This window comes from Chamaea fasciata, unplaced genomic scaffold, assembly GCF_029207755.1.
Source record: "Chamaea fasciata isolate MVZ Bird 193981 ecotype frontalis unplaced genomic scaffold, bChaFas1.0.hap1 SCAF_27, whole genome shotgun sequence".
NCBI lineage: Eukaryota > Metazoa > Chordata > Aves > Passeriformes > Sylviidae > Chamaea > Chamaea fasciata.
Window position 1 is genome coordinate 3598860 of NW_027094112.1, and position 67605 is coordinate 3666464.

The following is a 67605-nucleotide window of genomic DNA, read 5'->3' on the forward strand; positions in this document are numbered from 1 at the left end:
GCCCTGCCAGGTTGCTCCAGGATCGTGTTGGAAGCTGAGCTCTGTCCTCCGCTCACCCTGGCCTTTGCCAGTGTTGGGTTGTGCCCAGGTCCCCTCCTTCCCCAGCTCTCTGAGGGATGGGGAACATGTGCATTCCAAACTCCCAGTTTTTGCAGCTTGGTGAGTCAAAATAACAAATCCGAAGCCCATGGGTGTGAGGCAGTGGTGCCCAGAGAGCAGAGCTCTCGAATGACAGGATCCAGAGTCTCTCTCGTGTTAAGCTGTTTCCTTGGTGGCTGCCCAGAAAGTCACCCCACGCTCCTGGAGCTGCTAAGGGGAGCGTGACTGTTGTGAAGTCCTGAGATCTAACAGGAGGCAGATAAAGCCTTGTTGTTATTGTGTCCTTCGGGGAACATGAAAGAAAGGAGGCACCATGAATTACTGAGGGTGAGGCTCTGGGAACATCTGAGCACCTCCAAAATCAGTTCGTGCATTATAATGTGAAAACAGCCGGAGGGAACTGGGAAGGAAGGAGATCACAACGTGAGGGAAAGCACAAAAGGGTTCCTAATCCCTATAACTCCTTCACTACCTCACAGGCACCTCTCTGAAAAGCAAAAATAACTACTTTTATTTGAGAATGCCATGGCTGGAGCCAGGCAGGCCAGGCTGGGTGTGCGATTTTCCACTGCACAACAAGAGCTGGCATCACATCAGTGAAGGGCTTTTTTTCCCAAGTAAGAATAAAACAGTGCAGTGCCACATTTCCTGCTTCTTTGCTGCTTTTTTCACGCCAATACCTGTCCAGCTATGCAATTGTTCTGCTCAGTCTTTCAGTAGCCCGGGACAGGTGTGGCCAGCACTGTCCCTCTCCTCTGTGCTGGCGAGGTCAAACCCTCAGTGTCTGCAGGGTCCTCACCCCCAGTGCTGGTTGTGTTGGGCTTTGCCCACCAGCACTTTTGATAGAGGTGATGCTGGTCGTGCTGAGCTACCATTGGCATTGGAGTCTTCACCTGCAAATTTGTAGGAAAAAGCCTATAGCACAAACACTGATAAGGACTGTTGGTACTCTTCCTATTGATAAGGGTTTATCCTACTCTTCCCGTTGATAAAGACTGGTCACGCTCTTCCTATTGATAGGGATTGATCCTTCTGCTCTGATCAGGGATTGCAAGTAATGTACCCTGGCTGTGGGTGTCTGATAGAGTTTCAGTTCCTCTCTGATTTAGGATGTTTAGGCATTAAACTCCACCTCAGTGTTGAGAGAGAGGAAATTGTGGCACAGGATTTTTTAGCTTCTACACATTTTTTAGAAGTCACAGGCAGTTTCTGTGGGATTTGGGAAAGGTGGTGGAGCACAGCAGGTACTGCTGGGAAACATTACTCATCTGCTGTTTAATCTGACTGAAACCCCACCACTGCAGGGACTTTCCAGTCTCCGTGGGGAGATTCAGTGTGGGCTGGTACATAAGCTGAAATTGTTGGAGTTTATTCTCCTTTGAGCTACAAGATTTCTACCAAATCCTGTATCAGTACACAAATCCTGCCAGGTCTGTGCTTGTCCTGCAATGAAGGTCCTGACAGGAAAGTTTCCATCTGGCTTTGGCTTGGCCCATATAAAGATTATGGATGTGCAGAGCTCTTAAGTCAGCAGCTTTCCTTGGCTTTAGACCCTTAAAATAAGCAAATAAATAGATTTGTGGATTTTTGCAATGATACTTGCGGGTGACTTGGAGGATGAGAGAGGATTCACTTGTGTTACTTCATGAGGGAGCAGCGAGTGGAGCTGGAACGGACACCGGGAATGCCAAAACATAGCCCTGAGCAGGGACCTGGATCACGCCAGGTGCTGGGAATGGAAGCGGAAGAAGGTCCCATGTGAGCCGTAGTGCGGCTGGTGGGATGTGACAAAAGATGTGAAATCAGGGAGAGGAAAATGATGATGCTGGAATTTGGCTTTGGATCTCAGGGGTGTTGAAAGGCACCGGCAACGCCTCCTGGCTGGGCTATAAAGGGCCCCGAGGCAGGGGAGAGAGCACTCGCTGCTGCTGCTGCTGCTGCTGCGCTGCCCTGCCCGAGCCGCCTCTCTCTCCACCTCCAGCCTCCAGCATGAGCACCACTGTCAGGCAATACTCCTCCTCCACCTCCCTCAAGGGATTCGGGAGCCTGGGGGGAGGCTCTAGCAGGCTCTCCTCCGTGCGTATTGGGGGAGGAGGGTACAGGGCCCCCAGCGTGCACGGCGGCTCTAGCAGCTACTCCGTCTCTTCCCGCGTGGTCTCGGGGCTCGGCAGTGGCTTTGGGGGCAGCTACTGCAGCAGCGCAGGCGGGGGCTTTGGGGGCAGCTATGGGGCCGGCTTTGGGGCCGGCTTTGGAGGAGGCTTTGGAGGCGGTGACGGCATCCTGCCGGCGGGGGAGAAGGAGACCATGCAGAACCTCAACGACCGCCTGGCCACCTACCTGGACAAGGTGCGAGCCCTGGAGGAGGCCAACACCGACCTGGAGGTGAAGATCAGGGAGTGGTACAAGAAGCAGGGACCTGGTCCTGACCGTGACTACAGCCCCTACTACAGGACTATCGAGGAGCTCAGGAACAAGGTAGGATGCTGCGATTAACACAGTGGGATGTCATGTGTCAGACTGGAAGCAGAAACAATGACTGTAATTAGTCAGCACTAATTATGTTGTAAAAAGTGTCCCAGTGGCATGTGTGGAGTGCCCAGCTGGAAGTTAGAGATGTCTCAATGTCAGCTTTTGGTTACATCCTCGTGAGTGGGACAAGTGGCAGCTTTCACTTGCAGGAACAGATCTAAGAGGATGTAATACAAAAACGAAGAAAACAGACAAGTCTGCACTGATCATGTGTGATCTTGGGAGCTTAAAATTAAGGTGCAGGGAAATTTGCTGCTGTGGGCAAACTGTGAAACACTGATGTCATATTTGGAAACATACAGGCAAGGAATTTGCAAACTTGTTTCAGCTCCTCCTGTTGAGGAGATCTAGATGATAAAGACAAAAAACAGAACTGACCAATAAGGAGATTTTTGCCTCTTTAGGCAAGTGCTGCTCCAGGGCTGGAATTGGTGCAAAGCCTCCAACCCAGCAGCTCAGGGAGGATTCCTCTCTGTTTGATTTGGGTCCCAGCATACCATTTTGGAGGAAATGCTGGAGTTTACATTCTCTGTTACTTTCCATGTGTGAATTGCCCCCAGCGATTCTGGAAGCTGTGGACAGCTGGAGCTGCAGGAGTGCTGGCAAAGGATGCAGGGAGCTCAGTTTTCCCCCCTCTCCTCAACAGAGTTCTCCTGAACTCTGACTTGAATCTCCTCCCAGTGTGGGTTATTTGCTCCTGCTTTGGTAATATGAAAATCAGAATCTGTAGGCACCTGCTTACTGCCTTTTGCTCCATTTCTGCTGCCAACAAATTAAATCCATCCCAGAGTAGGGTGTGCCAAGCACAGACACACCACTGGTCCTTTTGACCTTTCCACAAACAGCACCTGCCCTGAAGGATAGGAACAAAGGCCACCATCGGATCTCAAACATCTATTGTGGCCTCACTGTGCCTTTTGTAACGCTTACTGATGGATTTTTGGAAAGGGAGGTCATGGAGTAACAAGTCCTTCCTGCAGTCAGTCCCAGCTGCATCTCACTTGTCCTGATTCCAGACACACTTCTGCTAAGGAAATGCCAAACTTCCCCAAAAGTTTTGCTCCTGTCCCAACAGTTAGCCAGGAGGAATTCCTGACATTCTTTATCTTTCATTGCCCAGATGTTGGTGGCCACAGTTGACAATGCCAACCTCCTGCTGCAGATAGACAACGCCAGGCTGACAGCAGATGACTTCAGGACCAAGTAAGACACGTTTCCTGGAAAGAAATGGAGCAAAGTGTGCGGGGAAGTTTGATGAAATGAGGAGAAAATCCCACCCAAACCCCAGAAAGGCAATGTGGAAGCAAAGGCTTCAAAATGAGGGTGCAAATTCCAAAGTAGATGGTTATCTCCGTTACAGGCACCCAGGGATTGTGTTGCTTCCATCCCAACCAACTATTTTATTCCTGTTGCTTGTTTATCTCTGGCACAGCCTCTCCCTGGCAGAGACCTTGCCCTGTGCCCTTAGCTGTGTGTGTGTAGCTCCACAGAGCCCAGGACCAATACCAAGGCGTGGTGGTGTCAGGAGCAGGGTGGTGTCAAGGGCTCAGGTGGACATGTTCAATCAGTTTTCCCTCCACTTCCCTCAGCATTTCCCCTAGGAAAGTTGTCAGTGGGGCCACGTAGCACTGCCACAATGCCAAGAGCAGTGTGGAGGCAGCAAACAGCAAACTCAGGTGCTGTGTGCCCAGCTGGCAGGAGCTCGTGCAGCTTTGCTGACCCTGTTTGTGTGTCCCCAGGTTTGAGTCGGAGCAGGCTCTGCGCATGAGCGTGGAGTCCGACATCAACGGCCTGCGCCGGGTGCTGGATGAGCTGACCCTGTCCAGAGCCGACCTGGAGATGCAGATTGAGAACCTGAAGGAGGAGCTGGCTTATCTGAAGAAGAACCACGAGGAGGTGAGCACAGAGTCGGGCTCTAAAAAGGTCACCCTGGGCCTTGAAATTTGAGCTCTGGTCCAGCCTTTAGGGCTACACTGAGTTCTGAACTGCTGGGCAGGAGGTGAGAAGTGCTGGTGAGGCAGCAGAGGGGATGCACTCTGGACAGCAGCACATCCACCCTGGAGCCTGTGGAACTCCCATTCACCACTTGCCACGTCAGTGATACCCACTGTGGCTGTTAGAGGTTTACTAACAACCCTCGCAAGCTCCTGGCTGGGAAGGTCTGTTCCCTGCGAAATGAACCAGCTACAGGCTCTGCTTTATTCTCTGGAGAATTACCTCCAGTGGGGATTTCTCAAGAATTTGAATTATTTGTGATCATGGAGCAAATACCCCAATTTGCTCCCTTTTGATCAGCCCCCAAATGCTGGCTTTCCTGAAGAACTCTGTCTCAAAAGGAATATTTTATATGCCGGTTCTTGGACTGCACGAAGATATGTCTCTCTTTTGTGTCAGGAAATGACTGCCCTGCGCGGGCAGGTGGGTGGAGAGATCAGCGTGGAGATGGACGCTGCTCCTGGCATCGACCTCACCAAGATCCTGGCGGAGATGCGGGAGCAGTACGAGAGCCTGGCGGAGAAGAACCGCAGGGACGCCGAGCAGTGGTTCTTCAGCAAGGTGAGGAGGCGGCAGCGAGCAGCGGGCGCGGGGCCGGGGCTGCGGCCGCTGCCGGGGCTCTGAGGGCACGGCTTTGCCTCTCTGCAGACGGAAGAGCTGAACCGGGAGGTGGCCATCAACACGGAGCAGCTGCAGAGCGGCAAGACGGAGATCACGGAGCTGCGGCGCACGATCCAGAGCCTGGAGATCGACCTGCAGTCGCAGCTGAGCACGGTGCGAGGGTGGGCTGCCGGCGGGGCGGGGGGTGCAGGGCTGTGCCCACCCCGGCCGCCCCCCTGAGCCCAGCCCCGTGCCCGTCCCACAGAAAGCGGCGCTGGAGGGCACCCTGGCCGACACCGAGGCGCGCTACGGCACCCAGCTGGCCCAGCTGCAGATGCTGATCACCGGCGTGGAGGAGCAGCTGGCCGAGCTGCGCTGCGACATGGAGCGCCAGAACCACGAGTACAGGGTCCTGCTGGACGTCAAGTGCCGCCTGGAGCAGGAGATCGCCACGTACCGCCGGCTCCTGGAGGGCGAGGACGCCCAGTGCGTGAGGGGCTTCGCTGGGAGGGCGGGTGGGAGGAGGCGGGTCGTAGCAAAGGAAACAGAAAATGAACCAACTGCATCCCCTGGAGGGTTCTCTCAGCCCATTCCCTGACCCATTCCATAGAACAAGGTCTCTCTTTTACGTCCCACCAGTCCACAAGAGCCCAGTGGCTGTAACAGCCCTGCAGCATCCCTGGGTTCCACCTCCCATCCTTCCATGTGTGTGTGGTCCTGGGCAGGGAGCAGGTGCTGCTTGCTGCACTGGTGTCTGAATCCCTGTATCACACACCTATCCTCATCAGTTTCTTCCTTCAGCTGGGACACTGGCAGTTTCCAGAAGCATTTTAATCATATATTGGTACAAGAAATAGAGGCAGGCTTTAAATAATGATTACTCACTTTTTTCCTGTTTCTCACTACCTTTTCCTTGTTCTCCTCCCATAGCATGTCTGCCCACTACGCCTCACAGTCTGTGAAAGAAGGTAAGAACAGGTCCTGACTGAAGCTCTGATCATACACAGCTCTCATATCCTCACCCACTTTCTAAGCACAGACTCCTTTTACTTTTCTACTAAAGTTATTATTTTATTATATTTCCAAAATTTGAACTATTACACAAAATTGTACGATATAACAAATTCATTATATAACAAATATTACGATACATCAAAACACGTGTTAGAAATTGTCTGAACAGACTGAATCTGTACAATTTAGCAGTGGGAATGTGGTGCTAGATTGGGTTTCTGATGTGATGATTGTAGTAACAAATCTCTAAGACAAAGATCTTTAAGACACTTCCTCCTTGCTGCCCTGGAAATAACAGTTCCTTCTTTCCTCATTGCAGGACCAGTAACCACCCGCCAGATCCGCACCATCTTCGAGGAAGTCCAGGATGGGAAGGTGATCTCCTCCCGGGAGCAGATCACCCAGGCTGCCCACTGAGGCATTGCTTGTTCTGTTGCAAACCTCATCCAGCACAGCAAAGCAGATCCCAGCTGACATGTTCTTGCCATATGGATCAACAAAAGCACCTTCTCCCACTATCACAACCCTCCTTACCCTCTGTCGCCCTTCTCTCAGCTCTGTGCCACACACAGAAATCAAATAAAGCTTCTCTTTGCAGTCCTGCAAACCAAGGTCTGGTCTCGATGCTCTTGGGCTGTCCCACTCCTGCAGCTGTGGGACAAAGCTCTTCCCTGGGAGGAGCAACATTCTCCATCCTTGGTACCCCAATGATGGGGCTTTCACAGCCACACCTCTGTAACTCCTGAGACCTGGCGGCCTCAGGGGAGAGGGTGTGGGGGGTAGTCTAGAAAGGAGCTGATCCCACTGGTGGTGGGAGGTGCAGCCTGTGAGAATCCCTGTGTTTCACGGATTGGACAAAGCGCTGCTCCCCCGCTGCAATGCGCAGCAGCAGCAATGCTGAAACTTTAACCCAGCGAGGCCAAGCAAGTGAACAAAACCCAAGAGATGCAGACAGAACCCTGCAAATGCCACACCCCAGCTCTGCCCCAGCAGCTGCTCCCCATTCTGGCTCCCAAGCTTTGGGGTGAAACAGCCTGAATCTGCAGGCAGGACAGGGATCCACTGGCTGCTATCCCTCCAGACAGGCAAACCCAGCTCAGCTTGGTTCCTGCTTCCAAAGGCACCATTGAAGGGTGAGGAAAACAGTGATGGGAAGAGGAGGGTATGGTCTGTGCAAGCAAAAGGATTAAAATTCTTCTGGGAGTTCTTGTGGCACTCCCCGGCTGCCGGTGGCTGCTCCTGACACAGCAGTTCCCACTGCCGTCAGCTGGCCCAGCGTTCCTGGAAAGCCAGTTCAGACACATTCTTGGCTGCATTCTGACACATTTATTACTCTGTACATCCAACTTCCAACTCAATGAAATGAATCAGAACAACGAGACTAAGCGAGAGTGAGAGCAGAGCTGGCCACACAACTTTATGACCCTCCTCCAGAAATCTGTCTGGAATTTAGGAGGAGATAAGAGAGAATTCTTCATTTTTTCCCTAAACTTTGGAATGATGCCTGCAGTGCATCATCTGCCCCGCAGCCAAGTTGGCAGGGCTCCACGGTTTCAAGACCACCATGCCCCTGCCCCAAGACCAGCTTTGCCCAGTGCTGTGGGCTGCGTGCCCCTGCCCCCTTGGAAACCTTTGTGACCCTCATGGGGCATTGGCTGCGCCGAGCACCCCCAGCATCTACTGAGCACAGGAGACACGGTTCTGGTTTGAAGTTTAATGCTAATGATCAATGAATTCATCAGCAGGGTCAGTAGAAAGGCCACTGCACATCCTCGTGGAGCATCATGGATGATCCATGGGCCAGTGGCAGCACAATTCCCGACCCTCCCAACCCGAGGCACTTCCAGCCCCAGCACCTCCACGGTCCCGCAGACTGCGCTCCCTCCACTCCCACAGCCTTGAGGAGGGAGCCCAGAGAAACCCAGGGACTCTCCCTGGGGGAATTCATGTCCCAGGACTGGGTAAAGACAGGGTCGAATCACTGAAGATCAGATGCCTGAGAAGGGTCAGGACAGACACAGCTTGCATGGCCACACCCCATTCCAGGTCACCTCTTAGGGACCCTGTTGTCCCCATGGGTGGTGCAGGGACCACCAACACCTCTTGCAGCTCCTCAAGCCCCCTGCCATGCCTGTTCTGCTCTGGTTGTTGCCCTTGCAACACCCAGTGCAGGGATGCTGATGCGTTTCGCTGGAATTCACCCTTGCTTTATATTTTCCTCCTGTAAAAGTCTGGGCACACCTGTGTTCCTATAGAAACAACAAATAACACTTTGCTAATGAAATCTCCTACTTTAATTACTCCTGCTACTGCACAGGGTGAGGGAGGTGTGGAAAACAGATCCTTTTGCCTTGAGCATTAATAATTAGCCCTGACCTTAGGAAACCCCACCGAGGAGGGAGCTGCAGAGTTGGCTCACACTGACAGGCAGCAGCAGCTTGAGGCAGGTCTCAGAAAGTGGGAATTTAGTCCAGAAAGATGGTTTGACTTCTCAGGCAACACTCAGTTCCTTTGACACAAAAGACCACTTTAGAAACAGACATTAATGTGTGGTTTTCAGCTCATTTTAGGGAACTTTTCTATGATAATTTGATTCCAGGGCAAACTTTATAAACATATTAAAAGAGGGAAGTGGTTTTATCCAGGTAGTATCTGCATCTGCTGAATATGTAATTTTGGAGCCAGAACTTCACCTCCATTTTCCCCCAAAGTAAGACCCAACTGTATGTTTAAACACCATTGTGCTACCATGAAGCTGCTGTTATGCCACAGAACTGGAATTCTGATTTTGAAATATATTAAAAATGGGCTCACAGTGTGCACGTGCTCAAGAACAGAGGCAGGATCTGGTTTAGTACTCAGCCTTTTACTTCAAAGGGTGTGATAGAAACAACATGCAGTCCTTGTGGTTGTGTTCAATGGGAGGTCATGGAAATAACGTGCTTAGGTGGTTAATGTAGTTTTAAGTCTTAATTAATGTTCATGATTTTAATTGCTGCCCTGTGGCATTACCAAATTATCACAGATATTCTGGGCAATGTGTGTTTTTATGACATAGCAGTTCAATGGCAAACAAAGATGAAAGAAAAGGCAATTCCCCATACAGGAAGGGCCGTGAATCACCTGTGTGACACATAAGGTGATGCGGTGACTGTGTGAAACCTGCGCCACTCTGAGGGGCTTTGCTCAGGGCAGTGCTGAGCGTTTGGACTCACAAAGGGGCTCTGTACCGGTTTTGTGTCTGACATTCCCCTTTCCCCACATCACCGCTGCAATCAGAGAGGACAAACCACGGCATTGCCCGGGCGAAGGTGAGGAAATGAAGATGGGGACGAAGCACATTCCTGGGAGCGACACGTCCCGGCCGCCCCCGCGCTGCTGCAGCTTTTCCATCTGCACCTGGGGAGGACGAACAGCGAGTGGGCGTCCCCTGGCTCCATGCCCGGTGCTCACACGACACCAACACACTGACTCCAAGGGACAGAAATGCCCAGAGCCAGCACGGCGGAGACTCCAATCCTCCAGCTCTCCAAGTTGCACAGACTTGTCTCCATTCACCAGCGGCAAATGGGAAGATAGGGAACCACTTCTCCATAGCAGCCAACTCCTGATATTCCAAAGATACATCCCACTCCTGTACTGTCTCCAGCTTTTGGCAGATGGAGGGGAGGGAGTTGTGCCCTTTGAGCTCCTCAGCAATGTACCTTTGTTCTTCCTTCCATACCCTTTCTCCCCTCCTTTGGCAAATGATCTAAGGAAGAACTTGGCTGTTGGGAAGGGGCTGTTGGGGCCTGTCTGCGGAGACAGCCCAACAATCCACAGTGTGCACACATGAGCAATCCCTTCCCCTCCACACCCTGCACAATGCGCCAGGGACACTCAGATTAGTGGGTTCTGCCCGTGCTGTGGGTCAGCAGCGAGGCAACAGCAGGGTCTGACCACCAACCAACCAAACAACCAAACAACCAACCACACCACTGCGCTCGGTTCTGGAGCAAAGTTTTGCTTGCCAAAGACAATCAGTGTCTCTCCTGAAGTTCTGTTTATGTGGGACCGTAAACTCCAAACTCACAGTGAAGCTGTCCTGCCTGGTCACAGCTGACAGAATTGTCCATCACAGACAACATTGCTGGCATTAGCTGCTGAGCTGTGCTCCTGTCAGCTTTGTGCTCCTGTTCACAGGGCTTACACACCAGGAGCTTTTTCCTCATGTCCTTTATCTACTTTATGCTATCCCACATTTTTCCTGGAGATCTCATAATTTCTAGCTAGCTGCCATACCTTGTCGTTTTGGGATGGTTTGCCCAGTGCTCATTCACAAAGAACACAAACCATCCTATAACCTTTCCACAGTCCTCCACTCTTGGGTGGTCTCTCAAGTGAAGACTCCAGTGAGCCCTGGAGCACAAATTCCCTTTTCATTGCTTTTTCACTACTGATCATGCCTCTCCCTGCGGATAAATGAGAGGACTTGTATTTCCAGGATTGGGAGCCAAGTTCCTTCCAGCACCATTGTACTCACGGGGCTTTGGAGGTGCATTTAGGACCTCACAACACGGCTGCTGTCCCTGCAGGTGTGTGTGTGCAGCCCAAGCAGGGACAGGAAACTGTAGCTGGGACAAAAAGCCACAGTAAAAGAGATGCTGAGCTACTCCCTCAAATGCTGCCTGTACCGCTCTGTTTCAAAGCTCACAGTGCAGAGGGAATTAAACCATAGCCCTGAGCAAGGAGCCTCCTCCTTTTAATCACACCTGACAATTTACTTGGAAACGGAAGAAGCATAAAGACGCTCTTTGTAAGAGAAAAAGCTTCTAGTGGAATATGACAAAAAACATGAATAGGACAAAGGCAAAAATGACGATTCTGGAAGTTGGCTCAGGTTTTATGAGTGATGAAAATCGTCGGGAATGCAAAAAGAAAAAAAAAGGAAAAAAAAAAAAAAGAGAAAAAAAAAAAAGGTGTGGCAACGCCTCCTGGCTGGGCTATAAAGGGCCCCGAGGCAGGGGAGAGAGCACTCGCTGCTGCTGCTGCTGCTGCGCTGCCCGAGCCGCCTCTCTCTCCACCTCCAGCCTCCAGCATGAGCACCACTGTCAGGCAATATTCCTCCTCCACCTCCCTCAAGGGATTCGGGAGCCTGGGGGGAGGCTCTAGCAGGCTCTCCTCCGTGCGTATTGGGGGAGGAGGGTACAGGGCCCCCAGCGTGCACGGCGGCTCTAGCAGCTACTCCGTCTCTTCCCGCATGGTCTCGGGGCTCGGCAGTGGCTTTGGGGGCAGCTACTGCAGCAGCGCAGGCGGGGGCTTTGGGGGCAGCTATGGGGCCGGCTTTGGGGCCGGCTTTGGAGGAGGCTTTGGAGGCGGCGACGGCATCCTGCCGGCGGGGGAGAAGGAGACCATGCAGAACCTCAACGACCGCCTGGCCACCTACCTGGACAAGGTGCGAGCCCTGGAGGAGGCCAACACCGACCTGGAGGTGAAGATCAGGGAGTGGTACAAGAAGCAGGGACCTGGTCCTGACCGTGACTACAGCCCCTACTACAGGACTATCGAGGAGCTCAGGAACAAGGTAGGATGCTGCGATTAACACAGTGACATCTTCATCAAAGTCACTTGTAAAGAGATGACCTTGTTCCTAACAGCTGGAGGGAAGAGGCTTATCAGATAGCAGGTAAGGAGTCTGAAATGAAAACCAGAGCTTTGGAATTGCAGTCACTATGAACTGCAGATCACCAGGCACCAGAATGGGGTTTCTGTTGACTGTTCCAGTGTAGGGAGACAGATGGGGCAGGAAGGAGTCAGTAATTCAGGTTACCTGATGCCACTTGCTGCCACACTGTCACCTCCTGCCTTCCTTCTTACTACTTGTGCCCCATAGTTGCTCTCTGTTAGGCTCCTGATGGAGCTCTCAGCAGGCAGGGACTTGTTATCTCCTGGCCCTGTTCACTAATGAGTGATATGAAGATGGAGATGAATAATCATTTTCACAAATATCCAACTAATCAGATTTTTTCCTACCCTTCGAGGAGGCTAAAGGTAGAAGCTAAAATAGAATGAAACTGTCCTGTGGGATGGTTGTTCTTTGGGAGATACAGACAAAGAGCCCAGTCCAGGGTTGGAACACACTGGGCTGTAGTAGGTGCTGAAATCAGGTGTGTGCCCTGCTTTAAAATGCAGCAGATGAAATCATGGCCAAGGTAATTTCTTTATTCTTAGCAGCTCCCTGGATGATTTTAAACAGAAGTCCTTCAGCTAAAACACCGGAATCTGCCCACCTCTCCCTGCCCTGCCATTGCTTGCCCCCCCTCAGCCCTTGTTACTCATCCCGAGCGAGCTCAGGTTCACTGAGGGAAGGAGGTGTGGGCGGTTGGGCAATGACATACCTGGTCTCTGAGAGTCAATTCTTGGGAAATGGGGCAGGGTCAGCCCCTGGGGGGAACTCAACATTCCTAAAATTTTTTGGGCTTCACCCATGGGGATAGGGCTTGCCTTGATGCAGGAAGCTCCTCTGCAGATGCCAGCATGTCAATGTGCTCTGATGAAGCACAGAAACATCTGGAGGCAGGAGCTGTCTCTGGATTTGAGTGATGAAGTGCTGGGTCTCACAGGAACCTTCTGCGCCTGATCCAGGGGAAGGCAGATCCTTCCCTCCGTTTCCATCCTCAACTGGGAAATGACCACATCAATATTCCTGGATTATTCCTTGGATGTCCCCTGAAGCAGAACTCAGACCTCTTCATTAGCTCATGGCTACAGAAATTCCTGCTCACTAAATGGCCAATCATTTTCATAATCGCAGAGCAAATACTTGCACCTCAGGTGTAATTATGAAAGCCAAATGAGGCAGGCACAAGGCACTCCTTCCTTCCTCAACTCTTTTTTCCTTAGCTGGGCTGCTCCCTTTCCCAAAGCCTGGAGTGCTGCCAGGGCTCAGCATGGTGTGAGCACCTGGAGGTGCCACCTGGGCAGGGCCACGTTCCCAGGGCAGTGTTCCAGGGGACCGAGTCTGTGCTGATGGGAGATGGAAACGAGCACCCCATCTCTCTCTTTGCACAGCCCACATGGAAGTCCAGCCCCGTGGGCAGGAGACCCAATGCTACTCCAGTCCTTCCCTGGATGGGATCACTCAGAGTGTATGAAATGACTTTTTAATTCTTTCACTTATCCCCCATCAGATTCTTTCTGCAACTGTTGAAAATGCCAACATCGTCCTGCAGATTGACAATGCCAGGCTGGCAGCAGACGACTTCCGAACCAAGTGAGTCCAATGCCTCCGAGAGCTTTTGTGAAAAAGGGGGAAAAGTTCAAGGTGCTTTTTTTCTGCACCTGGGGTTGCTCCACTGAACTGGGACATTTGGGAATAGTTCATCTTTTCCTGGGCACAGCATTGATATTTCTGCTCTGTGAGGACCGTGCACACACATTGAATTAAGGATTCTTGGCAAAAATACACTGAGCTGGGGAAGGAAAAGACAAGAAAAATGCTGTATCAGGTGGGTGTATGCAACTGTGTGTGTGTCCCCAGGTTTGAGTCGGAGCAGGCTCTGCGCATGAGCGTGGAGGCCGACATCAACGGCCTGCGCCGGGTGCTGGATGAGCTGACCCTGTCCAGAGCCGACCTGGAGATGCAGATTGAGAACCTGAAGGAGGAGCTGGCTTATCTGAAGAAGAACCATGAGGAGGTGAGCAGTGTTGGGCTCAAATTGGAACCTACAAACATTCCTTGTGCACCAGGGAAACAGTCAGGCCAAACACACAGGAGTCTCTGCAGTTAGCGCTGTTAGGAGAAGGGAAGAGAAATAATCCCTTCAGGCAGGACCTCCAGAAGGTCTGCGGGGTTCCTGTGCTGGGTGCAAATAAGAAGTTCTCACGATGGGAAGATGCCATGTCACTCTGACGTGTTATGTCTCTCTTTTGTGTCAGGAAATGACTGCCCTGCGCGGGCAGGTGGGTGGAGAGATCAGCGTGGAGATGGACGCTGCTCCTGGCATCGACCTCACCAAGATCCTGGCGGAGATGCGGGAGCAGTACGAGAGCCTGGCGGAGAAGAACCGCAGGGACGCCGAGCAGTGGTTCTTCAGCAAGGTGAGGAGGCGGCAGCGAGCAGCGGGCGCGGGGCCGGGGCTGCGGCCGCTGCCGGGGCTCTGAGGGCACGGCTTTGCCTCTCTGCAGACGGAAGAGCTGAACCGGGAGGTGGCCATCAACACGGAGCAGCTGCAGAGCGGCAAGACGGAGATCACGGAGCTGCGGCGCACGATCCAGAGCCTGGAGATCGACCTGCAGTCGCAGCTGAGCACGGTGCGAGGGTGGGCTGCCGGCGGGGCGGGGGGTGCAGGGCTGTGCCCACCCCGGCCGCCCCCCTGAGCCCAGCCCCGTGCCCGTCCCACAGAAAGCGGCGCTGGAGGGCACCCTGGCCGACACCGAGGCGCGCTACGGCACCCAGCTGGCCCAGCTGCAGATGCTGATCACCGGCGTGGAGGAGCAGCTGGCCGAGCTGCGCTGCGACATGGAGCGCCAGAACCACGAGTACAGGGTCCTGCTGGACGTCAAGTGCCGCCTGGAGCAGGAGATCGCCACGTACCGCCGGCTCCTGGAGGGCGAGGACGCCCAGTGCGTGAGGGGCTTCGCTGGGAAGGGCGGGTGGGAGGAGACGGGTCGTAGACATGAAATGCCTTGGGTTTCAGCCCAGTCATAGCTTTCAGGGCTGGTTTCTCTGTTCCCACCAGCTGTGGATACCCAGTGCTCTGTCCGTGGAGTCTGGCTGTCGTAGGATGCTGCACTGGGTCCATTTCCGTGCTGGAAAGGGCTGTGTTTCCCGTGTCCCTCAGGAGAGGGCAAGTGGAGCAGCACCTTTATCTCCATGAGCCTTCTCTGTTTTTCTCCTGCCTGAACAGAGCCTGTGTAGCAGCAACAACCAATGTTTGTCCCTAACATCTCTTTGGTTTTGTGCTTCTCTTGTAGCATCTCCTCCCAGTACTCCTCCGCCATGTCTTCACACTCTGGCAGAGATGGTAAGAACCCACCTTTCCCCTCCGCCTGGGTCTTTCCCCTTCCCAGTCAAAGCAGGGTTATTTAAAGCAGCATTTTCCACTCCCTTGTGGAATTTCCCCCAGCTCTTGAAGAACGTACAATATCTGATAATGTTTTAAGAATTTTCTCTCCTTCCTGCCATGAATAATTGTCCCCCTTTCCTTTGCAGTCATGACATCATCCCGCCAGGTGCGCACGATCGTCGAGGAGGTGCAGGACGGGAAGGTGGTCTCCTCCCGGGAGCAGGTCGCAGTCACCACTCGCTAGGACAGCCACTGGCTGCTCAGGAGAGCAGCAAACTGAGCCAAGAAGTGCCTGAGGCCAAGTGTGGTCATGCTGTGTCCCAGAATGCTCCCTTCACCTGCTATCCTGCCTCTGTTGCTCTCATTCCATCCAGGTGTCCCTGGACACACTTAATAAAGCTTTTTATCCTCGCTCGCAACTGCAGACTTGTCTGTCACTGACACATGATCCCTCCAGGTTCTGTGTTCATGCCAGGAAAAGTCCTAAGAAACCACAAGAAGCCAGTGAGAGGGGGAGTGGAGGGACATGGGTTCCACCTGGAGGGACAGGGTTGGACTAGCTTTTTCTAGTGAACTCAGTGCTTGTAAATACTTGGGACTGGCTAAGACATAAACTGTGTAAGTGAAACAAAATGAAGGCAATTATGGAACGATGAGGTTTGAGGTCAATGTGTCATGCGACTGATAATTAAAGCCAACAAAATAAAGCTCAGTTCTCTAACTCTTGGGATCATAAAAAGTCACTTTCTCCCATAAGCTGAACTTAGATGGCTTCAGCAAGACTGCTGCTGTCAGGTGATCTCTCTGAGACACGACCCCAGCATCCACCCAGTTGGCAAACATCATCCCTACAGGCCTGCTGTCTCTTTTGACTGTCTTTAAATCACCCTATCGGGCACAAAAACTTACAGGGCTATTCATGCTGCCCCAGGGCTGCACTTAAGAGGAACTAAAGTAACCATTGCTTAATCTGCACGGGGATGAGTAGCAGTAATTTTTATCACTGTCGTGTGTAGCAGATCATTGCTAAAACCCTTCTTGAAACACACGAGGTAGAAACAACGCCTGAGGCTGAGCTACCGCTCAGGATTAGTGACGCAGTTGGGCGGCAGCAGGTTCCAGCTGTGCCTGTGCCCACTCGCCTGCTGGAGAGTGACCCAGGGAGGGCCAGGGAGGAGAGGAAATTGTTTCAGAGCCAAAAGCCTGATGGAATCACTTTGATGCAACTTCATGCTTTCTAGTCCGTGGTAGGTGGGAGCCCTGTGCATTGGCTTGTGTTCCTTCCACACCTCAAGGATACAGCTCTGGGGCTCAGACCAAAGGGAGAGGGAACAGTTTGCATTAAATCACCTTCCCTTATAACAGTGGACAAGAGGCTCCTGCAGCTGAGGCTTAGCTCGCTCATCCTTTGGGTGATCAGTGGTCCATTCATTCTCCGTCAGTCTCCCCACAGAATTATGGTCCCCCTGAGCACTCCCCAGGCTGTTCCCTGGCCCCAGCAGGTTTGGAAAGAGCTGATGATGTCATGCTGAACATGACAGGACAGGCAAAGGAGAGGAAAGGAAATTGAAGAAGTGGGGAACCTGCCAGGTCTCTGCAGAAAAGGGAGTGTGAGATAATATCGTTCTGTATCATCATTCAGCAATTACAGAAAAGGGCAGAAAAAGACACAGCAGAGTGCAGAGTTCATGGACTGGATTGTGCTTCTCCCTTTGCTGGAATGCCAGACCTTCCTTGGAGAAAGTCTTCCAGCCCAAGCAAACCAGAGCTATCTCAAAAATGAAAACCAGATCAAAGAAAAATGTTCCTGAGCCTCAAGCTGCCTCAGGCTCTCTGGCAGTAGGCAAAGCTGCAGGCTGGAAATCCTGAGCAAACTGCTCATGTGCTTTTTTTTTTTCCTTGTCTTTTTTTTTTTTTTTTTTTTTTTTTTTTTTTTTTTTAAATCAGAAGAGAGTTGTTATATTTTTGTTTTAAATGGCTCTTAAAGTCTTGAACCATCTGCAGAATGCCCCAAGTGTATGAATACAGAAAAGCTTTCTGCAAACCACAAATACAACTGATTAGGTAAAAGTAGGAGGCTAAAATAAGACATCAGTCCAAGAGTAATTGGCTCCGCTGGCAACACAGAAAGACATGGCTCCTTCTGCAGCCAAAAGGGCACAGAGGGGAGATTGATCCAGAATAACGCTCAGCCATCTCTGGTATCTGTCACCCCGTGCTGAGATATTTACATCTGTCAGTAGGAACAGCCCAAGATGAAATCCTGAGGAGAGCTGGGAGAACAGCTGGGAGAGCTGAAGGAATAGCCTGGTTCGTAATCAGCGGATTCAGTTCCCCTGGGAGGATCTTATCAGGGGATATTCATCAACATATATTTGCATCAGTGAAAAATGCTTTAATTCTGCATACAGCTCCGTGTAACCCTGTTATCACAGGCAAGAGCAAAGTCCAAGCTCAGCACAAGTGATTTCTGTGTGACATTACAGTGCTCTGAAGAAAGAAGATACCACAGAACTATAAGGTAATATATTGCTTGTTATTTATTCTTTGCTACGCACATTTGTCTGTGAAACATGGACAAATTGTCTCTCCAAGAGCTGGACAAACACTGGTTTTGGAGAGTATTTTTCAGATTTCCTCCAAGCTGCAAGCACAAGAAGAAAAGCCTCAGTAGGATTCAGCTAGGAATTACAGAGGCAAGTCCTCAGTGAATGATGGTGAAAATTTATGGACAACAAAACAAAAAATGTAAACTATGAATGTCCTTGAAAGATATTTCATGATGGAGACACAGAGAAATCTATGGGATGTGCCTGTGTCAAGAGTAATATGAAATAGCAAGAATGCTGACAATTAATAGTACTGAATTAAGTATCATCTTTCCAATTTCTAAAGCCCCATGTGCTCCTCAGACAGTTGTTTTTACAATGCCCTCGAGGAGGAGGATAGTTGTAATTCATTTTCCATCCTACAAAGCATGAAATTAAGACTTGGAGGAGCTGAACGATTTGCCTGGAGTGACTTGCAAAGCTGGGATCAGACCCTGGAGCACCTGGTGTCACCAGCGAGATGGAGATCAGCATCAGTACAGCCAATAACAGGCTGACGGAAAGTGGCATGACAGGTACATCACCAGCCAGATAAGCAAATACTTTGTAAATGCTTTGTAAATTGAGAACACCAGGATTTTCCATAGGTGTAACATGGAAATTCAGCTGACAGTGTGCAGAGAGGAGCTTGGGCTGCCCCCAGATGAGCCTCTCCCTGGCCAGACTGGTGGGTGCTGGCAGTGCCTGGCTCCAGCTCCTCTCCTGGCCCTCCTGTGCCTCGGCACCAGCAGGGACTTGGGGGTTGGTGCTGTGTCTGAGTCATTGAGTCCCCAAGGAAGACTCTTGGATGTGAAAACAGCTGGTGATTCAGGGAGTATTTGTAGTAACATGTAATGCCAGATCCCCTTCTTGGGGCACATTAAATTTCATCTGCATTGACCTAGGAAATAGTCTTAAGCCTTAAAAAATATCCTGAAATTCCCAAAGGATTTCCCTCCAAGGACATCTAATCTTTCTCATTTCCATTGCCCTGTTGAGTCTATCAGACTGTTGAGTCTGATAATTCTGCTGTAGAGCACTCTTGGGAATAACTCCAGTACGTCCATCCTCTGCCACCACCCCACTCTCCGTCACACAGCCCAGGACGCCGACGGAAACCTGAAATATAATCCCTTCCTTTCTATTTTTTACAAAGCTTATTACGTGGGAGGAACACCTTTGCCTGGGGGCGGCTCTTCTGCTCATTTGTTACTCGAAGTAGTAATTTTTCCTGGTCAGACCTGTGCTGCTGTTCCTGAAAATGCCCGCAGGGGATCCTCATGTGCCGTCATTCCTCTGCTCCCCTGTCATTCCTCTGCTCCTCTTCCTCCCTTGGGGCACAGCGTTGCCTGCAAGGGGCTCACAAGTCAGCCAAGGACAGCTCATCAGAGCATTGCCCCAGGCTGCCTGCAAGGATGTGGGGAGCAAATTTCCGTCTGTATACTCCAGCCAGGAAGTCAATCAAAGTTAATTCTGGAAAGAACCTTCCATTAGGCATGGAGATCCCATCATTAGCAGATCTCCTCATCACAAAGTGAAAATCGCTTAAATAAAATGAGGGCTGTGACTGCTGGCAGGGCTTGAGGTTTGTTCTCATGTAAAAGCAAGAGCTAGTTTATAAAAAATTTTGAATTTTGGAAAGGAAAAAAGCTGCCATGAAGAATTCCAGGAAAATAATGGCTGAAATTACTGTTCTCCTTTACAAAAGCTGTAGAAATTCTAATCACCTTTGGTAAGGTCTGAAATTGTGAAAAAAAAGAAAAGAAGAGAAAAAGAGAAGAGAAGAGAAGAGAAGAGAAGAGAAGAGAAGAGAAGAGAAGAGAAGAGAAGAGAAGAGAAGAGAAGAGAAGAGAAGAGAAGAGAAGGAAGGAAGGAAGGAAGGAAGGAAGGAAGGAAGGAAGGAAGGAAGGAAGGAAGGAAGGAAGGAAGGAAGGAAGGAAGGAAGGAAAGGAAAGAAAGAAAGGAAAGAAAGGAAAGAAAGGAAAGAAAGAAAGAAAGAAAGAAAGAAAAAGAAAGAAAGAAAGAAAGAAAGAAAAAAAGAAAAAAAGAGAAAAAGAAAAAAAGAAAAAAACATGGACATCTCTGCTTAGTTTGCAGTAACTGAAAAAAAAACCTCCTCTACTCATTGTGGGTGTTTTCCTCATTTAAAAAAAATCACACAGTCACGGGATGGTTTGGGTTGGGAGGGACCTTAAAGACCACCTCATTCTACCTCTCTGCCATGGGCAGGGGCACCTCCCACTAGACCAGGTTGCTCCAAGCCCCGTCCAACCTGGCCTTGAAAAATGAAGCACCATATAAATCTTGATTAAATGATATTAAATATTTGCTTTGCAGTAATTTTATAATTCTTTGGCAGAAAAAAGACCAATTGTGACCAGGCTGCAGGTGGGCTCCAGGCTGCCCTGCCTGACCCTGATCCCTGGCTCCAGGCAGGGCCTGGCCACCACTGTGGCACCAGAGCACCCTGGCTTCGCTTCCTGATGCCAACTCTAACAAAGGATGGGCACCCACAGAGCCACCCCACAGTTCAGGAGTGTTGAATTTGCAGTGTCAAGATAAAATCCAACTTAATGAACTTGCCCAAATGGCAGAAGCAGTATTTGTGAGCCAGGCTTTACCTGACACATTCTTTATGCCACGTGTCCAGGTGACCTGGATGCCAAACCCAAAGCTGAACCACACATGGGTGAGAGCCAGCCAATATTAGCATTGCTATATTAACGTTATTAATAAAATGAAAGATTCAGATGATGAAACATTTTAATTATTTCCCTTCTTCCTCAATTCAGCATTCCAGAACTAAAACATTAGTTTAATAAACTTTTAAAAAGATCTTTTCTATTGTCCTTTCTAAATTTAACACCTTGATTGTATTGGAGAGTTTTCATGGTGCTGCCTGGAACTGGATCAGACCTCTGTAGGTCATGTATCTCCTGAAATTCTCTCCATTACTGTTTCAGAAATTTTATGAAACATCCTGTGTGGCAGTGAATATTCAGTAAACTGCATGTTTGGTGTCCAGGAAGTATCCTTTCATATTTTGGATAAATATTTGACTATTTTGTCTACCCTTGAAAGCAGCAAAACAACCCAGACCTCGGCAAGGAGATGTTTTGATGGAATAAAGAGAAGGGATAAACCAGCCCTGGTACATTCCAGTGCAAAATTCCTCTGTGCTCTCCTAGAACATTTGAAGTCTAAAGACCCAGACCAGGGGCTCACTCCACCAATGGCCAAGTGGAATGGAACAGACCATCACTGCACGGCCCAGGGTGGTCTCCTGGCCCTGGTCCCAGGGACTGAGGCCAGGTGAGAGAGGGGACACCCTCGCTTCTGGTCACAAAGGGGTCGAACAGGCTCTGTCAGATAGGATGCCTTTCCCACAGCTTTCACTTTCCGGGTAGACTCGCCCACGCCGGGGATGGATAATTGCTGTGGTGTTTCATTCCCCGGGCACTCTTGGGTATCGTCGGGTTTTTGTGTCACTGTTGTTGGGTTGTCATCACAAGTCAGACCTGATGATTCAGGAAGTAACATTTTTGATGTAGTTTTGAAACACGCTTCTGTTAACCAAAGCATCTTTCTGTTGTGGGATTTCTGGAGACAAACGCCTTTGGGGAATTATTTCCGGCTGAAAAAAAAGAAAACACCTCCTAGCCAGGTCACAAGGAGGAAGAATAAACAGCCCTTCTCCAGTGGCACAATCCACAGGGACTGGTATAAATAGAGGACCAGGGGACAGAGGGATCAGAGTTGGATCCTGCAGCAACCTGAGCACTTGCCTTGGGCTCTGTTGGCTCCGCACCCACACCATGAGCTGTACTGTCAGGCAGGTCGTCACCACCTGCACCCAGGGCAGGGGCAGCACGGGCAGCAGTGCAGCTGGCGCCGGCAGGAGGGTCTCCTCTGCCTCCTCGGGGAGACACGCTGCCTATGACTTGGGTGCTGTGGTTGGCAACTTCTCCGGTGGCAGTGTAAGTGAAGGATTACTCGGGAAGCAGCTGAGCGCCGGCAGCGCGGCTGGTGGGAGCTTCGGAGCCACCCAGAGGGCTTGTTCTGTCCTGGGATTCAGCGGCGGAGGCATCTGCACTAGAGGCACTGGCGGCTTCCCCAGGGCTGGCGCTGGCTGTGGGGATGGGATCCTGTTTGCTAACAACGAGAAGGCGACGATGCAGAACCTCAACGACCGTTTGGCCTCGTACCTGGACAAGGTGCGGCTCCTGGAGGGGGACAATGCCGACCTGGAGTGCAAGATCAGGGAGTGGTATGCCAAGGTAGGGCCCAGCTGTGAGCCACGGGACTACAGCTGCTACCACAAGGAAATCGAAGACCTTCAGAACCAGGTAAACCCTTGTTCGTCAAGAAAATCCTAATATTTCTTTGGGTTCTGCTTTCACATGTGCACAAAGCCCTGCCAAAGGGCAGAGGCAATGGCTCTGGAGGGGCAGCTGAAGCAATGGTTTATATGAAATGATGGTGCGTGGGAGGGGGATTCTGCATTCACTGAGCATTGACACTTCAGCAAGGCTGGGTCCACCCAAGCTGGCACATGGGTTTCCCTGCTGTGATGCCACATAATTGATTAATAACCCAATATATGGAATAATTATAAAATACCCCAGGTAGTGTTTTGTCCAGCGTTTTCTGGAGGCAGAAGAAGCTGCAAACCCACGTATTCTTCTTACAATTTCTTTTCCAGATCCTGTGTGCAGCCATGGAGACTAACAAAATCCTTCTGAACATTGATAACAACAGGATGACTGCTGATGACTTCAGAGTGAAGTGAGTATAGTCCCCTGTTGGCCCATGGAAGGGCAGGTGAAGGGTGGTGATTGGGAGATCCCAACCCTCTGCCTGTCACACTGTGTAGTAAAATGGATCTCTGATACCTCTGGCGATGTTCATAGCACTGCATGTCTGAGGCGAAAGAACTTGATCCTAAATTTTTCCCCCAACCTCAACTGAAGGCCTTGCCCTGCTTTGCTGACATGCTGACCTTTGTTTGCTGCCTGTGGTTTAAGGTACGAGACCGAGTGTGGTCTCCGGCAGAACGTGGATGCTGACATTTCCAACCTCCGACCCGTCCTGGACCAGCTGGCCAGCTGCAAGACCGACCTGCAGCTGCAGTGTGAGGCTCTGACAGAGGAGATGTGCTGCCTAAAGACCAACCATGAGGAGGTCAGCTCTCTCAGGGAAATAAGAAGAAGGAAAGTTCTCCCAGGGGTGGATGAATATTACTGATCAAGTCATACATTTCCTGCAGGAAATGAGCTGTCTGAGGAAACAGGCGACTGGGGATGTGAGTGTGGAGGTCAATGCCTGCCCTGGCCCAGACCTGAGGAAGATCCTGGAGGATCTGCGGTGCCAGTATGAGACGCTGATGGAGCGCAACCGCAAAGAGACGGAGCAGTGGTACGCCTGCAAGGTACCATGTCCTGCAGAGCTGCACCCAGCTCTGCCCCTAGGGGGAAAGGGAAAAATGAGGGATTAGGAAGCGTCCTAATAACAGCAAGTGTGTCACAGGTGTGCTCAGATCTAACTGTACTGCCTGATGTCCATGTTCTGTACGTGGTGGAGGGGCCACCACATGGTGTCACAGAGAACGGAATAAACAGAGTGACAGCCTTGGACATGCTCAGGGCACTGTGGGGTGTGGGGAGGTCCTGGACACCATGAGATGCAGTGGGGAAGTGAGGAAAGGGCTGTTCTTTTCTGACCTTGCAGGTGGAGGAGGTGAATCTGGAGGTTGTCACAAGCAGCCAGGAGATCGAGTCAAGCAACAAGCAGGTCACTGAGCTGAGACGCCAGCTGCAGGCCCTGGAAATCAATGTACAAGCCCAGCTCACTATGGTAGGTGACGCCACAAGGATTCACAGCTCCAGCTCTCGAGACCAGGGTTGTACCTGTGTCAAACCCAGGTACCTGTGTGTTTGTTCTATTATCAGAAAGAAAACCTGGAATCCTCTTTGACGGAGACCGAATGTCGCTACAACAAATACCTGTCTGAGCTGCAGAACCAGATCTCCTGCGTGGAGCAGCGGCTGGCTGAGATCCGAGCGGAAATGGAGTGCCAGAACCAGGAATACAAGACCCTCCTGGACGTCAAGTGTCGCTTGGAGCAGGAGATCCAGACCTACCACTGCCTGCTGGAGGGTGGCCAACATGACATCATGTACGCAAACAAGGCTGGGTACCCTAAAATCTCTGTGCTTTGCTTTACAGAGATATGAAAATTCGTGATCCTGGTAGGAAAAACAACACTGTGGTGAGGAACCAGTACTGACCTGTTACCAGACGGGGCTGAATAGAAAACCATGAGGCATCTGAGAATTTGGCTCTGATAAATGTCCAGGAAGCACACCAAAGACCATTCTTGGGCAGGGGAACTGGCTGGGAGAGTCCCCAGAGCTGTCCCAACCCCGGCACAGTTCAGCAACTCTTTAAGGACAGCTTCACCAGGAGCTGGGCAAACAGTCGTGTAACTGAGTTTTATTGGTTTGCCAGAGTGAGACAGGATTAGGGACTAGCAGCTAAATTAACTGAAACAATGAATTATCTAAACATTTTCAGTTTCACACAACAATTTTAATTAAAGTTTTGGAAAATTTAATTTGTATGCAAAGCAGTTGGCTCTGCCCTGCCTTCCATTGACTGAGGTTTTGAAACAGCCAGGCTGTTAATTCCAGACATGGCTGCACACACACAAAACTGCCCTGAGCACCCACTTACTCCTTTTGTTTTGTTGGAAGAGGAGGCTTTGGAATGGTGGTGCCCTGACGTGGGTTCCCCTGGACTTTCCAATCCTAAATTATTTACACAAAAAAAATCAGTTTTTGTTCCAAAGTGCCTATTGCAAGGGCTGAGGTGGCACTGTTAGTGCTTGCCCGGGGTAATCCTGAGTGTCAGATGGAAAAGCATCATCTGCCAAAAGCCAGGCGGGACGGAGGTGGATGGTGGCTGCAGCTGACCCCTCCGGGCTGGGAGGGGGAACGGCGGCTGTGACTGAAGCTAAAGCCAGTGCGGAGGGCAGGGGGAGATCTCCGGGGTGGCAATGCCGGGGGGTCTGTGTGTCCAGAGCTGTCTTTTTCCACAGAGGGTCGGCGGGGAGAGGAGTCGCTGCCACGTCAGCTGGGAGAAGTGCGGGGCTGAAAGGCAGCCTGTGCCAGCCCTGCCTGCCCTGAGCCCCGCACGGGCCAGGGTCTGTCAGGTGAGGGCACCTCCAGGGAAGTGGGACCATGAAATGCTTCTTTAGTGCTGGGTGCCTGCGGAACAGGAGGATGAGAGGTCTCCGGGCTTTTCTGGGTGATGAAGAGAGGCTGGAGGGGCTTTTTCCTGGAGAGAGGCTGGGCAGGGGTCAGACACTCATGATCACAGCTGTGTTGGTGGTAGGGCACTGGGATTAACTGGGCCGTGGTGGGAAGCAGTGATAAGGGATGCAGCTGTGGGACATTTATTTATAAACCTCTGTGCAGAAATTGTTTGACACTGGGGGGTGCCCAGCAGTAAATGTGTGTTTAAACAAGACTTGACTTTCAGCACAACATGGGAATGAGGAACTGGCAGAGGAATCAGTCAGTCTTTCAACAGGGATAAAATTTAGCAAAGCTGGAGAGAACAGGGAAAAAGAAAGTTCAGTACAAGAGCAAAGAGGTGTAAGAGAAAGGCACAGGATGCAGATCTCCCTGAAAAAAACAATTCTTTCTGCTCTCCTTCAGGTCACTGCAGACCAGAGAGTCCCTGCCAGCCTCACTGCACATCCCCTGAAGAGCTCTCTGAAGAAAAAGTCTTCTGGAAAAACAAGGCAAAAATAACCTGGGAGTTCTCAGTTGTGCTCCAGCAGCAGTCAGAGGGACTCTGCAGGACAGCACCTCCTGGCCACCCCACTCTGATCCCACCACTGCCCCTCACTCAGGCTCCCCTGGGTTGTGGCCGTTTTCTAACAGTGACCGAGGCTTGTCTCCAATAAAACTTTGCTCCTGCTGACACAGCCTTGTCATAAGAAATAATTTCTGCAAATAAATCAATATGCAAGTATTTAAAAAAATATTTTATGAATCCACCTCCAGTCTCCATCCACACAGCAATCACTACAGGGGAAAAGGAAAACAAGTCATGTTCCCATCAGTGCTCCAGCTGAACTCAGAGGCTGAGGATGGGGATGGAGGGTGGAGAAGGACCAGCTGATGTTGCGCAAAGGGATATTTGCTACCAGAGGAGGAAGCATGAGCTAAGACATGAAGCAGAAGGTAGTGAGGAAAGAAACACCCAGGGAGGTTGGGCAGAGGGCAGGGAAGGAGTCTCAGGGCTGTCTGACTGACAGTCTGCTACCAAGAGAGACCTCAGAAAGAAAACGAGTCTTCACTAAAGCAGGCATATGCTAATATAATACAATATAATATAATACAAACCAAAATAATATATTATAATATAATATATTGCATTGTATAATGTAATACACAGCACCTGTGAGTTATTCCAGATGCACACTAACAGGATAAAATCAAGAACAGCAAGTTTTCTCAAATAATACCAAAGCAGGAATTTTGAAAGCCAGGCTCTGTTGGACTCTCCACACCCTTCTGGTGGAGGAAAACAATTCCCAGAGAAAACACTAAATAAAGAACCTTTAAATGGTTTTGTAAAAAAGGCAAACAGGAAGAACCTGCTGGCAACATGTGGGAAGATAAAAGGGTGAGACAAATTAATATGTGGGAGAGAATTTTTTTAAAAGTGAGACACAATAAACAGACAGAAAAAAAAAAGCTGCTGGTGTTTTATTAGCCCAGAGAAATGAATGACAAATGCATTTAGGAACACGACTGCATTTTGCTGTGTGTGCAAGCCAAGGCTCAGGATCCAGCCTGTCCCTCCTCGCTGGCAGCCGCATCGGAGTGATGGGTCGGATGGGCTGGGAGTGGTGGCACAACCCTTGCCCTTTGTTGTGGGGCTCTGGCAGCCTTTCTCTCATGGAATGTTGGATGGGGTTTGATGACTGACCTTAGACAGAGGCCTGACATGAAGGCTTCTAGCAATAAGGCTTTGGCGGATACGATGAGTCTGAATTAGTGCCTGTTTCTAAAGAGAGAAACAGCTCAGATGGTTCTGGAATGGCCTCTTCCTGGGCCCTGTCCAGGACACTTGTTAGCCCTGTGAAGTAATTGCTCTAATGAGCTCCTGGACAAGCTCTGTGTTACTTTCCCTGCTCAGTTCTGCATCTCCCATTCCTGCAGCACTAATTACGCTGAGCATTTGGGGGTGATTTAACCCACCTCGGTGCTGACACGGCACCTCTAAGGTCACTGCATTGCATCTGTGCAGAAATACAATGCTGCCTTCCCTGCCCAGTGTTTGTAACCTGGACAGCGACGGGAAATGGTGACAGCTGTGGAGACAGCAGAGGAAGAGACAGGGAAGGGAAGGTAAATGAAATGGGGAGGACACGGTGCATGGAACAACTCAACAGGAGTGACCTTGGACCTGGACTGCACAGCAGCTCACGGGCTGTGCAGCTCATAGGAGCTTGTGCTGTCCTCTTGTAACATGAAAACCTTGTAAAGCAAGAGCAAACGAGTATCTCCAAGAGAGAGACTTGGGCTGAAGGTACAGGATGGAGATAGGAGCCCAAGGATACAAAGAGCAAGGGTGGATGCCCCCGAGAGAGGCAGGGGTGATATCAGCACTCAGGCTGGTAAGCAGACAATGAAATGCACTGTGACAGCTCCAGCAGATGTGTCTTTGTTGTAAGAGAGCAGGAAAATGAGAATTACACCACCATCAGGAAAAATCCCTGAGGAATTAACACACCAGCAGTTTAAGGGATCAGTGAAGAAATAGGAAGAAAACAACTAGTTTTGTAAATTACCAATGCTGGAAATCAGCCATGAGTTCCAGACTGCACAGCACAGGCAATTATCTCTGATTACAGGCAAGGTGCATTTGGAAAAGCAGGCCATATTTTGGTGTGATGCATAAACTGTAATTTCTCTACAAAAGTCGGTTTTACACAGTATACAGACAGGTACAGTCTAACACCCACAGTAACTATTTGTGGGGATTAGATTTTTGTTTGTTGGCTTGTGTAACATTTGTAAAGAATTAGAAGAGATGAGCAAACTGCTGCTGTAACCCAACCGGAGATTTCTCAGCTCAGTACACTGAATAATATAATCTAAACTGCCTGTATGAGCCACATCTTGAAAGTGTATTGAAATTAAGAGACTTTTTAGTACAAGTACGATATAAGATGAAAGAAGACAGTCTGGAGAGTTCTGGCTGCCCTGCACCTCTGCCTGCCTGGGTCTGTTGCACCACTGGATGGTGGCTGAGTGCAGGAAGCACCTGAACACTCCAGGCTGTCAGGCTGTGACCTGATCCTGTGGCTCTGCAGCAGAGACCACAGGCTGAAGCCTCGGTTTCCCTCCCATCCTACTCTGTGCTCAGCTCTTTGTGCAGAGTGGAATTGCTGCATCACCCATCACTCTTCCCATCTGTCCTAAGAAATTCTCCAGGACTCTTCTCTGCTGTGATAATCTGCAGTGCCACCAGAGACACACATGCTGGAGGCCTGACTGCACTGTCAGCACCTGGCAGGTCCTGGAAGAATCTCACACTGTTCATCAAGTGAATCAGGGGAGACTGAACTTCAGTAGGAAGAAACCTGGTTGTGGCTACCTCCACATCCTGTTGAACTTCTCCTTCAACACTGCAAATGCTCAGTCCGCAGATGTGAACACTCAGCAAGAAAGAAGCAGGAGCAGAGTCATTCTCTCAGTCTCCGAGGTGTATTTAAGCCTGTGCTGTTACCAAACCCACTGTGGTAATTATTTCAGTTGCCTTACAGGATTTGGCTAAACATGGTGGTATAAACCAGTGAGTCACTAGCCAGGAAAACGTCGTGGTCTGCATTTGAAAGATGGGAGTATGGGGCCTGGAGCCGGCTCAGTATCACATCAAAGGACTGTTTAATAAGTGATGCCTAATGGCCATTATGCAAATTATTAATGGTAATTACAAGTGACAAGATAAAATCATATTCCAGTGTGGTTGCACAAACATCACTGAAGCAATGCTTATGAAAGCAAAGTTCTGTGGAACCAGACACACCTTTCTTGTAGTTAACACAAGAAAACATTATCAGCTTTGATAAGCAAAGTGAGGTGAGCATGTGGAGCCAGGCTGGGCACAGCGACAGCCACAGCTGCCACAGGACCAGACTGTCCTGCCAACAGCACCCCTTGGGAATGCGGCATCCTCCTGCCTCCTCCATCCCTGTGCACCAATATTCATCCTTATCCCCTCTTCCTCCACTTTCTTCTCGTCCATCAAGCCCACAAGACTCAGCAGCACTGGCACTGATGTTGTGTGCGACCACTGCTGGTTGTCCTGGCCGAGGGCCTGTTGTGGCTTCTTGCACCCAAAACCAATTGTTTCTTCCAGTCCCACACTGAGGCTGTAAATCCTTTCGGGACACGTTTATGTCTTAGACTTGCACAGTCTTTTTCCCTGTGTTCTGCCTCAAGGCTGTGTCCCAAGGCTACAGGAATACAATAATAACAAAAGTGGAGGTAAAGAAATCAGTTCAGTGGGGGGAAAACCCAGTACTGAGGGAACACAGTGTGTGCCTATCTCGGTGCCGAGCCCTGCAGTCCTGACATGGCCATGAGGAGAGAGACAACACCACAGTTTGTTTTTAAGATACAGCCAGGTTAGCCAGTGACTGGCTTCTGGGTGCATTTGCTGTATCAAACACATGTTCCATGCCCCAGTGAAATTGGCAGGAGCCCAGAAAAACTCCAAAGAATGGAACTGCATCCCAAATATGAGTTCTTTGGAAGAATTGTATGGTCATACCTAATCTTCACTGGTAAAATGGGATTTGAGAGTCTACAGACCATTATTCCACCAGGACATGAGTGAAAGGTTGTACAGTGCTCCTGCTGTTTGTTTTTTGGAGCAAGACATGTTCCTTCTTCCCATCAGAGAACTGAAGGAAGCAGGGGTGGGAGGTCCATGCCCACCCGTAGACAAATGCCCAACATCTGCAGTGTCTCCTCCTAAACCCAACACTCTGCAAGGGAAAGAAAGGCACCCCCAGCCCAATCCCTGCAGGTTGCTCTTGGGTAACTCCTGAAAACCTCTTCAGCAGAAGCGAAGCTCCAAGCATTAAATTATATTAATTTCTGTTGGCTCCAACAGCCACACCCTGTCTTCAATTATGTTCCTCAAAATGACGGATAAAAGCCAGATTTGCTCCCTCTCCTCCCTTTTGCTCATGATTTTCCCGACTGTGAGTCTAGGCCATGTGGGGAGCACCGGGGCTGTGTCTTGAGGGAGGACGGACTTGTATTTCAGGCACTGCAGTCTCAGCAAGGAATCCAAGCTCCGACAGACTTCAGCTCTGTCCTTAAGCAAGTTATTTCCCTGCACCATATGAATAATGAATATTCCTAGATGCCGCCAGCCTTGGGTAGGCGGCTTTTTATCATTTTTGATCTAAGTAAAGAAATAAATTATCCCACTGGAGAGTGGAAAGCTTTAACTCATGCTGGTGTGAAGACAATCCTATCTAAACATGCTTGGGGACACTCTCCTGCTATGGTGACAGCAGTCACCAACTTTCCATCAGTAAAAGTGGCTGAGGGTATGAGTGTTGGTTTTCTCCTCTTCCTCCCAGAGGTGATGCTGCTCTCAGAGCTCCTTCAGTGCCACCCTCACTCCCAACAGGGATCTATCACAACTGCTCCTGTACATATGGACGTCCTCAAGTCAAAGGCTGCTTTGTGAGTAAGAGTTGCATGGAAATTCCACGCTGTAGGGAACAGAAGCCATCGTCCCCCGGAGAGCAGGATATCCTCTCATTACAGAGTCGGCTGGAGAAGGACACTGGCACTGGTGGAGCCAGTTCTCTGAATTCCCCCTTGGCTATTGCCCGGCTGCTGGGGGGGTTGTGACCAGCCAGGCTGTGCTGACGCCTGCTACTGCTCTGACAAACTGCATAAGAAATGCAGAAAGCTTTTCTCCTTCTTATTCGGTGCGCAGCACAATCTTCATAATGGCAAAGACTTTCAGGGTTGCATTTGAGTGCAGGGATCTGGATACATTGCCTGTGGATACTCCCTTTCCTATCATCTCTGTCTTCATCTATCATCACCACAAACTGAGAAAGCATGGACAGCAATTAAAGCAATTGAAAAATAACTTCAGCAAGGTCCTTCATACACTGCAGTTGACATCAACCCGTGTGTCACCCACGCACAGGGGACACTGAACAGGCCTGAGCTTCACAGTGGGAGCAACTTGACTTCTTGTGTTTGCATGACTAAAGAAATTTAAGCCATAAATAGGGAACTAAATCCATGGGGGATTTACCTCAGTGATTTTGTAAATCTCACAGTAAAGCAGGTATTAGAGCTGCCTGGAGACCAACATCCACACCGTAGTGTCCCTGGTCTGTTCTCTACTACAGTATCTTTTCAGAAGTGAGAAATTCTATTAGTTTTCCATTTTTTGTTTCACGAGCTCTACTATAGCATGTGATATAAAAGTGATTATTGGACTAAGAATAAAATAAATTCAAATTAATAAAAGATAAAAGGCACTTTGATGTTATAAATACCAATGTTTCTTCTTTGTACATAATCTAGGGCAACTTTTTCTCTTGACTTGTTGCAAAGTTTGCATCATACAAAAAGCTGATGACTCATAAAACACAATTTTACTTTTTGGAATAAGCTGCTGACATGTAAAGTATCTTCCTTGTGAACTGGGATTTCTAGAGGGAAACTGCCTATGGGCTATTTAATCTTGGCATAAACAGCCAGACTAGCCAGCCCCGTGGGAAGAAGAAACACCCCACAGGTGACACCCCCTTTGGAAGGTATAAATGGAGACCTGCGGCAGCTGCCAGCCTGCAGTCGGACTCAGTATCACGCTCTGCATCTTGCTTTGGGCTGTGGGTTGGCGCTGCAGCTGGGCCTCGCCATGAGCTGTAGTATTAAGCAGACAACTGGCTCTCTCAGGGGCAGGACCAGCGGTGGCAGCTGTGTGATTGGTGGTGGTGGTGGTGGTGGCGGAGCCCGGATCTCCTCGGTCTCCTCTGGAAGATACACGACCTGCGGGATAGGCGGTAGTCGAGGGTTTTCTGGGAGAAGCTACTGTGGTGGTGTGAATTACGGAGGAGGACTGAGCACTGGCAGTTTGGTCGGTGGAAACTACGGAGGTGGCTTAGGAGCCACTGTCCTCGGAGGATGTCCAGGCATGGGATTCAGTGGCGGCAGCGCTCGCTTTGGCGGTGGCATGGGAGGTGGCATGGGTATGGGTCTTGGTGGAGGTGGTTTTGCTGGTGATGGCATTCTTCTTTCTGGTGATGAGAAGGTCACCATGCAAAACCTGAATGACCGCCTGGCTTCTTACCTGGACAAGGTGAGATGCCTGGAACAAGAGAATGCTGACCTGGAGTGCAGGATCAGGGAGTGGTATGCCAAGCAGGGCCCTTTTTGTGAGCCACGGGACTACAGCTGCTATTACAAAGAAATAGAAGATCTTCAGAACCAGGTAACATCCCCTCTCAGCTGCTTTCTCCCTTGCAAGGTTCTGTCTGGTGCTGGTTCATAACTTGGTCCATTATCAGGAGTAACAAATTGTTGTAAAATGCTTCTTGCAAACAGCTATTACAGCATGCGCCTGTGGAAAGCCCAGAGCTCACAGGTCAGACTGGAGGGTTTGGGCTCTTTCTATTGCTGTTATTAATCAGACATACCGAAGGGGAAAATGATACTTCATGGAATGCATCTAGATGGGCTCTGCAGTCTTTTTGAATTTAGTTTGAGCCAAAGCGGTGAAATAAATATATGGCAAGAAAGGAACTAAAAGATACATAAATAACGGATCACATTAATTTGCCTGAATTTATATTATTGTCATCAGTCCTGCAGAATTCCAGATAAACTTTATTTCCTTTTTCTTATTAGTTTACTCTTTCATGTAGAATTGGGAAATATAGGACATCTAATTAAAACTAAGAAAAAAGAGAACATCGCCATAACAGATTTAGAATGGGCAATTTAAAATTCAAAACATTTGCAAAGTGTTTGGCAAAAATTTAGGATGTTAATGCACAAAGAATAAAGAGAAAAGAATCCCGGAAAGGGTCTGAACAAGATAGGGTCATCATTAATTCTTGAAATAAAACTTTAAATCTCATAAGATTTAGTTTTAAGAGGCTGAGGTGGATTGTAGCAGGTGCTGGACAGTAATTACACCTCCCAGACTCTCAGCACCTGAACCATGAATTTTATCACTTTAATGTCTCCACTGCCCTTCCCTGAACATTCCTGTGAGTGCTGCACCCCTCAGGTCCCCATCCCTAATATCCAGGATTTTAAAAAAAGAGAGGGGGGAAGAGGGACTGGTTGCACCAGGCAATGGGTGCCTTGAGCCCAAGGACATGGAGCAGAGACCAGGAACAAATGCTCTTTTTCCAGATTGTCTGTGCAACCATAGACAACAACAAGATCATTCTGAACATCGATAACAGCAGGATGACAGCCGACGATTTCCGAGTGAAGTGAGTACCCGGGGCTGTCCCCTCCTCTGTCACTGCCCTCAGGGCTCTCAGCCGATCTCCTGTGACCCAGGATAGGCTGGAGGCTGTGCAGAAGAATTCTCTCATCCATTGTCCCCAGAGCTGCCCTAATTAGCGGCAGTTCCAGGAGGGGAAGTTTGGGATGCCAAGCCGGTTTTGAGTAGAGATTAAAGGAGGCAGAATGATCTGCAGACTGGGAGCAGTGAGCGTTCAGCTGATCTGCTGCTCCAGCATGTGCCGTCTTTCAGAGGGGAAGGTTTTGATTTTTCCTGCCAGAGCTCAGAAATGCTGGTGGTGTCAGACACTGACTGCTCTTTCTTTCTTGCCTCCTCTCTCGCAGGTACGAGACGGAGCTGGCCCTGCGCCAGAGCGTGGAGGCCGACATCAACGGGCTGCGCCAGGTGCTGGACCAGCTGACGCTGTGCAGGTCTGACCTGGAGGCACAGCTGGAGTCGCTGCGAGAGGAGCTCTGCTGCCTGAAGAAGAACCATGAGGAGGTAGGTCCTGCCCTCTCCTGTACAACGCGTTCGCTCCTGCGGGATCCATCACCCCGGGGTGCTGCTGCGGAGGGCAGCGGTTGGTGGAGACCACCGTGTGACCCAGGAGCTCTGAAGGTCCATCAGAGAGGGGCTCTGCAGGGCTCTGCTCCCTGTGGGGGAACTTGGCTCCCTCAGTTCTTTCCTTCGTTTTAAACCTGACCTGATCTGGATGGTGTTTCCAGGAAATGTGCTGTCTGAGGAAGCAATCGACTGGAGATGTGAGCGTGGAGGTCAATGCCTGCCCTGGCCCAGACCTGAGGAAGATCCTGGAGGAGATGAGGTGCCAGTATGAGACGCTGATTGAACGCAATCGCAAAGAAGTTGAGGATTGGTACGAGTGCAAGGTGAGTAAATTCCCACAGCACTGACTTTCCCTGGCTAACACCCAGGCAATCATCCCACAGGGATTTGTTGCATGGAAAAACCACACAAAAGACTGTGAGAACATTTAGCATTGGTTCACACTGACCAAGTGACACAAGGGAGGGACACTGCCACCCTGTGTCCTTGTCATGTGCTGAAGGAAGTGCTGCTTGTTGGTGGGGCTTGAGGTACGAATTCTTTACAAAGCAGTAAGTGATGAGAAGAACTGGAAGCAGCACTATTAGAAGAGCAAAAGGAACAATCAGCCAGGTTTATACCACCATTAGGATGCGAGTTTTCACCCAAACATTTCTCATTTCATGTCTTTATTAACTTCTTTGCTCTATTCTTAATACTTGATCCAACTTATACTGCACGTTCCCTGAAGCTCTTTATCCTGCATTGGTGATTTCAGATTGAGGAGGTGAATCGGGAGGTTATTACAAGTGGTCAGGAGGTGGAGACGTGCAACAACCAGGTGACTGAACTGAGACGCCAATTGCAAGCCCTGGAAATTGATCTCCAAGCTCAGCTCAGCCAGGTGGGTGATGAGCTGGAGCAAACCTCATCCACCTCACAGAGGTCATAGCTAAATGCAGTGTTTCTCCTGCCTGTATTTGCCTTATGTCTCATGTCACTCCTCAGAGGGACAATCTGGAGTCCTCGCTGGCGGAGACGGAGTGTCGCTACAACAACCACCTTGCTGAGCTGCAGAGCCAGATCACCTGCGTGGAGCAGCAGCTGGCCGACCTGCGGGCAGAGATGGAGTGCCAGAACCAAGAGTACAAGATCCTGCTGGACGTCAAGTGCCGCCTGGAGCAGGAGATCCACACGTACCGCTGCCTGCTGGAGGGCGGCCAGCAGGACCTTATGTAAGTGGGCGTGAGGCACAGCAAAAAAACCCCCATAAAATACCCATGTGCTGGTCATTTCAACATAAGAGCAAAGTGAAAGACCTGCCAAGGTCCTTCTCCCTTACTGACCTATTTGGCCTGCCTGGTGTCATGGTGGTTACCTGCTTCCTCCCCTGTGCCAATTGCTGCCACAAGGAGAATGGTCACTGCAACATTTTGCCAATTTTCTGCCAAAAAAGGAAGGAGACTGAGAGCAGCAGAACACTGAAAATCTGTAATTCTAGTTTATCTGTCATTTCCCTCACTAAAATGTTATTTTCCTGTCTCCTCAGTCAGCAAGGAGGAATTGGTCAGTCTTCAGGTTTAGGAGGAGGAGTTGCAAGAAGCAGTGGGATAGGAGGAGGAGGCATCATTAGGACAAGCCACACTTACACTTCGTCTGCCCAGATCCCATCCTGTGCAGCTGCGGAGATCCAAGGTAAGAACTGTTCCACTCTAAACATTTCCACAGTCTTCTCTGCTCTAATGCAACTCTGACGGGCTGGAAGAAAGATCTTTGCCATGTAGCTCACAGGTGCTACTTGAAAGTTTTATTGTCAGGCCCCTGGGAAATACAGGACAGGAGCCACACAGGAGTGGCTGAGAGGAGAGCTTTTGGGAGCTGGGGCTGTGCTGGGATGCATGAGAATTGCCAAAGGGAAAAGAGATAGAAGGGAGAGGGGCAGAGCCAGCAGGCAGGCAAGCCATGGGGAACATGGAGAAAGGACTGATGTGAAATGTGGGACAAAAGAAAGTGCAGGAGAAAGAAAAGTACTCAGAAATCAGTTGGAGGGGAAAAAAAAAAGAAAAAAAAAGCAGGAATCACGGGAATACTGGCAGATAACTACTAGTCCTAATTCAAGGGGAAACTTCCAGCCAAACTGAAAAGGAAAGAAGGAAATGCAGTGACAGTTGGTCCAGAAGAATGACGTGAGCAGGGGCTTTGGTCTGGCATGGACCTCAATGCCATTCCCTCATCCAGATTGCTGCTGGAGCAATGTCTGCAGCTTCCACCTTTTGGCATTTTGATGCAGCCTGTGCTGCAGCCAGTGACAGATCCATCTGCCAGGCTGGCAGGAGCCATCAGATCTTCCCAGGAAGGGGCAGTATTTATCTGAAATTCTAATTGAATTGGCTTGTGAAACGATCACGTGTAGGGAATGACAGTGTGGGAAAGAATCTATTTTTGCTATAAACACGGTAATGTTTCCTTTGATCTCTCCAGTGCCTTGCCGAAGGATTTGTGATTAAACAGAGAAATGAGAATATTCAATAAGAGAAGCCTGAAGCAGAGCTACGGATGAAGAGAGAGAATATTTACTGCATGTGTTTGCAGAGAGCACAGGGCGTGCTCATCTGTGTTGCTCAGCTGTGCTAAGCAATGTGTCAGAGGGATGAGCAGAGCATTGGGCCACATTCTGCTTTATTTTGCTATTTGCTTTTCAGCCCGTGTTGCTGTGTGTGGCCCAGCACCATGACTATTGCTGTAGTCAGCCAGGGCTATGATCACTTATGTACCTGCTGGTGAAAAATGTCTCTAATAAAACTTTGCTTCTGCCTGATGCAATCAAGAACCTGTGTCTGAAACTGAGTTTCTTTTTAACACGAGGTGCTGATCCATGAACGAGGGGCACGTAAACTGGTCAGGATCATCCTGCACTGGGAACAAAGCTGCTTTGCCAGTGGGAGCCAGAGAGTGCCCTTGCTGACCTGGCAGTTCTTGTCCAGCTCTTCCCTTTTGTCACAGCCTGAGGCAGATGTTGCCCATTCCTGTGTGACAACTGCCCTGACCCCCACGGACAGGCAGGTCAGGCAGAGGCCTGTGTCCTTTCCACAAGCATTGGGCTGAAACACAGTTTTAGAAGAATTTTGAAAGTCAGTGATGGAACATCTGGAGACAGTTTGCCGTGGTCCCAGTCTCGTGCTGACACATCTGGGCTGAGCCCTCTCATGCTCCATCCCCCAGCCTGGGAAGTATTGAGGGTGAAATCTTGGTCTCCACAACTGATTCAATTTCTGCTGACATGGCTTATATTCAAACCTACCCCATTCATTTTATGGGAATCTTCACACTGGGAAAAGGACTGGAGGCAAAAGGTTTATCTCCTCTTTGCACACAGTCACTGAATCATTTACTGGTCATCCTCTGATTACCAAGAGTTTCAACCAGAACAGCAAGAGTGGTGGAAAGATCATCTTTGCATTATACACGCCTTGTCTGGGGAGCTGCAGAGGGCAGGGTGGGAACTGGGAAAGTGCAGCTTAACAGAGAATAGAATGGAATGGAGAAAAAAGCCAGGTAGGGCCTTTGGACACCCGGAGTCACCTAATTGTCTCAGACAAGGCAGGTCAGTCCCTCCTTGGCCTTGACCAGCAGCTGTGTAGCTGGTGCTGACCTGGTTTTGTCCTGGTGCTGACCTGCCAGAGCAGCTGTGGGCCACAGTGAGCTGACAGAGTCACTCTGAGTTTGGAGAACTGGCAGTTCAGAGTATTATGAGGGTGTTTTGAGGATTAAATTGTTGGTCCAGAAAGCCAAGCAGTGGTGGTTTTGACAGTGGTGTGGCTCTTACAGTCACATTCACCTGTGAGATGACCCAGTAAAGCAAAACTCCTGGTTATTCCTTTTCCATCAAAGGCTGGAGGTTATGGAACAGCCGGACCCAGGGCAGGAGGAGAACAGGTACAAAGACAAAACCACTTCAGGACATACAGTATAGTGTGTCTTTTTTATTGCCAGTTCTTTTATAGAGACACCAATTTCTCTGATGATACAGAAATAGACTTAACATGGTAGCAAGTGCCTGAAGTAGTTCTACCACTAATGTCTCAGGGACCAGGTGAAAGGTGCCCCTCTCCTGTTGTGAGAGGCCGTAGAGAGAAGATGTCTCAGTGATATTTCTTTATTTCAGCTACCAGACACTAAGTTTAATAATATCCATGGGCAAGACAAGATAATGCAGCACTGGAACACCTGCAATGACTCAGAGGAGTGGCCAAAGGTCGAAGTTTTTAAACCAAGACAAATTAAGCCTTATTTAAAGTTCAGTTCCAGTTCTACAGGAAGTCCCACACTTGATGCAGAATTCCTTCAGTAGACCTGTGCCAGTGCTTCACAAGAGATCAAAAGAGATACAAATTGTGGCTGTAAGGGCAAATTTCCTTGTGTTGAACTCCAGTGGGTATCCCAGTTGTTTTCAGAGCTCTGGCTGTGAAGTTGAAAATCAAATCTTTCCCTTTCCATTCCCATTGTCTCCTCCTGCCTTTTTCAGTGCAAAGACCCACTGCCTTTTTCAGTGCAAAGTGAGATAACCCACTGCTGCCCTTTTCGGCCTCAATCCTTTCCAATCTATGAGTCCTCACACTCTTCTTTCTAAAAATATAAGGACACTGCACTGAGACTCTTCCAGTTTCCAATCTTCTGGAAACTCTTGGCTACCTGTGGTTTGTAAAAGCTTCCCAGTCTCTCCTGGCAGCCCCAGCTGATTCCCACCAGTTCCTCCTCTTGTGAACTGCTACTGACATCTAGCTGCTCCTCCAGATTCCCTAGGCTCATATCAAAGACCTCCCCACCCTTCCCACCACATCCAGCAGGTCCAAAGCGTGCACTTTCACAAAGGAGCTGTCCTGAATTCCTGAGAGGTGAAAGAGACCTAATGACATGGCCAGAAAGACTGTAATGATCAAGAAATTATGAATATGCCTCTGGAAAGCCCTTGGGGGGTACAGCCTCAGCTGCTGGGACGCTGTGATGTTGTTTGTGGACCTACAGGTTGGGATGAGTCTGGAAGGCAGCTCAGGAGAGGCAGGTTGTGATTAACAGTTCCCCAGAAGAAAACACCCTGGAAACACTTCATTTATTAAAGAGCTGCAAATTATGGAGCTGCAAACATTGGAAACTACATTTCCATACCATTTCCCTATTTCTTTGTACTGATGAGACAGACCCAGGAAGCTTATGAGTTCAAGTAACTGAATGAAAACATGAAGGAAAGCTTAATTTAATTTTTTCAGGTCTCGGAACAATTACTTAGTTTCTCTAATGCCCTCATTTCCTGGAGATGAACAGGAAAAATAATAAGACAGAGGGAAGTGTGTGAGGAGCGAAGCTCCTGGGCATGGGTGGTTGCTGCAGGCACACAGAGGTGTGAGGGGCAGAGGGGACCGAGGTGTCTCGGAGGAGCAGGAGCGTCCCCAGCGTGCAGACACCCTGCACTCCCACGGAGTACAAGTCATCCTGTGTTTCTGCCTGCGCTACACTGATGTGCTGTGTGATAACTGCGGGGCTGGGGAAGGAATGTGTGCTCACTCAGGAGAGATGCTTGCTGAACACAGCTGTTGGGAAACTCCCGAGGAATCATCCACAGACCAGGAGAAGCTTCCAGCGATGCAGCTTACAGCAGTTTCGGTTTGCTCCTGCCACCACACCCTGACTCCCAATTATGTTCTTCAGTCCTAGGAATGAAATCCGGTGATTCCTTCCTATACACAATAACTTTATTAGAGCTTTTACCTATTCTGAGCTTTGTTTCTGTGTGTTTTGGGGCAGAGGGAGGCCCAGTGTGTCAGGCAGGGCAGGCCGACATGCAGGCACCGTGGCTAGGTCCAGCTGCAGCTTGGCTGGCGGCAAGTGCTTTGTCTTGGAGTAAATCACTCAGGGAAACCTCTCCACATCCGTCTCCAGCCTGCTGGAGAGATCACTGGAATGCTTCTGCCTTTCATGGCATGGATAAGGAACATCCAAGGAGGAAAATAAAAGGGGAGACATCTTTTCAACAGAAATAAGAGTAAGAGCAATAAAATGATGAGTAAATCCATGAATACTGGGATAAGTCAGTCATGAAGAAAATGGGATCATTTACCTGCCACAACAATAGCTATTCCAATCCACAATCCTGACACTGAGTGAGGATTTTAGTAAGAGTTTAAACTCACTTTTCCCTGCTGAAGGAGATTTGGAGAATTTCTTACAAGGAACAGTTGGGTTCAGAAAGCCATGGAATGCCTGTCTCTTGCTCCATGGCCACTGGAAAGGGGCTCCCTAGGGAGAAGGCCAGTGCTCTGGAGCCTCAGCAAAACATCTCATGAAGAGAAGCTCAGCATGAATTTTGATTTAAAAAGTGTGAAAGGATTCTTACTTTTTATTTTCCTTGCTTAGTTGAGATTTGGAAACATTACTGATAGAGAGCCTCCAGTTTGTACCAAATCAAGCTTCTCCAGCCCAGGTAGAACTGCACAGGGCAGTGACTGCTCTGCAGCTCTATCAGCAATTCTGTCTTTATATGTCCCAGGACAGCAATCCCAAAGCTCTGATTAAAATGCAGCACGTATTGACAGAGAAATTGGCCATAAGATGTTTCCACTCCCATCCACTGTTTCAAAACCACCCTTTCCCAGCAACAATTACAATCCATAATGAGGAGAAGTGCAGAAATTATCTTTCACTAAACAACAGGAAATATTTAAAGCACTTTTACCTTCCTTTACACTCTCCACATAATGAAACAAATCCTTTGTGAATTACTGGAGAGCCACAATCATGTATGAAGAACCTTTCATCCGTGTCCATTAAGAGATCCCTCCTTGGTCTCACTTGTCTCGCAGCAGAGTATTTCAGATTTGTCATTTTGCCAGTGGAGAGATTGAAAGGTTAATCTCTGTGTCTCTGATCTTTCCAGAGTTCTTACATCATTCTTCATACATCATTCGAAAAGCAAACTTAGTATTTCTTCTTTCTTTTTCATCTTACATATTCCAACCTCAGCACCTTGCATGAAAATTGCTTATTCAACTCAAAATAAAATGAAAATAAATTAATGAGAGATAAAGAGCTCTTTGATGCAATAACCTTTAATGATTTCTTCCTGGTATGTAATTTAGGACAGTGTTTTTCCTGGCTTAATGCTGTAAGTTTGCATCATAAACAAAAAGCTGATGATTCATAAAACATTATTGCTAATGTATTTTTGAAATTAGCAAGAGACATGTAAAGTATCTTCCTTGTCTACCAGGCTTCTTGAAAGGAAACTTCCCTTTGAGAAATTATTCTTGGCACCAATGGCAGGAGTAGCCAGCCTTATGGGAAGAAGAAGCAGTGGAGACACCCACTGTGGAAGGTATAAATAGGGATCGGCGGCCACGGCCAGCTTGCAGTCTGATTTCGTATCAAGCTGTGCATCTTGCTTTGGGCTTCTGCTTGCGTTTCCAACCGCTGTCGCCATGAGTTGCAACATTAAGGAGACTATTACTGTGTCTAGCAAAGGCAGGAGCAGCGGTGGCAGCTGTATCATTGGTGGTGGTGGTGGAGCACGGATTTCTTCCTTTGGCATAGGCAGTGGCAGAGGTTTTTCTGGAAGGAGTTACTGCGGTGGAGTGAATTATGGAGGGGGACTGAGTGTTGGTAGCTTGGCTGGTGGGAACTATGGAGGTGGCAACTGCTATGGCAATGGCCTTGGGTTTGGCATCGGAGGTGGTGTGGTTGTTGGGGGTCTTGGTAGCGACTGCTTGCTTTCGTCCTGTGATGAGAAGGTCACCATGCAAAACCTCAATGACCGTCTGGCCTCCTACCTGGACAAGGTGAAGTGCTTGGAGAAGGAGAATGCTGAGCTGGAGTGCAGGATCAGAGAGTGGTATGCAACACAGGGCCTCTCCTGTGAGCCCCGTGACTACAGCTGCTACTACAAAGAGATTGAAGATCTTCAGAACCAGGTAATCTTCCCTTGGGTTTTTCCTCCCCATTAGGAAGCTTACTGCTGAAATTCTGGGTTGTTCCTCCCCTTTTGAAAGCTTATTCCTGAATTTGTGTTTAGAACCTACTGCAGTTGTTGGAGGGAAGTTTGGTGCTTGTGAATGTCTTTGCAAACAGAAATTTTGGCATATTCCCCCATGACATTGCTGAGTGTGGGGGCACACCAAGGATGGGTGCTGCAAGGTGGTATGGGTGGGAGAACGCTCTGAAAGAGGAAAAGGATGTCTAGGTACATAGTACTTGACCATACAATTGTAAATGTAATATTCCAATGTACTCTGAGGAAATGCAGTGGTGTCAGCACCACAGAAAAAGCAAAGCAAGCTATGGGACAATCACAGACATATACTTTGGATGCTTTATGAAATGATACATTATAAATGTCTAGGTGAGAAAAACTGAGAATTGAAACTGATTGTCACAGTGACACAAACAGCCTGAAATAATAAGTCCACACTGAAAGTTATGGCTGATCCTAAGGCTTAAAGACACCTTTCTATGCTGTTCCCTGAAGGTCCTTAACTCTGAAGCCCAGAACATGCCAGCTTAAATGTCAGTTGAGATTTGGGATCTTAAGGAAAGTTCTTCAGGTTTATTTTTTGAAGCATCTTTGGAACTTCCCTTCAGATCTTGAAACTGAGAAGTCCTATCCCACAACTCTTTAATTCCCAGCCCTTTGTGGTTGATCTCCTTTCTTCTGTGAGTAAAGGAGGCAAAGCCATTTCCTTCAACTTCTCTGCTGAAGGGACAAGGTTACTTATGTGAGAAGGTAACAGAAAAAGGGAAATGTGAAGAGTTACTACCCAGCTGCAAGGCAGGAAGACCTACAGAGTAGAACAGGAGAGAGGAAATATTTCTCATGGTTTGCTGTTTTCCAGATTGTCTGTGCAACCATTGATAACAACAAGATCATCCTGGACATTGATAACAGCAGGATGGCTGCTGACGACTTCCGTGTGAAGTGAGTGCCCCTCTATGAACCTGCTGCCTCCCTCCTGCTCCTTTCCACCTCCCTGAGAGGCTCAGAGCACTAATTACAGAGGCTCCAGACACGTCTCCCCACACCACTGCGGTAGGGCAGGATGATGAAAGGCATTTTGCTCCTGGTCACCAGCCCTCCCTTAATTAGTGGTCTTGGGTAAAACATTTAGCAACGGCATTTGTGGTGAGGCTGGGGACAGGCACCTCAGGGAGTGGCCCATTTTCACCCCAGACCAGCGCAGATGGGATCAACAAAGCAGAAATACAGCTGAATAAGCGATACCAAATATACAGTGAGCAAGAGCAGGGCAAAAAAACATGAGGGAAAAAAGCTTTTCATAAGCTTTCACATAGACATGAAGTGGTGCAGAAATCCAAGGCAACGTGCATTCACCTCGGACAGCAAAATGCAGGAGAAACCATGGAGCTAGGGAAGGAGATCCTGGCACAAAGAGAACCCATGTAGGACCTCCCCATCCTGAATCTCTGCTTTCTGACACAACCCAGGTACGAGACGGAGCTGGCCCTGCGCCAGAGCGTGGAGGCCGACATCAACGGGCTGCGCCAGGTGCTGGACCAGCTGACGCTGTGCAGGTCTGACCTGGAGGCACAGCTGGAGTCGCTGCGGGAGGAGCTCTGCTGCCTGAAGAAGAACCATGAGGAGGTAGGTCCTGCCTGGATCCTACGAGCATCATGGCCTTGGCAGAAAACTTTGCCACTGTGCTCAGAGTTTAAAAGATTGTCCACTTTCAGGCCACAGCTTTCCCACCAAACTTTCCAGGGCTCAGACCACTCTGCCTCAGAAGGGAAGGGAGCTCTGGCAGGGACAGTGCTGGTCCTGGGGCTGTGCTCACGCTGGGAGTGCCAGAGGGGGGGAAAGCTGCTGCTGACTCCAGTGGATGAAGAAAGATATTAGCCAACAGATTCATTGGGAAAACACTTGCACCATCCACTAGTGCGTTTCACAGCCACAGCAGGGAGGAAAATCTCACAGGGAGGGCAGTTCTTGGCCACTGAGCTTTGCTCTTCTGTTCTGCCTTCCAAACGCCAGTATGATCTGATCTGGGATTTATTTCCAGGAGATGAGTTGCCTGAGGAAACAATCAACTGGAGACGTGAGTGTGGAGGTCAATGCCTGCCCGGGACCAGATCTCAGGCAAATCTTGGAGGATTTGAGATGCCAGTATGAAACACTGATAGCGCGCAACCGCAAGGAAGTCGAGGATTGGTATGAGTGCAAGGTAAGTGACACCTGTGCTGCAAACCAGACTGACACACACAGCCCCGAACCCAGGAGCCTTTCAGACACCAGACATGGAGACAATAAGCAGTTCTTCCTTCCCAATGAAGCCCGAGAGCAGCATTCATTATACCCTGTGTTCCACAGGAGCCACAGGCCTGTCTGACCAGTTTGTTATGTCCCACCTGGAATAGCAGCGTTTGCCACAAGGCCTTGTGGTGTGTTGTTGGAACAGAGATACTCCACATTTGGATTAAAGAGATTTAATAGCCATGAGGTTAATGGGATTTGTAAAACGAACAAGCTGGGGAGCTGGTAGGGAACATCCTGTGCACAGAGAACCTGCCCTGCTCCCTGTTTCCTTTTGCTGAACACTCACCCTGTTCTGCTCCTGTAAAAGCAAGTCCAGCATACCCAGATATCCCCTGAAGCTCTTTATCCTGCATTGGTGATTTCAGATTGAGGAGGTGAATCGGGAGGTTATTACAAGTGGTCAGGAGGTGGAGACGTGCAACAACCAGGTGACTGAACTGAGACGCCAATTGCAAACCCTGGAAATCGATCTCCAAGCTCAGCTCAGCCAGGTGGGTGATGAACTGACAGTTCCAGCTGGTCACTGCTGGGTTTCTTAGCCTGAACAGCCACATCCACCAACCAGGACAATGGTGGTGAAAGGCTCATTCATTTTTGGATTGGAGAGTGACACTTAAATGATTGTTGTTTTTTTGTTTTTTTTTTTTTTTTTGCTTATCTTATCAGAGAAATAACTTGGAATCATCTCTGGCTGAAACTGAGTGCCAGTACAACACCCTCCTCGGTGAGTTACAGAACCAGATCACATGTGTGGAGCAGCAGTTGGCTGAAATAAGAGCAGAAATAGAGTGCCAGAACCAAGAGTACAAGACCTTACTGGACGTCAAGTGCCGCCTGGAGCAGGAGATCCAGACCTACCGGTGCTTGTTGGAAGGAGGACAGCAGGACCTCATGTAAGTACCTCTCTAGATCCACTAGAAAATAAATGAAAATGTCAAGGATCAGTATTACAGATTGGGTATCCAACCTGATCTTCAGTCCTTCTTAAGGCTTTCTCTGAGATGAAAAAGTTGCCTCATGAATGAACATTCCAATCAGAACTAAATGTCAGTCCTCAGAATCTGCAAAGCAGAACACCAAATCTGTTAACTGCTGGTGACAACATTGTCACTCCTGGCATTATGTCAGCATTGGTGGCAGTCTCTTTTTTATACTGGTGAGATTGGTGAGAACTGTCCATGCCAAGGGGGAGCACAAATGTAAAGCAGCTCTCAAAGTGAAAGAAAATGTAATGTAAAATACTGTTAGGCCTATAAAAGACATAGTTTGAGACTTTGTGTCATGTAGTCAGTCAGTAGTGACATGTAAAGTTCTAAAATTCCCAATTTCTTTCACCAAATTTTTCCCACTAGTCACGGAGGAGGAATGGGAACTGGTGGAGGGGTCATCAGGACGAGCCACACCTACACAACAACTTCAGCTGCCCACTGCCAGCCCCAGGTCCCACCCTGCAAGACCGGAGACATACAAGGTAAGGGCTGTGTTTTCACAAAGGGAAAACTGGCTTTGTTCAGTTTCCTTGTCACTAAAGCCAGCAGACAGCACATTCCTAGGACATGTCATAGGCATCCTCTCGGAGTCACTGTGCTAAAAGAGGGATGTGTTACAGTGTTGGTGTCACTGAGAAATGGGTTTAAAGAGAGCTTGGACTAAACACAGGGTGCAGGAAGCAAAGGGGAGACAAAAGGACCAGTAGAATGCAGAGAAGGCCAGGGAAATAAAGCATGATGGGAAGATCTGGAAGAAGAAGTGAAGAAGCCAAAGCTTAGCAAAAAAATCTGGAACAAGTGAAAAGAAGAGTAATGCTGTAGCTTTACCAGTGGAAATTCCCATTAAAGCAAAATATTTAGGGAATTTATGGAGCTTCCTGGGTTGCTGCCAGCTGCACCAGCTTAGCAGTGCATTCCAGAAACAAGGGCATCACCAAGATCTGATTTCTGTAAAGGATTTTACTTGTGTTCCAATCGAATAACACTGCTGTGTTTTCTCTCCAGTTACCTGCAGAAGAATTTGTGATTAAGGAGAAATGGACTGGAATGTGACAGGGAAACCCACAGACAACCCAAGAAGAGTCTGTGTTCACTGCACCCTCTGTGCAGAGAAAGTAGAAGTAACTCAGCGATGCTTGGCCACGTAGCTAAAGGGGGTGTCAGGAGCCACCTCCTCTGTTCTGCTCTTCTGTTCTGCAATGCTGTAACCTCTAGAAGTTACCTGAGTTAGTCAGGTCACTTATGTACCTGCTGGTGAAAATGTCTCTAATAAAACTTTGCTTCTGCCCGCAATCAAGAACCTGTGTCTGAAACTGAGTTCCTTTCAAACACCAGGTGCTGATCCATGAACAAGGGGCACCTAAACCAGTCAGGATCATCCTGCACTGGGAACAAAGCTGCTTTGCCAGCAGGACAGACTGCCCTTGCTGACCTGGCAGGTCTTGTCCAGCTCCTCCCTGTTGTCACAGCCTGAGGCAAATGTTGCCCATTCCTGTGGCACGAGAGGAGTCAGACAGGCAGAGCTGGAGCTCATCAGTGAAAGCACAGCGACAGAAATTTCCAGGGCTCAGGCAGGTGTGTATTCACACACAGGCACCACCTGAGCAGCCATCTCTAGTGCTCATCTCCAGCTGCTCTCCAGATGTGTCAGGTGTTAAACTGGGATATGTGCTGGTGCTGGGGAGCATGATGTCTGTCACACACGTCTCAGCAGGTGTCTCCTGGCCCTGCCTGTCTCCTGGACTTGAGCAGTGTGAGCGTGTCTGAGTGGGGTACTGTCCCCGGGCAGAGCAGACCCAGCTCCTCTGTGTCAAACCGCTGCCCGGGGAGGGGCACCCTGCGAGGACAGTGCCCCTCTCCTGGGTGCCTGTCAGCAAAGCAGCAGGTGCTGAGATGGCAGACGTTCTCAGCAACCTCCTCTGCTCATCAGCCAGCCAAGGGGTGGTTGAACAACCACAGCTGTGCAGAGACACCCACAGGACGGAAAGGGTTGATGCCCTGGAAGCCGTTTTTGTAACTTATGCGACACGGTACAAAGATTTCTCACACGTAAACACGTGTCAAATATTTTGAACTCCTTTGTTGAGAAATTAAAAAACATTTGAAACATAAAGGCAAAATCATTTCCCCAAGTCCCGCTCCTGACGGGAGCGTGTGGTCGGTTCCTACGCTGCCATAAGCCGGGAAGGAGCAAAGGGAGGGCGGAATTTTGGCCGTGAGGAAGCGGAGAAGGGACAAGAGTGATCCCTGGCGGCCGGGAGGCGGCGGGGACGGGCGCTCTCGGGCGGCCGCACCGGGAGCAGGGATGCTCGTCCCGACTGCGGGGAGGAACCGGGGGATCCTGTCGGCAGCACTGCACCTTCGTGGGGCCGGACCGGGGTCTCCTGCTGCTCTTCCCAGACTCGAATTTTCCTCTGCAGCTGCCCAAATCCTTGAAGAAAGCCCCGGAGCTGCTGGTCGCTCCTCCCAGCAGAACAGCGTGAATCAGATCCTCCGTGAGCGAGAGGCAGGTGCACACCGAAACTAAAATCCTGGGAATTGGAATTTGGCGTCTGACTTTTCACCTTCTGCTCCATCGGCACTGCCCCTCTTGTACCAGAGAATGAAATAGCAACCTGAAGCACCTGTGAAAATACTTGCACTGGGTTGGGTTTGGTTGTTTTTCCCAGAGGAAAGAGAAATTTAAAACACCGATAGTGGGTCGGTTTTGTTTTATTTTATTTTGTTTTCCCCAGAGGACAGAGATATTGAATATGCTTGAGAATACAGGGCAAAACTGGCCAATCCAAAAACTGTCCAGTTTGGACCGAGTCTGAAGCAGAGGTTTGTCATTAGCACTATATTTCTGTATTTAAAGTCACACAAAAATTTAAGAGCAGCTGGAATAATTAGTAATCTTGACTGACGTGCAGTTCTTGTGCTGAAGAACAAGGAAATGGAGAAAGTGCCTGGGAAATCCTGGCACTTCCCAGCTCTCTCCATCAGGTGTCAGCTGTTCCCAGCTGGCAGATCCAAAGGAAACACTGACCTGTCAGTGTCCTGGTCCTGAGCCCTGTCCTGGCCCCGGCCTGTCCGGTCCCTGCTCTGCCCCAGGTGTGCAAAAACTGCATTACCTGAGACCAATGAGGTCTGAGACTCTGCTTAAAACGGAGCTTACATTTTCCCAAGAGGCCCAGAGTCGCTAAGTTAGTCGAGAGCTAATCCTGACTGTGGCTAAGTGGAAGTAGTTGCTGCTAGCCTATCCAACAGAAGTACAATAATATGCGATTAAAATGATATAAAAATGCATTGATCCACAATCTGCAGTGATTTCAGCCCTGTCCAGCCTCTGTCCCCTGCAGTGGGGTGGGCAGCGCTCCCTCTGTGCCACCGAGCCTTGTGCCCACCGTGCCGAGGGATCCCGACACATTCTACGTTTCACCACACGGGATATTTGGAGATCATTTGGAGATGCAGGATGAATGATGCCCGGCCCTGGGCTGCAGGTGCTCTCTAGAGGGCACTCGGCTCCTACCGAGCTGCTGAATGGCGCCCGCAGCAGAGGCGAGCGGCAAAGCCAGCGCTGGGGGCTCGGCTCATCCCCTCCCAGCAGAGCCAGTCGGGTGGAGCGGTGTCTGCGGGACGTGCTGGGGACATTCCAGTGCCACAAAACACCCTACCAGCTCTGGCATCCTGCTCCAGCTCCGCCGATATTTAATGCTCACACTCGGAGTGAGGTTGATGTGACCCGGTTCCGCGTGTGACTTCAGGGATGGTGCAGGTGTCCCCCCGCCTCCCGCAGATCCCAGGTGTTCTCCCGTGTGGGGGTGCGTGGGACGGGCCCCAGACTGAAACTCACCCACCAGTTTGCTAATACCTGTTTGTTTTCCAAATGGCACTGGAGTATTTTGCATTGTGTTGTTAGGTGGGAGCGCAGTGAAAAAAGCCCAGCTGTAAACGTGCTGTAATGACCCTTTGCTAATGAGGGTCTCGCCGATGGAGCAGCAGCTGAGACCCCAGAAGGACAAATGGGCCAGGGGCTGTTTAGATTCACAGTGAAGCAGCTCCAAACCAAAGGGTTTGTGCTCTGAAAGTTTTTTATGGCTCTGAGTCACCTAATTACTGCTCCTATCACAACCACCATCACTCTGAGGGTGGTGGAGCTTTTGAAGGTGCTCTTTAATGTTTCATCACTATTCGGCTCTGCAATAGCGAATGAGTAACAGATCAGGGAGAATGTAGGCAGGGATTATGCTTTTCCGAAAGGAGGAATGTTTGCTGGACGGACACCCCTGACTGCCCTTCCCTGGATGGCAGCAGATCACCTATCCATGCCAAGTCCAGCTTTAACTCACCAGTGGGTGAACGTGCTGCATTAGGACCAGTGGACATGACAGGGACAGATTCCAGGGATATTCCCTGTGACCACACACCTTGGGGTGTGGGTGGACGCCAAGATTACACCCTGTCTTGCAGAATAGTTCGGGAGAGGTGGGGACTTTCTCACTTCAAAACAGATATTTTAAAACTCTTCACTTAAAAAAAGCCTGAATAGTTTTTGGCATAAGGGAATCACAGAACCATTTAGGTTGGAAAATCCCTCTAAAACCCTTGAGTCCAACCCTTCACTGGGCATTGCCAAGGCCAACACTCACAGATGATTTTCACAGAATATCATTGAGATCTAAAATAATACTGTGTGGTTTGGGTTGTGGGAATGAACCCAAGCACACTGGTTAGGAGCCCACGCCTGGAGAAGAATGAGGCACTGTCTTTTGACAGAGTTATTTCTAATCACAAAAATACATTTATAGAAAATCACACTTTTCACTGGAAATTGTTGGAACTGACAGCATTTCCAACCTCAAATATTTCTGGATGGAACTGCTGCCAGGCACCCACAGCTGTGTTAGTGGGGGAGAGAGAAGATTCCAAACATATTGTGCCCTCAGTACATAGTGAACAATTATGAATTGTTGGGTAGGAATTACTTTTTGCCTAGAATTCTCAGTTAATCCACTATTAAAACAATAAGCATGATTTAGCTCTAATATATTACAACTGATCCAAATTAGATTTTTCCAGTTTCAAACATCTACCTTTTATTGGATAAGAAAAAGATCCTCATAATTTAAATTTTAATGGAGAAGAGAACAGCATTATGCTAAGTGTCAGGCAGCTGAAGCTCACTGGAATGAAGAGCAGAGTTCAAACAAGAATGATGCTCACTCTCCAACACAGTCACACTTGTGACTGGCTTTCTTTTCTACTATGGAGAAATCCTATGGAATTATCTGGTGTTAATAAAACTGCCTGATGATTGTATAATGGGAGTTATTTTATAACATATAATTATGAGAATGAGTCATATTCCCTAGGTAAATATTTCATAGTTTTTCCCTGTGTAGCAACATACAAGGATTGAGTTTTCCAACAAGACCTGACCAGAAGCAGGAAGGATGGGAAAGGATCCCAGTGAAGCACCAAAAAGGGGGACAAGAGTCCAGTTGTGACCTCACAAATGTGCTCAGCAGCCTCAGAGATTTCTCCCAAACACAACAGTGTGGGGAGAGTGTGGATGTGGAGCTGGGAAAGGTGGTTCTGGGGGCTGAGAAGTGCTGGTGTGAGCTCACCCACACCCCCAGCCTGAGCTATGCCCCAGCCCCTTCCTGCTGCCACACTCCCAAAGGAAAAGGGCTTCATTATCCCACAGCCTCTGCTTCAGCCAATGCACATCAGGGCTGTGCAGAGCACATGGGAACCCTGCCGTTGAAATGCTGAGTGAATTCCTGCCCATCCTGGGAGAATTCCTGCCAGTGCTGGGTGAGCCGTTCAGGCTTAAATAGTCCATCCTCCTCTATGGGCAGGAGCTCATAACGATTTCATCACAGGAAAAGGGAGAGGCCTCATTGCAAACAACTGTGGAGCTACCTGCCTTCTCCTTCTCCTCCTCCTCCTCCACATCCCCCAAACCCCCTATCCCAGTTTGTCTCTGCCCAGTTTTTGGCTCTGCTGCAGTGAGCAGCACCAGCCACAGATTCCGTAACATTTCACTGTCCCGTTTCTCAGGTACTTCTGGGGATCCTTCCAGTTCCTGAAGTTTATTGCAATCACTTTTATGTGATGGTTTCCCAGCCCTCCAGCTGCACTTCAGCAGCGTCTCTGGATTTTGCTGGAAACATTATCTAAGATCACCCAGGAAGCTCAGTGTGTTGCAAGGGCCTGGACAACACTATGAGACAGAACTGCAGAGAAAATTACTACCCATAAACCAGCTTCCACCTTACAGCAGTTCTGAAACAAAACATTCCTTTCAGGAACCATTTGTTCTGTAACTTCTGTCTCTGATCCTGGCCAGGATTTCCAGACATGATGAATCTGTCAGGCTTCTTCAGTTTTAAGGAGCGAAGTTTCACTCTTGAAGTACATTGCCTGCACAGGTTCTAGGGGAAAAATGGCATTAAACCTTCCTTTCATGTATTAAAAATGAAGCTATGAAATTGCACACAAGCATCCTCACTGATATTCAAACCATCCAAAAATGTTCTTTTGTTAAGGGAAAACAGGAAGGTTGGTCTTCTTAAAAGGAACGACTGATACAAAAGATGTAATAAACATCTTTCCAGAAAAAAAACAAAACAAACAAAAAAACCCCAAACAAAAAAACCAACAAAATCTTTCTGCAGAATTATACGGAACAACATTGATTTGTTCCCATGTCTCTGTATCAGGGGTGTCAAAGCAACAGTTAAATGGGACATAACCCAGCTGCTTCTTGAGCCAAAGTAGCTGGAAGTATTGAAGAGAGTTTCATTCACTTTGGGAGAAGAGGATTTCTCACTGGAGAAAATTATCCCCCAGACTCTACAGAGTGTAGTGGTGAACCATTTAAATTCCTACAATGCAGGGGAGGCCCTGCTCCCTTGGATGTTTCAGAGATGAAGTGGAGCAGCAGGTGGAACGTGAGGCATGTCCTCTGCGTGGGCCAGGGTGTGCTGGGAGGGGCCTCTACCAAAATCTGTTTCCACAAACAGTTGCTCTAACAAACAAAACTTAATTAGCAACAACCACCACCACAAAGGCAGAGTGAGAAAACAGTAATATCCCAAATCAATACAGGAAATTAGGTATCACATGAGTTCCACCTACAAGGTGCGGCAGTTTACAGTCTGGGATTTGCTAAGGATCATGTACCTGGGCAGGAGGGAAGGGGTGAGAGGTACCCAAGGGAGAAATGTCACGTTCTGAGGCTCAGGGTGCTGCGAGGGCTCACAGGGCAGATGTGCAGCTGAACTATCCGCTGCAATGGGCAAAGGTACAATCTTAAAAGAAGAGAATGGAAGATGACAAATATTTCCTACTTTCGGTCATGCTGTGGCTGTGAATGGAAAACAAATCTGAAGGGAAAATGCTGTTTTGATGTAGTTTATTGACTTCATCCCCAAACCAGGAACTTTTCCTTTCTCCTCCAAGTACTGTATTTTGTGCAACATAAGGAAAGCATCCTGATAAAATTCTGAAACCCCTTCAGGAACATGACCAATGACACTCCCAGCCATGTCAGGAGAGACCAGCCCCAAGCCTCAAAGCTTTCCCAGATCTCTCAACCATCCTGTACCTGCATTTAGTCCAAGCACGTGTAGGGTTTTTCCCTGCAACAACCTGCTACACTTCCTTCCCTTAGCCTGACACAGAGCAGTTCTGCAGTTGTTGTGATACCAACTTGCATAATTAATTTGTTATTTATAATACAATATAACACAATTATAGAGGTATGATTGAAATAATTGCTGATAATTGCTGTGATATTTGCCATTGTTCACTGAGTTTTTATGAGATATTATAAAGAAGTCAGAGTTCTGTGTACCTACAACAGGCATCCTGCAGTAGGCTTTCCAAAGGCATAAAGCAATAAAGGATTACAAATAAGAAGCATACAGCATAGGATAATGATAAACCTATGAAAATATCAGTTAGCTATTAAAAAATCAACCAGAATTCCTTGACAAATATCTGAGCATTAGAAGATACAGAGGAACATCCATTGCTGTCCTGTACCATGGCAGCGTGTTGTTGTGCTGAGAGGGCTGTGACCAGGACGAGGTGAGTGGGATGGGTTTGTTTCGGATGACTGTAAGCCAGTGCACTAGATCTCAACAGTGACCTCCCTAATTCAGAGCCACCCAACAGAAATTACATGTTTTGTGTTAATAAACAAATGGTCACAAACACTGAGAGGAAGGGTTAAGCTTCCTGCCACTGCCAAGCATCTCCCTATGGCAAATTAGAGCTTGCAACCACACATGGAAAGCGGGTACTCCCTTCCACGGTGACACCCACTGTCTCAGGTATAAATGCAGAGGAGGTTGGCTGGGACTTGGAGCTATGATTCCAGAACATCTGTAAGACCAGCTTTGACTTTTCACCTGAGTTATTTGCCGCTGCCACTATGAGCTGTGGCTCCAAGCAGCCCCTGAAGAGCTGCCTTCGGGGGAGCAGCAGTGGAGGGGGTGGAGGGGGCAGCTCACGTTCCTCGGCCTCCTCGATGACAGTCACTTCCAGGACAAGTGGTGGTGGCAGGTCTTCTGGCAGCAGCTGTGGTGGAGGAAGCTCCCGGAGCAGCTATGGCGGGGGAGGTGGTAGTTATGGCAGGTGCAATAGCTATGGAGGAGGAATGAGCAGCAGCAGCTGTGGAGGAAGACTGGGCGGTGGATGTTATGGAGGGGGAATGGGCCACAGCAGCATGGGAACAGGCTTCAGGTCAGGTGGGAGTGGGTTTGGGGGCAGTTATGGAGGTTTTGGTGGAGGTGGTGCTGGTTTCTGTGGTGGCAGCTTTGGCGGTGGTGGCTTTCATGGAGGGAATGTGGGAATTCTCTCCAACGACGAGAAGCTGACCATGCAGAGCCTCAATGAACGCCTGGCTTCCTACATGGAAACAGTCAGGAATTTGGAAAAGGAAAATGCTCAGCTTGAACAGTTAATCAGGGAGTGGTACCAGAAGCAAGGTCCCGTTGGCCCGAAGGACTACAGCCACTATTATGAAAAAATTGAAGAACTTCAAAAACAGGTAGGATGTTCTTTGTCAGAGAAATTTGAGCACTGACAGACTGACAGATTCACAGGGAATGTTTTCCTAACATATTGCTTCTCTTCTAGATTGTGGCTGCAGCTGTGGACACCCACAAGGTACTTTTGGACCTGGATAATACAAGGATGACTGCAGAAGACTTTAGAATAAAGTAAATATATATTGCTCTTTTACAGGCACTGACTTCCTTCCTCCTGTTTTTCTGAACTTAAGTTTCACAGATTCATTCCATAAACAAATATCAATCCACAAGGATTTAGCTTCCTCCTGCTTCCATGGCAGCGCAACTGAAATAATTTGTGAAACTTCAAATTTTTAAGTATTCCTAGAGTGATCTTTGATAGGAATGCTCCCTATGGCTGCTGAGCCAGAGCTTACAAAAAGTTCTATTTTTAAGAAAACAAAAATTGGGATTTTCTGTCACTGAAAATCTGGTTAACCAGATAGATGGAAATTGTACAAAATTGCAGTAAGAAAAGATGATGAAAGAGACCACAGAACACATTTTAACATTAAAGTTTGATATTAATAATAAACTTTACATTTATTTACTGTAAAGAAGAATACCTTTATGTTATTAAGTAATATTATTAATTAAATGTTAAGTACTGGCTGATGATTTCCTAAGTCTGATGGCTGAGACATACTGCATGCTCCAAAGTACAGACACAAAAGCAGACCCTGATACTGGAATAGGTGAATTTTCCATCAATAATGTCAGTTAGGAGGAGGGCTGAGGTGCCAGGAGCAGGGCTGACCTCTCTGCACTGTCCCTGGCACAGGTATGAGATGGAGAGCGGGCTCCGGCAGAACGTGGAGGGCGACCTCAACAGCCTGCGGCCCCTGCTGGATAACCTGACCCTGACCAGGTCCGACCTGGAGCTGCAGTTTGAGTCTCTGAAGGAGGAGATCATCGACCTCAAGAAGAACCACGAGGAGGTAAGAGGCAGCTCCTTGAAATGCACACTGGAGATGTGGGAAGCTGACATCTTGTGCTCAAAATACCAACCAAGGGGCAGGGCCAGGCTGCTCCAGGGTGCCCCTGAGCTCAGCCCCCCAACAAGCAATGCCTGGAAAGTCAAGGCTAAATAACTGTAACACAAACCCCCCAAATACATACATACACACACACATGTACATACAGACAGACATATATACACACACACATACATATATATATATATGTATACATACACACACATACATATATATATATGTTGTTGAAAGGCTCCATTTGTGTTCGTTGTCCTGGGTTTTCTCTGCAGGAAATGAAACGGCTGCAATCCCAGTCCAACGGGGATGTGAATGTGGAGATAAACTCTGCTCCGGGAGAGGATCTGCTGAAAAAACTGAATGAGATGAGGGAAGAATATGAAGCTATTATTCAGAAAAACCGTGCAGAGGTTGAAAAGTGGTACGAAAGCAAGGTAAATGGTGACAACTCTTGGTAAGAACTTCCTGTAGAGGAATGACACAACATCCGTTGCTTTTACAAAAAAACAGTAGAGTCCCTTTGGTCAAAATGAAGTAAATCACAAGTGGGCTTGAATTGCTGTGGCAGTCACACAAGTTTAACAGCCCCATCCTACCAGTGGCCCTTCTGCAAATTGTTGCGTTCCATATGGCCCCATGATAAACTGCCGTGTTAGCACTGTAACACTCAGAAATTCCAATTCCCTACATTAATTTTTCAGATGGAGGAAGTGAGTCAACAAGTCCACTCAAGTAGCCAGGAAATAGAATCAAGCAACCAACAGATCTCTGTGCTGAGACGTGAATTTCAGAGCCTGGAAATTGAGCTGCAGTCACAGATCAGTCAGGTAGGTGACAACTGCTCCTCATCCCCTGATATGCAAAGAACTCAGGAGCTGCTGGAATGCCAGGATGTGACAGTCAGTGAGGATCCTTGGCACATACAGCATCATGTGGGACTTTTCTCACGTTGGGCATAAGGATCTAATCCTGCCACATTCCCACAAACACTGCATGTTGTTTTCCCTTTGCAGATAGACTCTCTGCAATCTAACCTGGAAGACACGGAACGTCGCTACAACATGCAGCTGCAGCAGATCCAGGGCATGATCGGGCCCTTGGAGGAGGAGCTGGCCAGCATCCGCTGTGAGATGGAGAGCCAGAACGAGGAGTACAAGATGCTCCTGGGCATCAAGACCCGCCTGGAGCAGGAGATCCAGCAGTACCGGACACTGCTGCAGGAGGGGGCGCAGGATATTAGGTACAGTCATCAATTAATTAACTTTCTATTGATGCAATCAGGGAAAGAGGATGGCAGCAATATTTGTAGTAGGAATTGGTGCAAGGGATTAATCATCAACATATTTACTACAAGTACAAGAATTCACACGGAATCTAAATCTTAGCTGGCAGCATGCAGAGCTGTACTTGTACAAAAGTGTTTAGAATTGTAATTTGCCATTTCTTCCCCTAAGTACCATCAGAAAGTGCCATTATTTGGGAAAACAAAAGGCAAGAAAGAAGTAACACACCCCTTCCTCCTTACAGCACTTCACAGGGAGGAGCTGGTGGTGGATCTTCAGGAGGAGGAGGAGGTCATGGAGGAAGTAGTGGAAGTCATGGAGGAAGCTGTTGGTCCTCAGGTGGAGGAAGCAGTGGAGGAAAATCTGGAGGATCCTACGGAAGATCTTCCTCTTCTGAAAGTGGAGGAGGAGGGAGTGGAGGAAAAACAGGAGGTGGAACCTGTGGTAAAACTTCAGGTGGAGGAGGTGGCAGTGGTGGAGGAGGAGGGGGTAAATCCTGCCTCTCCCGCTCTTCATCTTCCCAGTCCCAGCCTGGCGACTCTTGTGAAAGCCCAGGTAAAAATGGAATTTAAAAATACATCCTGCAATTCACAATTCTCTCTGATTAGCAGGAAAGGATATAACAACTTCCTTCCTGGAAATATTTTTGCTATTTTTTTTCCCAATCTTGTTTTAAGGCCACTCTGATGTTTGCTCTTAGACAGTGACAAATCTACATGAGCAGCACGAAGGATGGCATGAAGAGTTGTGTCAGTGGATGGGTGAAAAGAGGAAACGGAGGGGGAAAAGGGAAAATGGTGCCAAATCCAAAGTATGCAGGGAACTAGGAAAGTCAGAAGTTAGAAATGTGACTGGCATCATTAAGCAGGCGTTGGTTAAAGCAGAGTAGAATAGTTGGAACACTCAAGACATTTAAAATATATGAGGCATTGGCTGCAAAATACTGAAGCAGCAAAAGATGGAGAGTGACCAAAGGGTCTGATCCATATCTGATTTCCTGGCTCTGGTTCCAGGAAGTGCTGAAAACATGAAGCTCTGCCTGGAAGGAAACAAAACATTGGAGAGAGGAGCAACCATGGAGGAAGTGTCTGAAGCCATAAAAAAGATAAGACAGGGTAAGGGTCCAGGTCCTGGCTGCACCTCAGACAAAAGCCTGAAAACGGTGAAAATGAGCAGGAACATGTAATTTTTAGAAAGATTCAATTCTACTTTTGATTTTTTTAATGAAAAGATGGAAAATGGTCCTGCTTTGAGGTTTCCATTTACTCGTTATAATGACCAGGTTCAGTCAGGCTCTGTCCCAAACAGTTTCTGTTGCAGACTGACAGTCAGTCATGACATGAGAGCTGGCTCTCACCCAAAGGGCCTGAAGCCATCAGTGCAAACAGAAGGAACACTGCACAGACAGTCCTGATGTTGAAAACAAGGTAGTGAATGCAGGAGGATTTTGTGTCATGAGGAAGATTATTTGGTAAAATTTGGTGTAGATGAGCTCTAGTTTTTAAAAAATTCCTACACAGGCTTTGCAAACTCCTCCACAAAAATTTATTCCTCTGATCAAACATCTCCTCTGCCCTGCAAAACTCCAACATATATTAATGCTCGATAGGCAAGATTAAAGCATATTATGTGCCATCTCTCTTTAACTTATAAAAATCTACTGTAAATATCCATACACACACAAATGCAGATTCTAAGTTCACCTGCATTTGGTTTGTACTGCTGCAGCCACTCTAAAGCGATTTGCACTCCCATGGCTGAGGGTAGAAGCAGATACATGTAGTTAATTGCTAAATCTGCACACACACTGTACAGACTCAGGTCTGACATTGTCTGGACCTTTCCAGAAGGTTGGGAACAACCCTGGTGCACTGAGAACTGCACGGGTGATACTTAGGAAGTAACATAAGGTTAAAAATGCTGAATTGTTTGAAGAAATTCTTGCTTTCCTCCATCTTTCAACAGGGAGTTTTAGAAAGGTTGAGGAGTGATCAGCAAGACCAGCATCTTCCACTGCACAACCTCCCAGTGAGGCCTTTGGACCAAGCAAGACTCTACTGAGCATGGCTGAACATCCCCTGCCATGAGCAGGAGCGAACACTTGTCCAACTTATTCAACACTGCTCACTCCAGGGGCTCGTCAGAGCTCTCTGGATGTCCTGTCTGCTTCTTCCATCTGTGCTTCTGTTCCGAATCACTGTTACCTGAGTTAATCTCTACTGTGATTGGTGTTCATGTGGAATAAATGCTAATAAATCTTTGCTTCTCTCTGATGCAACCAGAAAGCTGTGTCTGGTCCAAGTTTCTTTAGCAGAGATTTTTGTTTGTGTCAGTTGCAAATATCAAGCCCTACCTGTGGAATACACAATGACGTGTCAGATTACCCATAAGACCCAAAGTTTTCATATTCACCACTTCAGACTCACAGGGCAAAACTTTGCAGTCTGCACTGCCAGGAACAATGCTCCCTGCAATGGGAAAACTCAGACAAAACCCTTCTGCTATTGACTTCCATCAGGGACAAGAGAGTGGGCTTCAGGAACTGACTACTGCCTATAAAACCTCTTTAAAATATAAGCTCTGTTGGGAATTTCACTTGAAAATAACCCAGAGGGTTTCTCACACAACACCTGCTCACAGATACATCCACATTTACATTTCTCCTGTGCACTTCTCCCCTCACCTGCTTAAGCCCAAACACAACGATCACTCCCATAAGTCTTTCTCACTCAGTTTTACAACTATAAGGTTTGTTTTTTTCCCTCTGAGAAAGGCATCACCCATGGGAGAATGTTGAGAAACACAGACTGAGTGGGAGACCGTGGGAACGGGAATCCTAAACCTTGAGTTCCAGGCAGATCTGTGCCAGTGATTCACAGTGTTGCCTTATGCCGGGCTCTCAGCCATGAATTAGTATTGGAAAACAAAAAAACCCCTTTTTTTTTCCTGACCAGTGTCTCTCTGGGGGCTGGAGGAACCAGCTCACCTGCATGAGGGACTCCTGTACACACAAGGATGTGCTGACATACCTGGTCTGACACCACAACAATGGTGGGGATAATTTGCCGGGATACCCCCAGTTCCCATCTGTTGCAAAATCACCTTCTTCATTTTTAACCCCTTGCAGCATCACATCACACTTGTCTCAGTTTTGCTACCTGTCCCTTGAGCCTACTTTCTCCAGTTGCTCTGCTCATTTTCCACTTCTGGCAGGTGGTGACAGCTATTTCTCAGACCTGTCTGTTGAGGCTACTCAACCAGCATCCCAAATTAAGGAATACTTCCAATCCAGGAGCTATGCTTCTTATACCTCCTCTAGGAGCCTGCCAAGTTAACCTCAAAAATGTTCCTGCTCAGTGCCTGCTCCTGAGTGTCCCAGGGTGATTTACAAGCCATCACCTGGCCTCTGGCCTCACAGTGACACCCAGGAGGCTGTCGGGGTGGTTGGATATGATTTACTCAGAGGAGCAGCCTGTCCATGCTGAAGTTCATTGCTCTTTGCCACTGGGGTACCACAGACACCTCTTGCTCCTGTCCTTTTTTCCAAAAATATAATTTACTTTTAGTATTTTACTGCCAGTTATCTAATCCTCAGGCATCTCTGCATTTAACCTTGCAGAAGAAAGTCTCCTGAATTGATCCCTGAGGGAGCAAAGCAGAAACTGGAATTTGGAGTGTGGGAAGGGCAGTGAGGCAGTTCAGGGGCTGAGAAGCCACATACAAGGGATGCAGCATGTTGCAATACTCAGTGTAGTTCTGCTGCTGATTTAAATGCTTATTTTGATATGTTATAATAAGTAACAATTTCTGAGCCATAAGGATAAATAATATACTACTACTACTACTTTTGCTACTCAGCATTGATTGTGCTGTCTTTTCCTTATATAAAATCTATGGCTTTTTTAACAAGATGTTTTTATAATGTTTATACATTCAATGAGTCTGCATCTACAATGTAACATGTACATCAGCTCCGTAATATGGTTTATTGCATGCTATGTTATGTGACAAAATAAATACAAACCACCAATAAACTCACAAAACTCCTACTTAATCGTGGCACTAGCACTCATTACAGACAAAAAACAGACTAAAATGAGATGGTGTCTGACCAGACCCCAGAAGAAAAAGCACGTTTTAAGGATTCTTTCCTTTTTACATTTTGTATTACAAAATCTGCACCTGGGTTATCACTGGTACTTGCTTACTGAGAAAGCAGGCTTACATAGAGGAACAGAGCTGGAAAACTCAAACCATTGCAAAGCAGGAGTAAAAAGTACAAACATTATAGTGTCAGACGTCAAAGCTCAGGGCAGGCTCAAAGTGGGGCAGCAGCAATACAGAGGAGTGAGGAGAACTGCACTTTTTATTTGCATACATCTCATTAGTCATTAATCAGCATAATAAGCTTTAATTTTATGAGCACAAAGTGTTGCAATTCGGATACTTATCTAGTGTTCCTATTAGTGCACCAAGAAGGTAATTGTGGTACGTGTTGGAACAAGACCTTCAGAGCAACCTTAGGCAAAAAGCAATGTGCCCACACTCCTGCGTGCCTGGCTTCAGAGCTCCCAAGCAATCCATGTGTCCATTTGAAGGCACAGATGTAATTTCCAAATTGCCTGTGTGTATATTGTGCTGATGTCTCTTTTGTCGAGCACTCATTGTCAGCCCTGTTAATTGCCAAATGCTACCCAGGCCATCCTCATGGGCTGCAGAATGAGTACAGCAAGTACATCGTGTCACTGTGCTGTGGGGAAGGCAGAGCCCACCTGGGCTGTCCCTGAGTGTGTAAATCCTCTGCAGAGCTCAGCCCAGCTGTGCCTTCCTCCCTGAGCTACGCCGCAAGGAGAGCAGATACCCTGGATGTCCTTCTTCCCCGCTCCACATGAGCTGCAGCAGCAGAACGTGCCACACCAGTGCCTGTGCAGGCAGGCCAGGATCCCACTCTCCATGTGCCATCCCACAGGACACTGCACTGACCAGAGCCATCCAGGTGTGGGTGCCCAAAGCCCCGAGGGGCTCTGAGGCTGCACAGCCCAAATGGACTGAGGTATCTGAACCTCAGAGAGAGGCAGGAACCTTGGCAGGTGTTCTGACTGTGCTGTCCAGCTGTTCTGTTTTGGTACCAACAAGATTAGTTATTCCAATCTAATTGCCTTCACCACGTAGAAGACTGAGGAAATGGCAGTGGGACCACTCTGATTGTGGCTCAGAAACTGCTAGAAAGGCTGACAGCTGACAGGAGGGAACTAGCAGCCTGCAGGGTCCCCAGCTGTGGGGCACACACACCCCACAGCTCTCACAGCTACCTGGCAAAGCCCATGTATGCATTTTTAGGATCTGAGGATGAGCCGTTCTTCCCATCAGCCTCCTTGCATGCAAGGTCCAGGTTATCCTGCACAAAAAGTTGTGCTGGGAAAGTGCTGGAGGTTTTAAGCTTCACAGGCAAACCCACTGCTGCCTCAGGGGTCCTTGTTCGCTTTGCTGGGTCTAATCTGAATTTCTTCAGAAATTACAGTGATTTCACCAGAACATTCTGCGCTGAAGCAAGAATGAGGAGTGAGTCTTGTCTCTGAGGTGAAAACAAATCCTCTCTTCTTATAAAAATTTCTGGTAAGAGTGATGAGAAGAGGTCATTAAATAGATGAGAACAAACTCTAGTAGTTGGCTGAGGCTGCAGAGTGACATTGAGTTAAGGGGAAAAGTTTCAATTTTTCAGCACACAGGCACAAAAGGGAGAACACATTTTCTCCTGATCTGTTTGGAATGCAGCAGGTCCAGCCTGTTGGAAAAGTCTCCCGGTTCTGCAGCATGGGCTGCTCCCAGGGTTTATCATCACCCTGGTGATTGGGAGTCACTTCTTTGATACGGATCACGGAGGCCTGATTAAAAGGAGTACAATAACAGAGGGGGAGTGAAGGAACGTCGGCTATGCTGAACCATGACATGTGCCGAGCAGGAGCAGAAGCCGAGCGCAGTCGGAACATTCCGGCACTCTGCAGGCTGGGCACTGCTGCCGGCTGGAGCAATAAAGGTACTTACCCTGCTCCCATAGGGAAACAGCAATGTTCTGTAAGGATCCTTCATGGATCCTGCATCAACAAAGAAATATTAATGATTCAACTATGCATCACGTATGGGAAAGAGATGAGAGATGGTCCTAAACCTGATGGATCCTTTTTAGGTAATCCCATAAATTTACATCATCCATATAATATATTAGCAAAAAAGCATCAGAGAACAACAATCTTTAAAGCCTCTTTTAATGAGCTCAGAAATGAAAAATTCATTCTGTCCACAGAACAGATCTTCTCTGGTTTACAAGTATTTGCACAGTCAAATATTTAACAATCAAAAAATGTTTAAAAATCATTCAGGAGAGAATTCAGCATGTGCAACTTTACAGGAGGATGAAATATTCATAGTTCACCTGTATTTTTCAGCCCCTTCAGTGTCCTGCTCCAAAGAGACACACAGTGACTGTGACAGAAACCAAACATTCCAAGGGCAGTTCTCAGCTCCAGGAATACACAGGAATATGGGTCAGCCTCATGGCCAGCAGGGCTCCTATAAAGCCAAGGTGTTCTACACCAAGGTGGAACTACCAACAAAAAGGAAATAGCAGCAATGCTAGAGACAAAACTGGAACATCCTACGAGCATGTGACTTAAAAGTTACCTTAGATCTATAGGCAAAATCTGTGATTTATGATCCTCCTTTATATACAAAGAGTGGTAACAATACAAAGCTAAAATGAAATGTCAAGGTGAGTGAAAGTTCTCCACCCTTAGTGGTTTGAACCTTTCTTTCCTTTCATTGTTGTTATTTTTTAAAGTATTTTCCTAGCCTGCAATAAGACTTGCCCTTATCAGAAGAACTCTCGCTATGGACAAATCCCTGCTGTGAATAGTTACATATGGAAAAAGACACCAGTAAATAAAATTGGAAATAATGTGGGTTCTCAGAAGATAAATAATTAAGATGTTATTTTGGCAATTTTTTTGCTCTCTCTTTAATCATTCCAGGGAATTCTGCATTTACTATCACTAATAAACCCACAGATCTTCTATCTTGGCTATGAAAAGCATGTCTAAGAAATATCCCTGGAATCACTGATGGGGATTTGAACACGATAATCAATTTTACTCACCACAGCAGAGTTTGTGACAAAGGGTCCCACTGACCAAAGGCACCCACACCTAGAGGCAAAACAGCACAAAAAAAGAAAAAACATTTTGCCTATAGCGAACTCCCTCTTTCTGCACCAATAACAGATTGTGCTAAAGCCCAGAAACTGTTTATGCTGCTGAGATGTCACTACCAGCCTCCAGCTGAGAATCAGGAGAAATTATTCCATCACCAAACTGCTCAGAATCTTTCATCATCTCTCAGCCATTGAGAGATCAAATAGCAAGATAAAATCGGGAGGTTTTGAAAGCAATTGCATAAGCAGCAATAGAGCAATGCTGGTGCAGGCATGGCACAAAGGCCAGAACAAAGCATGTGGTCAGGAAATGTTAAATAGTCCTGAATTTACAATCAACATACCACCAAGGCAGCCTTTGGAAAGCAAAAGACAAGAGTGCTGCATTGTCATGTCCAAGAGGACTTGGCTGGGAGAAGGACAGCAGAGCATAAGTGGCAGCTCCTTGGGCAAGCCCTCTGCTCCTGCACCTGAGGTTTAGGGGAGATTGCTACACTTCATAACTACCAACAGTCATTAAAGGCTCTATAACCCCACAGAGAGAAGGGCAGGTGATGAAGACATTTCAGACAGAACTGTCACTGGGAAACTGTGCATGTTCTCCTGGGCTAACTGGGACAGTTTGGGTCCATCTAAAGCAAGACACAAATGCTGATGTGCTGTTATTAGCATATCTGCCTTCAGACACTTGGCTTTGGCATCCAACCTACCTTAATTTAGTTAATTAATAATTTAGTTATTCTTTCCATGAGGATGGAAACCCTTCCATCCGGGGTCAGCTTCTGGGGATCAGGGCAACACTGAAGTGTGAGGTCATTTCTTTTGTGGTCTCAATAGTCTTATTTCTCCTGATTTGTGTAAAAAGTCTTTCAGCTTTTCTCTCAGGATGCTATTTTAATCTCAAGGATCTTTGCTTTGAGAACAGTAGATATAATTACTTTATCACCTACAATATATGACACATTAACAATAGAGAGAGTGAGCTGCTTTATATTAAATGATAAAAAGTCTTCCCACACACTAGTTTTTAAATCATTGTCTGCAATAAAACAACTTCTAATTTGGATACAATTGACTTTATAATACAATTAACACATCCTTGATCTTCCTTCTATTTTAGATCAACAGTGCTTTGGTGGAAAAAGTCCGATATTATTTTTCTTTCTGAATTCTAGAACTTGGCTGGTTGTGTGCTGCCCTAGCGCTTTCTTCACAAAGGAGGGATTTTGATTTTTAAACAAGAATCCCTCTGCATTGTTTGAAATAGCCTGTTCATATTAAATAAGATGTTCTCTAAGTGCTGGCAGGGATACACAAATTGGACAATCTTTACAGACAAGTCACACAATCCTATTAATAAAACCCTAGCACTAGCACGTATGGCGAGAAAAGGAACATAAGCTGTGTAGAAAATCTGAAATGCACAAGGTTGGAAAGAGCAAAAGAGAACAAACAAGAGTCTTTAGCAGTAGCAGCTACAAAACCTTAGCAAAGGAAGTATCTATTCCAGAAACCACCAAAGGAAAAGAATTCTGCCAAGAAGAAGTGAGATGTTCAACCTTAACCAAGCCTCAGAAGCCCAGCTGTGGGCTGGATTGCCTGAGATAGCTGCACAAAAATACTGTTCAGCAAATTATTCTTGGCACAAACAAGAAGTTTGGTAAATGCCCTGGGAGAAGGAAACACCCTGATGGTGACACCCAGAGTCAAGTGCATAAATAGAGAGGGCTGGGGATGAAAATTTGCAGTCCTGAAGCTTATCAGGCTGTGCAGCTAAATTTGGGGTTGCGGTTTGACTCTTGCCTGCTGTCACCATGAGCTGTGGCACCAAATCTTCGAGCAGCACTATTAGAATCAGCAGTGGAGGGGGAGGAGGTGGTGGTGGTGGAAGATGCAGTGGTGGAGGTGGTGGAGGTGGTGGAGGGGGTAGGTCTGGTGGATACTCCTCAGTGTCCTCGAGAAAATACACCTCTTCTGGAGGCAGTGGGGGCTTTTCTGGGAGAAGCTTTGGTGGAGGAGGCTCCAGGAGCAGCTATGGGGGGGGCTTCAGCAGCGGCAGCTGTGGCAGGATCAGCCGTAGTAGCTATGGGGGGAGAATGAGTGGTGGTAGTTATGGAGGAGGAATGAGCTGTGGAAGTATGGGAGGAGGATTTGGATCAGGAGGCGGCGGATTTGGGGGAATGGGAGGTGGTGGATACAGTGGAGGTGGATTTAGTGGCTTTGGGGGTAGTGGTGGCTTTGGTGGTGGTGGCAGCTATGGCGGAGGCAGTTTTGGTGGGATGGGCTTTGGGGAGGATTCTGGCTTGCTCTCCACAAACGAGAAGTTGACCATGCAGAACCTCAATGATCGCCTGGCATCGTACATGGATAAAGTACGACGCTTGGAAGAAGAAAATTCCCAACTTGAGCAGCTGATCAGGGAGTGGTACAAAAATCAAGCTCCCTCTCAGAGCAAGGATTACAGCCAATATTACAGGACAATTGAAGAGCTGCAAAACCAGGTATGATGCATTTTGAGTAACTTGGAACAGGTTCTTATTGGAAGGGCACTTTCCTCATGCAGCACAAGGTCCTCATTTGGGTGATATTCCCTGTCCTGTGCTTTAGTCAGGAAGCAGAGTGGTGTGGGGACCAGCTCCTGTCCATGTGTTCTGCCACTCGTGTATTTGGTGCAGGAAGCGTTGCTGGGTGCAGCAGCAGATCAGCACCAGTGCCCCATCACATGGCCTGTGCCATGCTCCCTTCAATGCTGGACTGCTGCTTGCTCGTTCTTCACTCTTGAAAAGCAGATTTAATCCTTGTTTTTGTCATGCTATTATTGCCATATTAATTGGATGTTTGTGTGAATATACAGGATGAGCCAGCATGTGCAGTTAGTCTCATTCCAGCTCTTAGCCATTTAACAGTCTTATATGGCTGTTCTCAACAGTAATGGATATTCTGCCTTCTCACTGTTTTTTGTTGGTTGGGTTGGGGTTTTTTGTTTGTTTTTTCCTTTTTAAATATGAGGAGTTAATTTAGTTATTCTTTCCAACAAGGTATCTTTAATGGATATTTGTAAACCAAAATTAACCGTAAAGGCAATTTCTTTTATCTGGAAGCAATAAACTCATCTCTCTCAATAGCTCCTGCAGCTCCAGTCAGGCTTGAAAGCTTGTCATTGCCATAAACCTTTTCTGCACAGTGTTTGTGCATAGGTGTTTCTTGTCTCTGTTGTCAGACTGAAAAGACAACTGACTGAATAACACCTGCCCACTCCCTTTCAGATTGTTGGTGCAAATGTGGACCTTAACAGGATGCTTCTTGACATGGACAATACCAGAATGACTGTGGACGACTTCAGACTGAAGTGAGTCACTCCCTTCCTGGCTCCATCCACTTTGCCTCCCTTTATCCCCACAAGTTTCCATTGCCAATTAATCTTTGCAGGAGCTGGAGATTTTGGCTACGATCACAGAAGAGAGAATTGTTGGGAAAAGCATTCTGAGAAGGACTGTTTGGAGTTTTCATTATTATTTTTCTCCAGACAAGTTCTTGAAGAGACACATTTAAGGGACTCCATTCTAAGTTTCTCCATCCTTGAATGTACATTTATAAGCATAATCCTCATGGTATAAATCTCACAGAGAGAAACTGTAATGAAATCAAACACAGCTATTGGAGACAGAAAGAGAATGGAGTCCTTTTTTCTAAGAATTGATCAGAGATGTAAAATGGGAACTGTCCATAACTGAGACACCAAAAAAGAGGTCTG

General features: G+C 48.1%; 7 protein-coding genes across 7 annotated transcripts in view; all 7 read left to right on the top strand.

Moving 5' to 3' along the window:
• The first annotated feature begins 2075 nt into the window (after window positions 1-2075).
• Window positions 2076-6844, top strand: LOC136302051 (keratin, type I cytoskeletal 14-like). The gene is made up of 8 exons (XM_066205355.1): window positions 2076-2574; window positions 3749-3831; window positions 4368-4524; window positions 5023-5184; window positions 5272-5397; window positions 5489-5709; window positions 6154-6191; window positions 6557-6844. The coding sequence occupies exons 1-8, from the start codon at window positions 2089-2091 to the stop codon at window positions 6652-6654; spliced, it is 1371 nt and encodes a 456-aa protein (XP_066061452.1). The 5' UTR covers window positions 2076-2088; the 3' UTR covers window positions 6655-6844.
• Window positions 6845-11308: 4464 nt separating this feature from the next.
• Window positions 11309-15703, top strand: LOC136302049 (keratin, type I cytoskeletal 14). The gene is made up of 8 exons (XM_066205354.1): window positions 11309-11800; window positions 13407-13489; window positions 13757-13913; window positions 14155-14316; window positions 14404-14529; window positions 14621-14841; window positions 15193-15242; window positions 15431-15703. Exons 1-8 carry the CDS (start codon window positions 11315-11317, stop codon window positions 15526-15528), a joined length of 1383 nt encoding a protein of 460 aa, XP_066061451.1. The 5' UTR covers window positions 11309-11314; the 3' UTR covers window positions 15529-15703.
• A 5984-nt stretch (window positions 15704-21687) lies between these two features.
• LOC136301741 (keratin, type I cytoskeletal 19-like) lies at window positions 21688-25056 on the top strand. Its single transcript, XM_066204935.1, has 7 exons — window positions 21688-22218; window positions 22575-22657; window positions 22897-23053; window positions 23139-23300; window positions 23600-23725; window positions 23821-24047; window positions 24969-25056. Exons 1-7 carry the CDS (start codon window positions 21688-21690, stop codon window positions 25054-25056), a joined length of 1374 nt encoding a protein of 457 aa, XP_066061032.1.
• Window positions 25057-31855: 6799 nt separating this feature from the next.
• Window positions 31856-36806, top strand: LOC136301851 (keratin, type I cytoskeletal 19-like). The gene is made up of 8 exons (XM_066205075.1): window positions 31856-32428; window positions 33358-33440; window positions 33799-33955; window positions 34180-34341; window positions 34776-34901; window positions 35006-35232; window positions 35547-35692; window positions 36479-36806. Exons 1-8 carry the CDS (start codon window positions 31856-31858, stop codon window positions 36502-36504), a joined length of 1500 nt encoding a protein of 499 aa, XP_066061172.1. The 3' UTR covers window positions 36505-36806.
• Window positions 36807-41451: 4645 nt separating this feature from the next.
• On the top strand, window positions 41452-46582 carry LOC136301853 (keratin, type I cytoskeletal 13-like). Its single transcript, XM_066205079.1, has 8 exons — window positions 41452-41958; window positions 42877-42959; window positions 43487-43643; window positions 44059-44220; window positions 44678-44803; window positions 44979-45205; window positions 45665-45783; window positions 46307-46582. Exons 1-8 carry the CDS (start codon window positions 41470-41472, stop codon window positions 46330-46332), a joined length of 1389 nt encoding a protein of 462 aa, XP_066061176.1. The 5' UTR covers window positions 41452-41469; the 3' UTR covers window positions 46333-46582.
• A 7147-nt stretch (window positions 46583-53729) lies between these two features.
• Window positions 53730-58691, top strand: LOC136301691 (keratin, type I cytoskeletal 15-like). Its single transcript, XM_066204815.1, has 9 exons — window positions 53730-54347; window positions 54437-54519; window positions 55151-55307; window positions 55634-55795; window positions 56063-56192; window positions 56379-56601; window positions 56889-57199; window positions 57658-57759; window positions 58610-58691. The coding sequence occupies exons 1-9, from the start codon at window positions 53730-53732 to the stop codon at window positions 58633-58635; spliced, it is 1812 nt and encodes a 603-aa protein (XP_066060912.1). The 3' UTR covers window positions 58636-58691.
• A 6925-nt stretch (window positions 58692-65616) lies between these two features.
• The window catches only part of LOC136301847 (keratin, type I cytoskeletal 10-like), a 5830-nt gene continuing 3841 nt past the window's right edge, over window positions 65617-67605 (top strand). The window contains exons 1-2 of the mRNA XM_066205070.1: window positions 65617-66352; window positions 67118-67200. Coding sequence (XP_066061167.1) covers window positions 65666-66352; window positions 67118-67200 — 770 coding nt within the window. The 5' untranslated portion in view covers window positions 65617-65665. The remainder of the gene's footprint in view (window positions 66353-67117; window positions 67201-67605) is intronic.

What these genes read in the sequence shown, in the direction of transcription:
- LOC136302049 (XM_066205354.1), top strand. Translation starts at nt 11,315, where the DNA reads ATGAGCACCACTGTCAGGCAATATTCCTCCTCCACCTCCCTCAAGGGA. An exon ending in TGAAGAAGAACCATGAGGAG is followed by an intron (nt 13,914 to 14,154) that starts GTGAGCAGTGTT and finishes CTTTTGTGTCAG; the next exon opens with GAAATGACTGCCCTGCGCGG. An exon ending in AGCAGTGGTTCTTCAGCAAG is followed by an intron (nt 14,317 to 14,403) that starts GTGAGGAGGCGG and finishes GCCTCTCTGCAG; the next exon opens with ACGGAAGAGCTGAACCGGGA.
- LOC136301851 (XM_066205075.1), top strand. Translation starts at nt 31,856, where the DNA reads ATGAGCTGTAGTATTAAGCAGACAACTGGCTCTCTCAGGGGCAGGACC. An exon ending in TGAAGAAGAACCATGAGGAG is followed by an intron (nt 33,956 to 34,179) that starts GTAGGTCCTGCC and finishes TGGTGTTTCCAG; the next exon opens with GAAATGTGCTGTCTGAGGAA. An exon ending in TGCAGCTGCGGAGATCCAAG is followed by an intron (nt 35,693 to 36,478) that starts GTAAGAACTGTT and finishes TGATCTCTCCAG; the next exon opens with TGCCTTGCCGAAGGATTTGT.
- LOC136301741 (XM_066204935.1), top strand. Translation starts at nt 21,688, where the DNA reads ATGAGCTGTACTGTCAGGCAGGTCGTCACCACCTGCACCCAGGGCAGG. An exon ending in TCGAAGACCTTCAGAACCAG is followed by an intron (nt 22,219 to 22,574) that starts GTAAACCCTTGT and finishes TTTCTTTTCCAG; the next exon opens with ATCCTGTGTGCAGCCATGGA. An exon ending in TACAAGCCCAGCTCACTATG is followed by an intron (nt 23,726 to 23,820) that starts GTAGGTGACGCC and finishes TTCTATTATCAG; the next exon opens with AAAGAAAACCTGGAATCCTC.
- LOC136301691 (XM_066204815.1), top strand. Translation starts at nt 53,730, where the DNA reads ATGAGCTGTGGCTCCAAGCAGCCCCTGAAGAGCTGCCTTCGGGGGAGC. An exon ending in TCAAGAAGAACCACGAGGAG is followed by an intron (nt 55,308 to 55,633) that starts GTAAGAGGCAGC and finishes TTTTCTCTGCAG; the next exon opens with GAAATGAAACGGCTGCAATC. An exon ending in CATAAAAAAGATAAGACAGG is followed by an intron (nt 57,760 to 58,609) that starts GTAAGGGTCCAG and finishes ATCTTTCAACAG; the next exon opens with GGAGTTTTAGAAAGGTTGAG.
- LOC136302051 (XM_066205355.1), top strand. Translation starts at nt 2,089, where the DNA reads ATGAGCACCACTGTCAGGCAATACTCCTCCTCCACCTCCCTCAAGGGA. An exon ending in GCAGATGACTTCAGGACCAA is followed by an intron (nt 3,832 to 4,367) that starts GTAAGACACGTT and finishes GTGTGTCCCCAG; the next exon opens with GTTTGAGTCGGAGCAGGCTC. An exon ending in CTGGAGGGCGAGGACGCCCA is followed by an intron (nt 5,710 to 6,153) that starts GTGCGTGAGGGG and finishes CTCCTCCCATAG; the next exon opens with CATGTCTGCCCACTACGCCT.
- LOC136301853 (XM_066205079.1), top strand. Translation starts at nt 41,470, where the DNA reads ATGAGTTGCAACATTAAGGAGACTATTACTGTGTCTAGCAAAGGCAGG. An exon ending in TGAAGAAGAACCATGAGGAG is followed by an intron (nt 43,644 to 44,058) that starts GTAGGTCCTGCC and finishes ATTTATTTCCAG; the next exon opens with GAGATGAGTTGCCTGAGGAA. An exon ending in AGGATTGGTATGAGTGCAAG is followed by an intron (nt 44,221 to 44,677) that starts GTAAGTGACACC and finishes TGGTGATTTCAG; the next exon opens with ATTGAGGAGGTGAATCGGGA.